General features: G+C 32.3%; 1 protein-coding gene across 1 annotated transcript; it reads left to right on the plus strand.

Annotated features, from left to right (window-relative positions):
- The first annotated feature begins 14,448 nt into the window (after positions 1-14,448).
- Positions 14,449-60,231, plus strand: LOC115967287 (cycloartenol synthase 2-like). Its single transcript, XM_031086365.1, has 19 exons — positions 14,449-14,646; positions 32,635-32,850; positions 34,223-34,408; positions 37,638-37,727; positions 38,992-39,186; positions 42,434-42,518; positions 43,222-43,388; positions 45,737-45,925; positions 51,703-51,816; positions 51,970-52,092; positions 52,178-52,300; positions 55,659-55,757; positions 56,812-56,868; positions 56,950-56,996; positions 57,292-57,435; positions 58,845-59,022; positions 59,290-59,364; positions 59,748-59,831; positions 60,098-60,231. Exons 1-19 carry the CDS (start codon positions 14,449-14,451, stop codon positions 60,218-60,220), a joined length of 2,493 nt encoding a protein of 830 aa, XP_030942225.1. The 3' UTR covers positions 60,221-60,231.
- Positions 60,232-72,089: the final 11,858 nt, after the last annotated feature.

The raw sequence follows: 72,089 nt of genomic DNA on the forward strand, positions 1-72,089 counted from the left end.
TTGTACTTGGGAAAAAAATAATGTGGAATTTGTGTTATTCGATACAGTTTGTGTTCAAGTGAAAATACAACAAAAAAATAGAATCTATATGTATACTAAAGTAAATAATGATTTACCTATGATACTAAATCTATGATTTTTTCCTCTGATCCTGATTTCTTTGCCTAAGAGTATCCATTTCTTATTCCTTAGTTTCTTTCACTGAAACAGAATTATGATTCTTAGCTTGATAATAATTTCTTAGTTTGAAGTTTGTCACTATGGATCAGTTTTTTCTCGTTCCCTATGTTACTATTGTGGTTTGAGTTGTGAAATGCACTGAAGATGTTTGAGAAAATATACCTACTGAAATCCAACTTATTTGGTCTTGGGTGTCTGTGTTTCCCTAGGTTATCAATTAAGTAGAGTAGTGTATGTGTTCGTTTTGACACTTTAATGATCTAAAATCTGGTTTATTTGATGGAAAACCAAATTGTGCAAGTATCTTTGTTAGTGGATTTGTAATGAAAGTGTTGTGCATCTGTCTCCTTAGGTTCTAATCAATTGGAGTAATAGGTGTGTTTTTGTCACATTTTTGAGCCTATAGAGTAAAAATATTTCATTTAAAGTCATAGTATCAAGAAATATGTTAATGTATGTAATTATTTGGCCTAATTAAACAGCCATGTGATGCATCAGTAAGTATTGGGCTATTGATTCACTTTTGGGCTATTGATGTGGTTTATATACTGTTCTTACAATTAACAGCTCAGATGCACTATTTATTTATTTATTTTTCAAAATTTTTTTATGCTGAAGTACTGATGAGTTTAGCTGCAGCAAGGCACTGCCTTGCTGGAGCTGACAGAAAAGATCTGATGGGGAAGTTGCCAAAATTTATATATGATGAGGAGAAAACTTTGGAGGTGAGAAGCTGTTCCTGCATTTGCAATCCTTTAAATTATTCATTATGTGTGTATGCATGTTAGTTAATGTGTTCAGCTTTGAAAGTAAAGTCTTTTTGGTTACAAATAAAGGCCTAGTTATGGTTGGTTGTCATAAGAAAAACAAGAAAAATATAATGGTTCGTATGTATAAGTAAGCTTTATGAATTGTGCTTCAATAAAAAGAAAAAAAGAAAAAGAAACACAGTACAAATTGTTTATGTTAACTTGTATTTTCATCCTTTTTTAACTATTATTGATATTGTTTTAGTTATCATTTTTTTAAAAATGTTTGCAATGCATTGATATTGCATTGGTGGTGTGATGACTACAGAGAACCTGCAAAATATTAACAGAGAAGATTGCTCAATTGAATTCAGCCATAGACGATGTTTCTGCTCAGCTACATGGAGATGATGCCCCTAATGGAGTTGCAGTGAATTCAGATGAAGTTGGAGCTTCAATGTAACAGTTGTTGTAATTGCCATATAAATCATCACTACTTACGTGTGATTAGTACTAGAAAAACAATGTTTTGAATCCTCTATCCCTTTTAATTTTCTATTTGGTTAATAAATTCAGGTTGATTGTACTTATATAAAAAATTTACTAGAAATGATAGCAAGGTATGATTTTTTTTCATAGTAATTTTCCCTAAGTAGTAATTATTTATATTTAGGTACTAATTGTTCTCTCACGTGGTATTCTCACATTCCTACAATAGAGTATTGTGGATTTTTTTTTTCCACACAAACAGTAGCAGATTTTCCACCTGAGATTGCACACCTGAGCTTATGAATAGTGCAATGGTTTTAACTCTCTCCCTTTCCTTTTTCTTGTTCTGTATTAAAATAAAATTTCAAAGAATCCTTAGCTGTTAGTGCTTAACTTTAAGATGCATTCTATTTGTTGTTGACGGATTTCTAATAATAATTTGATTTTTAACTTTTGGCTTTAGAAGCATCGGTCATACAGCAAAAATTGAAGCACGACCATTCTCAGTAGAGGAGCATTAACAACATCTACTGTAAATTTGTTGTGGCTGGCAGTATTCCACCTCATATTACTTATCTTAAAGAAGTAAAATTGCTGCACAAGTAATATATAACCGTGCTAGTTTCTCCAAGCTATGGCCTTTGATTTTGTTAGCAATAAATATGTTAGGATTGCTTTTAAGTATCTTATAAATCTTTAAGAAACTAATCCTTAATTGCTTTAGTGACTCCAAATCAGTCATCACAAAGTACTTATATAAAAGGCACAACCAGCGCAAATAAAAGCTAGTAATTTCTTCTCAAAGACAAGCTAATAATTATGATTCTCAAAGACAACAAAAATTCATTGAAATTTTTATCCACAACCAAATGAACAAAACCCAAAACAAAAAGGCTTCATAGCTTAGCTAAATTAGCTTTACAATATAAATATGTGATTTCAGTGTTTCAAGAAAGCCAAAATAGCTACATCTTGATTTTGATCCCAACTAAAATAGATACGAGTCATGTTCTTTATATCTAAAATTTCATGAACAATTTCTCCAAAAAAAAAAAAAGAAATCGTGAACAAAGCCAGCTTCATGGTCTTCACAAATCCCTCCAGCACTCGCCTTTTCTCGCTCTCAGTGATCAAAAGAAGAATAGCATTCCTATAATCATGCCATTCAACCTGACAAAAGAACAAAAGAGTGATTTCAATGATAAACATATATCAAAATTTCCAAAAAACTTGATCTAGCAGTAAAGAAACTTGATAAATGATAATAAGACCAAAAAAATTTCCTATCATGCATTACTTTAATGGTAATAATAACTGCTGATCACCACCATCACATCCATTTACAACTAATCCAATCACCTTGAAGGACTTGAAACTTTTATGGGAATAGCTAAAACATAAAAATTAGATCAAGCGGGGATTCGTTTGCTTCACAGTGAGTAGCTTGAAAGTCACAAGCTTGAGCTATTTGTATCAAGCCTCTTTGCTACACAGAACTCCAAGCCATAATTCAACTAAAACTACCTAAATACTCACAGGTTGATCATGATAATGGAATTGTACCCATATACTGCCCATGAATTTAGCTACAAGAAAGCATGTCTCTAGTAAACAAAGAACTTTATTTTTTCTGTGCAAGAAGTAGTGTTGCAAGTTTGCTTACACTTTGGAAACAAACAATAGAGTCCCAAAAATCAACCAATATCTAATAAGCTATGATAAATCCTAAAGCCCCCATATCTACTAACTGATAAGGAGTATAACCAAATCATAAGTAGAGCTAACCTTATAGCACTTTGACGCCTGTTCTCACCATTGTTTCAAATAAAGCTAATTTGTGATCAAATTCAACAAACTATTCTTCTCAATTATAGCCAATGGCCTTTTGGCCACTGTTTACAAATCAGATTTTTCATGAAAGACATAAAACAAGCACAAAATAAAAATTCAACCTTTAGCCAACTAAAAACACATTTTGAAGAAATAACACTTTGGAAACAAACAAGACAGTCCGAAAAAACAACCAATTATTAAACCAGTATGTACTAGAACAAGCTAAATCCTAAAGCCTCCGTATCAATCTAAGATATCAGCTAATTGCTAAGGAGTACAATCAGATCATAAGTATAGCTAACCCAATGGCACTTCACAGCTCCCTGTATGCGAGAGTTTGACCATCAGTTCTCACCAGTCTTTCAAATAGATCTATTTTGATCAAATTCAACAAAACTATTCGGCTCAATCATAGATTTAGTATCATAGGTCATCATTTACTTTAGTATACATATAGATTTTGTTTTTTTGTTGTATTTTCACTTGAACACAAACTGTACCGAATAACACATATTCCACATTATTTTTTTCCCAAGTACAATAGGGAATTCAGTTTCTTTATCAAAAGAAAACGAAATCCTAATACAATACAAAAAATTAAAAAATCTTCTTTTTTGTTGAGAAAATTAAAAGAAGGAAAAATCAAAGAAAGAGACAGGGGAACTTTACCAGAGCCACCGTCGGAATTGGTGGAGCAGAACACGGTGGCTGCTAGCTGTAACCGTGGAGATTGAGCATCAACTTCTCTCTTACCCGTTTCTATCCAAACCCTAACCCATCTGGGTCTGAAAAGCATCAAATTCTCACTTAAACACCCGATTCTCTCCAAACCCCAACCCTTACTCTCTCTCTGATCTGGGTCTAAACAGGGTGCGAGTGTGTGGGATTGAGCTCTCAGCTAGTGAGTTACAATATACTATTTTTTCTTTGTTTTTGCTTATGGGTTTGAGTTGGGAATGCGGGAAGCAACGAGGTTGAGGGAGAGGCAGAGAGCAAGCGTAGAGGTGGAGAGACAGGTGGAGGCACAGTCGGGGTTGAGAGAGTGGAGCGCTAGGGAGAGTGAGGGAGAAACTCGGCTGAGGTGAGAGAGAGGAGCCATGGAGTTTTGATGAGAGAGACAGAGAAAGTGAGAAGAGAAAAGAATGAGAGAGAGGCAGAGAAAGTGAGAGGCAGAGAGCAAGCGTGGAGGCGCAGAGAGCAAGCGTGGAGGTGGAGAGATCGGTGGAGGCGCAGTCGGGGTTGAGAGAGTGGAGCGCTAGGGAGAGTGAGGGAGAAACTCAGTTGAGGTGAGAGAGAGGAGCCATGGAGTTTTGATGAGAGAGACAGAGAAAGTGAGAAGAGACAGAAGAATGAGAGAGATAGAGAAAGTGAGAAGAAACGTTGAAAACTAACGTTAAGTAACTCATTGTTCTGTTAAGTGCATTTTAAATGGCGTGGCTGATTTTAGGCCATAGATTGATTTTAAATCAATCTCAGCCTTCAACTGGACACTCTCCATTTCATATTGGAATGGAGAGGATCTGGATCCGATTTTCTCGTGGGTGTGGGGCTTAATTACTAAAATAGCTCCACTTAAAATTTGACTGCCAATACTTTTTTTAATGGGTTTTACTAACGAATACTTTTAGAACATACATTAGTAAAATTATTTTTCAAAATTTTTATGGACAAATTTTTTTTGATAGTTTTTTCAATTTTTCATAAAAAGTTTTATAAAATTTGCTTAACATATATCCTAAGGGGGCATATATTAACCGGATCATTTTTTTACTATATATATTTGGGGTGTTATTTAAAGAGAGAAATAAAAAATGCAAAAAAATGCTTAAAATAACTGGAGTTTGGTCCACTAGATTTTACTACTAATGTTGGTAAAAACTAGGATGGAGGATATGCAGTTTCTTCAGCAGCAAGGATTAACTCTGTCTATTCTGTATGTAAGGCAGTCCTCCTTTTTTTTTTTTTTTTTTGGCTGGCGTTTTGGCTTTTATAAAGTTTATCCTTTCGTCAAAAAAAAAAAAAAAAAAAAACTCTTACCATCAAAACTATTCCTAAGTATATTTTGTTTAGAGAATATATTCGGGCAGGCTGTGGCGTAAAAAAAAAACTGGTTTTACGCCAACCAATAAAATCCTGCTACGTCATCCTTTTTAACTAATCACTTAAATCCCTCTCCAAACAAAAAGCGAATTACAAAATGTTCACTTAAATTCCCCACTTTCTTTCTTTTCTTTTCCCTCCCTTCCTCCCAATCCAAACAGAGCATTTCTCAAAAAAGAAGAAAAAAAAAAAAAAAAAACCATCACTGACCTCTGTGCTCTTCTCCTCAAGCATGAACTTAAGCTGAGAAATCTCCATCTCTTGCTCCTTATTCATAACCAGAAGTGTTCTCCTTCACCTCAGTCAAAGCCTTGATCACCTCCTTCTTTTCTTACAGTCAAACACTGTCGTTTCATTCCCAGTCCCAAACAGCTTCTTATACAAGCCTTTGAAGCTCGTTCCTTTCCTCGCCGTCTTCTTCAAGTCGTCTGCAATCACATCCAACGAAATCACCATCTTCACCGCCCTCGACGAAGAAGATGATGGCTTCTTCTCCATGAACGTCTTCACCATTGTGGCTAAGTTGGGATTTGAAGGCTTGGATTTGGTGTGGGAGGACAGATCGGACGGCTTGGAGGACAACGAGTGCTTTTGAAGAAGATGAAGATGAAGAGTTCAGCTTGAGTTGCTTGTTTAGTTGTTCAGTGGATGAAGATGGGGTCGGAAAGGTGATATAAGAAAAGAAAGAAAGGGAGGGAACATTTCTTAATCTGTTCTCTGTTTGGAGAGGGATTTAAGTTATAAGTTAAAAGAAGATAATGCGGCAGGATTCCATTGGTTGGCGTAAAACTAGTGTTTTACGCCACAGCCTGACCGAATGTATTCTCATTTGGTGTTTAATGTATTTGATGTGGCCAATGCTGCTTCTAAGCAGACTGATCACCACAGTTGGGTTACACCAGTAGTTTTGTAACCTTTCTAATCAGACTGTTCTAGGAATTTTTTTCAGTGGTTATTAAAAGACTTATGTGGGGCCCAATAATTTGTGGTCCTGGCCCACTTTACATTAAGGCCCAAAACCCGAGCCGAGGAGAGCATTGCTAAGAACATGAAAGTCCAAATTACCTTAGGACACAGCCGAGAAGAATTCCGTTCTCGGCATCCCGTAATACCCTAAAGGAAAGGACGAACTCAATACAGGAGCAGGGCAAGGGAAAAAGCTGCCAATACAGCAATAAAGAACTCTGCGTTTGACAGGTCCATACTTTTCACCATGCTATTCAGCTTTTACAACAACTCCCAACCACTCCAGGTATGGGCTGATAGGACAAGTCTTAACCCCAGAAAGTGAAACTTACACGTGGACACTAGAAGGGGGGCAAATGCTAGTATAAAAGGGAAGGAGAACAAATGGAGAAGGGGATCCGGGGCTAGGAATCCCTGGGAGAGGAGAATAATAACATTAAGCTCCTCGGACAAGGTCTAAAAACCTGAACCATTCATTGTCGCCACCAGAAGAAGTGACCCGGGCCTAACCTTTCAAGCCCACACTCTACAAATTATATTGTTCGGGCCCTTTATATACGAGCCCAATGTCATTCGTGGGTAGTTATTAATCGTGGCCCTACAAATTAAATTAAAAAAAATTTAATAAAAAGATAATTTAAATATAACAAGTTTTCAACAAAAAAGAAGAAGACAAATACATGATGTTCAACAATTTTTTTTACGAGTTTTTATATTTTGAAATTATTACAAATTAGTACATTATCAATTGTCATTATTTATTGTCAATGTGGGTAGATGTGACAATTTTATTTTGTTAAGTTTATATAATATTTTATTTTTATGCTTTTGTCATTATTTCCATAAAAAATATTTTAAACTTTTTTTAACAGAGAAATAAAAATATTTTAAACTAAATGACAAAACTCAACCTAAATTAAATTGGCCCACACAGTGACATTTATATCTACACTACGTGTCTACTTAACCAATAAAATGTTTTTTTTTTTGTTAACCAATAAAATGCTTAAACAATCACTAACTTTACTATTTTTTTCTTGAAACTTTATAACAAAAAGTGTTTTGGGGGGGGGGGGGTCACAATTTGACTCCCTACAACCACTTCAAAAACAGGCCCATGTAGTGTGATGTTGAATGTCATAAAAGATTTGAGTGTGTCTTTTTCATCACCAATTGGTTTTAAGGTGGAATGACACAACTCACGGTCCAACAAAAAGTTATTATAACATGATAACAATACACACATACATGTAATAAATTCTCTTTATTTTCTAATTATTAAATTATATAAAATTATATTATATTTATAATATACACACGCACATTTACATAAATAACATTATAAAAAAAAATAAAAAAATAACACACACACAATCAATATTAGACATACACTCACACATATAATAGAAATTTATAAAGAAAGATACTCATAACTCACAAACACTCACTTTTTACTATTATAGTTGGAGATGAAGAGATCGTCAGATAGAGAGAAGAGATGAGATGAGATTAATGAGGTAAAAGATCAGAGAGAGAGAGAGAGAGAGAGAGAGAGGTCTGTGATTTGTATTGTTGTTTGGTTAATTTTGGGATGAGCTAATTTGTTTTGTTATTTGGCTTCGCGTTGAGCTGACATATGGTTAGGGTGTGCAAGATTTAAGTCAAGGTGTGCAAAAATATTTTTAAGAGTAAATTAAACTAATAAAAAAAATTATATATATTTAAAAAAATTCAAGTCAAGGGGTTCAATTGAACCCCTAAACATAAGCTAGCACTGCCCTTGACTTTAACCCTAATTTATTAAAAAGAATTAAACACGAGATATAAGAACAATTTATTCATTATTGAAAATTCATTTTATACAAGATGCTAAACTTTTTAAATTATATCCATGTTTTACTCTTCCCTACGCATAACTTTACAAATGGGTAAAATTAAATTTTTTTTTTTTGGTATGTTACATAAAAATCAAGGCATAGAGAAAATTTAATTAAAATCCAAATTAAATTTGAATTGGGTTCTAATTTTGTATCATGTTAAATTTAATTTTTTAATTTTGATGCATGTATTTACCATATTGCAAAAATCGAGGAATCCATTTTTTATTAATGAATACAAAGTATTTTATTAACCAATAGGAATGGATAGGTACGCTTCTATCTCTACAAAGATAACATCAACAAACCCAAAGGGCCAATTATATTAAAATTACATTTGTAACCACTTCCAATCCATTTAAAACTAATTTAGATCTTCTTAAAAGAAAAAATATATGATTGGTGCAAACAAAAATTTCAGTGAAAAATTTGATCATGATCTCAAAATTTGGTTGTTCATATCTTATTTGAAAAATGTAAACATGAAATAAATTTATTGCATAACAATAACAAAAATTATGTTAAAAATCAACAAAATATTTATCTTTTGTTAAAAAAAAACCATATATAGGGAAAGAAAGAACTTTTCCTTTATCGGGTAGTTTTTTTTTTTTTTTGATGGAATCTTTATCGGGGTAGTTTGATCATAAAGCATCCAACAACAACATTTAAAAATTGGCAGAAATACTATTTTTGTCCCTACATTTTTACTATATTTCCACTTTGGTCCTTGCTTTTCATTTTTACCATTTTTAGTCTCTATTTTGAAAAACATGTTCCGTTTTGGTTCCTATTGTCATCTTTCTAACGAAAATATCCTACGTGGCTAACGCAGTGCATTGTTGACACTCAGAATGCTTACATGGCTATTAAAATAATAATAAGAAATTTTAATTTAGCATTTAAATAATACCACATCAGCATTTTAATATTTAAAAAAGCCATGTCATTCTTTTTCCTCTTCTTTAATTATTTTAAAATAAAATAAAATAAAATTTCAGTTATTATTTAATTATTTAAATAATAATTAAATAATTAAATTAGAATTTTCTTTTCTTTTCTTTTCATTATTTTTTTGGAAGATTACATCAGTTTATGTTCTTTGTGTTCTTATTGATCATGTTCTTCATGTTTTTAGTAAATTAATTCTTATTTTCTTTTCTTTTCTTTGCTTTTCCAGCACTTTCTTTATAACCAAACAAATCAAAATTCAAAACTTAGATCAAGCAATAATCAACATACACCCACCAAAATTCAAAACCCAAAAATGAACATACACCAACAATCAAACCCAGAAACAGATCTGCATATCCAGAAATTTGAACCCAACATAAACCCACTAAAATCAAAAGATCTGCATCTTCTTTGTTCACAAAATCAACACCAATCCCCAAGTTGGAAACCCACCAATCCATCGAAGCACAAAATCAAATCCAACTGGGAAACCCACCAATCTCCACCATCCTCCAAATCCCACCATTCTCTCGAACCCACCCTTTGGAATCACAACCCACAAACCCACAAATCTACCACAGATCGGTGCACCAATCCGCCACAAACCCAGATCAATAAAACTCACAACCCACAAACCCAAATCAACAAATTACAAACCCCAAAGATGATGACATCATCGATCAATTCAAGAGAGGAGTAGATCCGCATTTGCATGTGGCCGCACTCATAGCAGCAGTAACCTTCGCGGCTGGTTTCACCATGCCTAGTGGTTACATCAGTGAAAAGGGCCCAGCCCAAGGCCTAGCAATTCTTACAAACAATTCAGCTTTCAAAGCATTTCTCATAAACACTACAATAGCAGACACAAGACACAAGACAGTGATCAATTTGCTCTCTAGTTATTCTGTTCTTGCCCACCTTTTTGCATCGTTGTGCAGACACAAGATAGTGATCAATTTACTATTCTGGACTCAGTTTGGTTGCATCGGTCTTGCCATGTTGGCCATGGGGTTAGAAAGTGTTGTGAGAGTTTTGGAAGAGAGAGAGGAAGTTCGAGACTATTTTAGAAGGCAGGGGAACACAAAGAACATGATGATGTTCTTCCAAAAAAAATTAATGAAAGGAATATAAAAATTAATTTAATTATCTTATTTAAAAAAAATAGAAATTAAGAATTTTGTTATTAAATTTTTTCTGTTGTGTTTATTTATTTAAATGCTAACGTGGACTTCTTTAATGTTAACTAAAATTTTTTATTATTATTTTGATGGTCACGTAGGCATTTTGAGTGCCAACAGTGCACTCTGTTAGCCACTTAGGATATATTCGTTAGAGAGATGACGGTAGGGATCAAAATGGAACGCGCTTTTTAAAATAGAGACTAAGAGCGGTTAAAATAAAAAGTAGGGACCAAAGTGGTAATAGGGTGAAAGTATAGGGACGAAAATAGTATTTTCGCCTAAAAAATTCAAAGGGTGCAACATGCTTAAATTTAGCAAAGTTATGTTTTTCTCATAGTCAAATAATTAAAAAAAAGAAGTGTCTCATAAGGTCAATTGGAAGAGATTGGACATAAGTATCTACAATAAAATTCTATAAACATGATTATTTCTCAAAAAAAAAAAAAAAAAACTATAAACATGATCAATATATCAAAGTAAAGCTAATAAATGAAAATCATGTAGTCATAAGGCAGAGACTAGAGAGGAAAGTGAGCTAAAGAGGGGAAGGATGTAATTTTGGGTAGTACATGTCAACAACGGTTAAGTTGCTCTGTCCTTTCTTTTGTATTGTAGGAAGTGTATTCCGTTTCGTTGAATTTTGGTTGTTGTCCATTTGCCAAACGTGAAGTTCTGGTTTTGCTAGATGAATGAATAATGTTCACACAGTTTATTTTTTGAATGATTCTATTCCTTTATTCTCATTTTTGTAGCTAATTAATTATAGGCAAACCTTGAATGATTTCCTGAGATCTCCTCAATTGCCATGTCCAAGGAATGAGCCTTGTTTGTACTTTGTGAAAAAAACACTGATGTGCATGGGGATGGATCAAATTAATGATGCTTGAATTGGTTGTTTGCTCTTTCCTCTGTGACTATACCTGAAAGTTGAATTTACTTTATTCAAATTTTAAATGTGTAATGCCAGAAATATACTTCGATATTGAGGTTTATAGTTGTTTTCTAAACTGCCCTTTTGAGGAAGGTAATTCTTTTTGGTTGATAAGTGTATCTAACTTGCAACTTGTAATGCAAGGAGCGTAGCGAGAATCAAAGCTGATGGATTTTATGATGGCAGTGATTATGAAATTGTTGACTATTAACAAATGCTTAACAAAAATAATGTTTTGGTTTACTTTTTTAGAATGGCCAAGGATCACTTTGTAGAATCTAATACAACAAATGTGAGATTGAGTCACATTAGTGGTTGTACCTATCATTCATTACAAACAATGTAGTCAAGTTTAGTATACAAATATTAACATTTTTTTTTCGGCTGTAATTCAATTTTTTGGTAGGTAAGTACAAGTTACAAGCTAGTTTATTATTAAATTGAAATTATATTATTGAAATATTTCTTAGTTCACATATAATTTTTTATTATTCTGTGCATTGCATAGAAATACTACTATTAATTCTATTTTTTTTTATCCCATCTTTCCCAATGAGGGTAATGCTTCCCAATTAACATCATTGAAAGAAAAACGTACCCAAAAAAAAAAAAAAATCAATATTCGTGTTCAAAACTTAGTTTAGACTTTAGAGAGGTGATTCCGGAGCTATCTTGAAATTTATCTACATCAGTGATGTACATTATGCCAAGAATTATGTTCTAATATGACATGACAATTCGTAATTGACTTGAATATTTAGGGTTCATTTGGTTGGAGGACTGGAAAAGTGAGATGATAGAAAATGGTAGGAGGATGGAAAAGTGGGAGAATAGAAAAGATTTTAATTTCCCTTCTTTTTGTTTGATTAGGAGTGGAAAAGTGGAGGGATGAAAAAAATAAACTTGTATAAATTTACTCACATACTATTATTAAAAAAAGATGCACAATTAAAAGTGACAAAAAAGCCAAAAAAAAAAAAAAAATCAATCACCCAATTTATTAAAAAAAAAAAAATCATGTCAAGAAAAAAAAATCACATCTAGTTAAATAAAAAAAGAAAAAGAAAATCACTGTAACCCCCACAACCCAGGAAATCAGAAGAAATAAAAAAAGGATGAGGCAAAGTGTCGCAGGAAAAAGAGCCAACTTTTTTGCCCCAAAAAAAGGAAAAGAAAAAGTCAACGTTGCCCATGCCCCAGGAAATCAAAAGAAAAAAAATGGGAAGAGGCAAAGTGTCCAAAAAAGCCAAAGAAAAAAAAAAAAAAATGCCAACGTTGACCAAGTAAGCAACTGGGGGCATTTTGTCCATCTAACAAATTATACTATCTTCCTTAGTTTTCTCCCCATTTGGGAGAGAACACATTTTGGTGGTCATGGGAGAAAACGCTTAAGCCTTATCACATTTTTTTCCTCTCTTTCTCCTAACCAAACATCCTTCGAAAACTTTTTTCTTCTCATTTTCTTATTTTTTTTCCATCCTCCCTAAAATTCACTCTACCAAACACACCCTTAATCTGTTACTCATAAGGGATTTAATTAGAATGTACTAATAAAGTGGGATTCTTCATTTCTATTTAAGTAATGTTAGGGACACTAACTTTGGCACAACTTGTCACATGGCGAGTTGTGATTAGTAAAAGTGTGATCTCACATGGCTCATTGACACGCTCTTATCAATTACAACTTGTTATGTGGTGAATTGTGGCACAAAATTATGCCAAAATTGATGTCCTAGCATTACTCTACCTACTTTTTTATTTATTTATTAAGAGTTAAGACTTGTGCTCTTCTTTCCGCATCATCAAGAAATTTAAGTGCAATTATAAGTAACGCGTTTCATCCATTCTATATGAGAGAGAGAGAGAGAGAGAGAGAGAGCAGCTTCATTATCACTTTTTTGAGCAACACGCTATGGCCGCCTTTGAAATAGTACTTGCCACTTGCAAAAAATTAAAAAAAAAAAAAAAATAGTACTTGCTTTACATTTCAGCCCGTGCTGGCTTTTTATGTTTTTTTCATCATCTTTACCTATTTGACTTCAATAAACACTCGGCCAGATTGGGTACCAAACTACTGGCTAATTAAGGATGTAATTTCAATATACTAATCAGGAACACAAAATAACACTGTATACATTTTCTTTTTGAACCCTAAATACTATTATATTCCAATTATAATTGAATAGAGATTCTCTTGAAAAACATCCTTACATAAGAGGTTACACTGTATACATTTTCTTTTTGATGAGTGATTACATTATACATACACATACATAGCTTTCTCATGCATATTAATAACAATTGTTGTATGTTTGAATTTTGATTATAAGTCAGCTTATTGTTTTTTTCCCTCCTACTAGGTCCCACGTAAGTCCTCTACTTATTTCGTTTACCTTTTATTTACAGTATTTTCAATAAAAAATTTTCAATAAAAAGTTATATAAATTGTTCTCAAATGAACACTTCATTTGAACCATATTTTAATAATAATTAGGACAAACCTTATGTTATAACCATGATATTTTACTATTAATCTAAACTCGAATTCCATTTGGAAAGGACATTCTGGTAATTCTGTCACACAAGGATGTCTATATAAGGACCCCAATGTGCAATTGATAATATCACTAGATTAATCAGAAAGTTTGCCAAATAGCTTCCTAGTGTAGTATAGGAAGGAAAATCCTCCTTTCTTCACAGCCTTTTAGTTGAGGAAGGTAAAATGCTTTGCAATCCTTTTCATTTGCATATATAGAGCCTAACTAGCTGTTCCACTACTGAATTTTCAGTTGCTTGATGCATGAACGTGGGTGACAAATTATTATAGAATGGTCATTAGTCTCTTTAATCATTTAACTACTTTAATGAAAAAAAAAAAAAATCAATTTATTTCTTTTTCATTGTAAAGACCCTAGCTTATTAGTCTCTAACATTGAAAGACTATTAATAACTGGGGGATAAATATCCTAACCTATTCATGATCTATAAATAGACACAGACACATACCTAAGTTCCACACACTTTCACACACTTTGCACCAAACCAAGCCCTATAATCATAGTTCATTAATTAGCATAGATATATCTTTGTATCAGAGCATGATAACATATGTTGTGGTTGAAGATAATATGGACTAGTTTTGATCATTTTATCATGAATTTTCTTTTCAGTTTTCGGAGCCTGAAACAATGTGGAAGCTGAAGCTTAGTGAGGGCAATGATGTGAGGCTTGAAAGCGCAAATAATCATATTGGAAGGCAATATTGGGAGTTTGACCCGAATCTCGGAACACCCCAAGAGCAAGCTCAAGTGGAGAAAGCCCGTGATGAGTTTAAGAAGAATCGGTTTCATGATAAACAAAGTTCTGATCTCCTAATGAGACTTCAGGTGAAACTAAGCTCTCCTTTAATCCATTGAGATTTTTTTTTTTCTTTTCTGAGAAGAAAGTAGTTTAGCTTTAAAAGTCCTTTCTTAATTTCTTTGACTAATTATTCACCGTTTTTATACAATATTGTACAGTTTTTCCTTCCTGTAATTTTAACAAAATACAACTAAATTAATTTTCCAGTTATCAGCAGATTAATGCGGTTTAAACTTAAATTGCTCTTTATTTTGATTTTGATTTTGATTTTTCTTCTTCTTTTTAAATATTTTCTTGGTGGTAAGTGAAAGCTCGAAAATGTGTTAAAACACAAGAGCTGTTTAGACTCCCAAATTAAAAATGACGGCTCGATAGATTTTACTCTAACTTATACTAAGTGTGGAATAGAGTAAATGCGAGCGGATAAACAAATAAACTACTTTAAGCCATATTCAATATAACACAGTAGTAATATGAAAGCTAAAAGAGTAAGGAAGAAAAATGCAAACACAAGATAATACGCTGATGTGTTATCGAAGAGGAAACCGAAGTACTCGGCGTAAAACCTCTCCGCCGCTATCCAAGCGGTAATCAATCCATTAGACAATCAGTTGGGATACATGAGTTAGCAAGAGAGCCTCTAAGCTTAATCTACCTAAGCCCTCCAAGCTCCTATTCCAACAAGGCTTCTCGGAACCATGTTTTGTCTAACTCTTCGGATCCCACAATACGCCCGATTGCATCCGCCAAAGCCTGACTTCTTCCAATGTTTCCTAACAGTACCAAAACCTCACTTGACACTCTGAAAGGGTGTGGTAAGTGTTTGGGCTATCAATCTCTCAATGGTATGGAAATGGAGAGGTAGGAGTTGAGGAAAATCCACAAGCAATTATGTAGAGAATTGTGGATATAACAATCTCTAACTCTCAAGGTTTGTGGCTAGGGTTTTCTCTCAGAAGCACTCCTCAACGTCTGTGGGTAATGTGGATATAATAGTGTCGGTACAGAAAGTGTGTATCAGAAATGATAGTCTGGCAAAACATAATGTTTCGCGGGTATCTCGTGGGAAGGCATTACTTGCAAGACACTTGTGAAACACAGCTGTCTTCATCCTGTCCTAACTCTTTACATTCCAGTCATGTGCAGGGCACATGCATCACTTCGCGAGATGCTTACTCGCGAGCTACTCGTGAAAACACTTCAATCTTCAATTTGTCTTGAGTCTTCACACTCTCTCTCTTTCACACACAACCCTTATAAATAAATCCCACATGAAATACATGGTACAAAAGATTGAACAGAATTAGAATCAAATTTGGCAGGGATTTAAAGCCAACAAAACACATAGTTGTAAATTACAACTTTATAGTAAGTATCCTTGTAGTATTTCAATTTTTTCTTCTGATTCATATGAATGTTAGAAAACATCAACTTTTACATTTCTTTTGGTAATTATATAAGTTTGTGTGTACATGTGTGTGTGTATATATATATTTTTGGAGAAGAACATGTGTGTATATTTGTTTATAAAGAAAAAGGAATGTAGTGGTTAATTTTAAATAGTTTAAATCATTGAAGATGAAAATTTTTCTTTCTTTTTTTCTTTATGTTTCCCTTGATATAGATAGAAAAGGGAATGTAAAATTGGATGAAACTATATATAGAAATTAGGCAAGGTCATCTTTTGATGTTAGGTCAAGACACCATTTATATATTTCACTAATATGGAATTATTTTTTCCCAGTCAGAAGTCAGAACCAACATGATATGAAGTATTCAGAAATTGCAAGCTATATATTTGAATTCCCAAATGTCAAATTTATGCTTTAGCCAAAAAAAAAAAAAAAAAAAAGTTAAATTTATGCAAAAGCTTTATAGTCATTGTTAGGTTCTAAAACTTTAGGATCTAAATATATTAGAAGTTAATGTGTAATGTTGGCAAACCATGATCAAAACATTTAGTCTAGATTTAGGCTGCTCAAAGTGTGGTTATGTATAAAGTTGGAATCGAGTAATTGTATGAAATTACTATTCAATTTTTGTAAGGCTCGATTGATCGAAAATTAGACTTGATTGATCTAAGCTCGTGCAGATTGTTTTTTCTTCACAATTTCCAACTCAGCCCAAACCCATATGACGTGTAGGGTTTTAGAGGTTGTTGATATGTTGTCTGTGTGAATCTTTTGTGAGATCTAGAGGTGTTTACCTTCATACACACTTAGAGTTATCAAGATCAAGATTAATGTCAAGAGTTTGGTGATTCCTTCAGTTGCTGTTTCAAGAGCTTAAAGAAAACACAAGTGGGAGTAGTTGTGGTTGCTGTGGATCAAGGAAAGAAGTAGTCTGTGGACTCGGAGCTGTTACGTGGTCGTGGTAGTAAGTTTTTTACTTGAGGTAGCAATAGGATGTTAGCGGTCTAAGTGTTATTGTAAAACTTCAATTATTTTATAGTGGATCTGTTTTACTATAAAGATAACTAGGTTAAATCCTTCCTATATTTTTTACTGGTTTGGTTTTCCTAGGTTATCATATTGTTGTGTTCTTTATATTTCCGCATTATTTACATGATATGATTTATTTGTGTTAACCTAAATTTGAATAATTTATCTAAGTAATCACTTGGTTAAATGACTAGGTTAAACATCTTGTATTTTAAGGGTCCTAAAATCGTAGTCATATTATATATTTCACTAATATAGGATTATTTTTTCCCAGTCAGAAGTCAGAACCAACATGGTATGAATAATCAAGTACTCAGAAAGTTGATTTCCCAATTATCAAATTTATGCTTCGGCAATAAAAAAAGGGTCAAATTTATGCAAAAGCTCTTCGGGTTGGAGTACTCTAGAGTCTAGACTATGAGGGAGTTATTTAATAATTAATAATTAGACCGACAGTACTGGTGAGTGCTGGTGAGTGCTACTGCTACACATAAGCATCAGATTTGAGAAGTTTGTGAGGATATATGTATCCATTTAAAAAGAAAATGAATCTTGAATTTGATATAGAATATTATGCGCACGTGTAAGTGTTCTATACAACCTGCCTTTTATTCTATATAAATTTGAAGTGAATGCTCAAAACTCAAAAGCATTGATTTGATGAAGAGAGAGACTTTTTACAAAACATGTCTTACATGAACATATGTTTTCATTTACACTTACTATATTCGGAAATGTAGCTAGGAGTTTAGCTTAGGGGAACTAAAGTATAATTGATTTTTTAAAATTAGTATTAATAAAATATCGACAAGAAAAATGATAAAACTGCTACTAATTATACTAAAAGCTTACAAATTGATGTGATAGTTATACTCACATCAATATCATAATAAATAAATAAATAAATAAATAAGTAGATAAATAAAATTACAAAACTATTATTAATTTTACTACATAATATTTTTAAATTGATATGACAATGAATGTGTCCCATCCCTGATTATATTTTTCAATATTAATTATAGTTTGCAAGGGAGAATCCATGTGAAATGGAGCTACCTCAAGTGAAAGTGAAAACTGAGAAAGAAATAACTGAGGAGGCAGTGGCAACCACATTGAGAAGGGCCTTGAGGTTCTACTCAACTCTGCAGACTGAAGATGGGTTCTGGCCAGGTGACTATGGTGGCCCCTTATTTCTCTTACCTGGCTTGGCAAGCTCCTATTTTGCTTGCCCTCTTTCCTTAAAGTAAAACTAAGATCAGCTACCACTGAGGGGTGTGGTCTAGTGGTGTTGGATGGGGCATAAGATGCGCCAAGGGTGAGGTCCTATGTTCGAGTCCAAATATGGACTTGCGTGGGGTTTCCCCTCTTGGTAGCCAGGATCACTAGTGTCCCTTATGGGGTTGGGAAGCTATGGCTCACCGCGTCCTCCTGCACCCCAGTAGGACCCGGACTTAGTGGGTAGGGTGTTATTATTGTCACGCCTAGATAGGATTGTCACGTTGGTTGCCCCCCCTACCCATTTTTGATTATCAAAAAAAAAAAAAACTAAGATCAGCTATCATGTAATGTATGCCTTTCACATTAGTCTAATACTCAGCAAAACACATATTGGTGAACTTCAGAAACTTGCAGAATATGCTTCAAAATAGGTTTTCGTTTTTATTCCCTTTATTATTTTTATTTTATGAACCAGTAATGGCAATCTACAGTTTAGTAGACTTCTCCCTTAAATCCTTATTTTTCCATACATATTGAAGTCAAAGCCCTTCCCTTTTTAAAAGGAAAGAGGTGTCTTTTTAACCTAAAAAAAAAAAAAATGGTTAGTTTTAAAGTAGTCGATTAACTTTTTATTGAGATTTTATTTTTTTTGGAGAGGGTCAATTTTACAGTTATTTTTTTTTATTTGATGGTTTATAGAGTGTCATGTCACTTAAAAATTTTAAATGATGTGACATTATTGGATATATTTGTATTTGTAGTATTTGATTTGAACTATAGATTGAATTTCAAATATATATAGAGAATCCTATTCCACGATGTTAACTTCATAGATATTTTTTTTCCTAATTTTTAGATCACTAATTAAATTTTATTGTAAAGTAAAAAAATCTCAAATTATTATTAATTTTTTTGAGAATCAAAATTGTAAATTATTAGTGAAACTAGGCTTTTTATTTTTATTGTTTTATGGAAAGACTAGAGTTTTTATTAAATCAGATTCATATCTTCTATAAATAACAACAACAACAACAATATTATTATTAGAAGAAAGCTAGGATACTTTTTTACCCAAATATGGGAATTACACCTCTCTTTTGTCAAAACATTAGCAATTAACATGACTAGATAAAGAACTAACATAATTAAACTAGATATCTTTTAGTGAAACAAGACTTGCTCAGTTCCAAAATGTACATATGCTGGAAAAATTTAATAGATAATGAACTATTAGTTATAAGCCATCCTTGGCAACATATATTCTTCAGAAGGGTTAATTTCAAATTCTCTAGGATTGTGTTCGGAAACTTGAATTTGGACTTGGATTTTAAATCAATAGGTTTGAATTGCTTTGATTCCTCATTGTAATAACCCGGTGTGTGTGGGATAGAGGGAATGTACATGCATAAGGGAATAGTTAGATACTCGAAAAGTTACAAATACCCTTGTTTGCTAAAAGAAAAAAAAAATCCATTAATTTTAGATATTATTTCAAATTCAAGGTTTAAAATATTTAGTGGATTTTGTCAAATCCAAATCCTTGATCCTTTAAACCTATTTAAACAAGATATTTGGATTTTAATCACTCAAGTTCAAATCTTGCTACTCAAAACGCACTATATAGAGGAAGATTATGTAATATCAACTTTTTTTTGAAAACGGGACTTAGAATTGTTTTTGCTCAACAGAAAATAAGGGGTGTGGTGGTAATCCTTTTCAATTTATAATTGTATATGTAATAACCTCCTAAACCACATTGAAAGGAAGAAACAGACTATAAGGCGATTAGATGGTTACTTTGCCTACATTCTAATCTATCATATCAGATAAATGTGAACTATGGACTACATAAAAATGACATGGTCGGTATTTTCCTTTGAAGGGTACGACCAAAAAGAATTTTACATACTGCAAATGCCGAATGAATAATGATGCAATATTCATATCAATTCACCGTAACAGAACTACAGAAGTACTAATTTCAATTATCTAAAGAAAATTTTCATTGAATTAGCATTCTATTGCCAAAGCAACTAATTGGCTCTCTTATAGTCGTTTATGCATAGAGGGGGAAAAAAAATAAAAAATAAATCAAAGACAGGCCAAGAAGACGTTTGAACTAACTCTTTATGCTTTGTTTTATTTTACGGATATAGCTAAATACATTTTAATTTTATAAATTGACCCCACACTTCAATATCTCATACTATAATTGCATAACAGCTTACATTTCATGACATCTCACAGCTTTTTCTTCTAGTTAACACTAACCCTCATCTCACATGAATGATAAATCGAATTATAAATCTAATTAGTAATTCACTATTATATAAGATAAGATGTTATTCTCAGAATACTAATTAATTATTTTTCCTTCTCTTAACTTTGAGGGGGCAACATAGAAAAAAAACATAAAACTGTTGAACACTTACTATAAATGCTATCTATTATTTCCCCCAAATTTCAGATGAGGCAATTGTGTCCCACTCAACTATACGTAAGATTTCACTTACCTGAAGCATCTTGAAAGATTAAGAGAACATAAAACATCATATATGCATAAATAAAACTTGTAAACAAGTCATTGCTTCCCAGCTCATCTTAAAAAAAAAAAGTAAAAATTACTTACGTTTATTAAATGTTCTTCTCTTGTACGGGAAAGAGAGAGACATATATCTTTTAAATATTTTATAAAAATATATTGATGGAGATGATGCTTTGACAAAGATTGAACGTAGAGATTATAAGCTTAATTTTTAATTTTAATTTTTTTTTTTCATTTGATTGTAAACATTTCATTACATGTATGCATTGATGTTTTTCTCTATTGGTCCCAACTCCCTAGCCCATCTAAAAAAAGGGTATAAATCACTCACGTTACGTGTATGCATTGATGTTCTTCTCTCTTGTACGGAAAGGAGAAAAATATTTCGTTTTATTTTTTTTATTATAAAGAAAAATATTTTGATGGATATATGCTCTGATAAAGATTGATTGTCGAGAGCAAATATTTTTCATTATATATGTTAAAGATATATTAGTCCATTAGCATAGGCCCAAGCTTAATTCTACTTTGTGTGCAAGCCAAGTTTCCTACTTGTACTAGAAGTCTATTAGTCTAGGGTTTATTCTGCTATATATACACATGTTATGATTCATTGTAATACAGGATTTGTATTACACTATAATATATTATTGATGTAGCCCTTTAGGGTTTCCTCCGTGGATGTAGGCCGTTAGGCTGAACCACGTAATCCTCATGTGTTATTGTATTTTATACTTTATGCTTTCGTTTCTGCATCCATACTAGCATATTCAACATGGTGTATCAATGCTAATATTTAACATGATATCAGAGCCACCTTCTTGTGGCCATGGTTTTCTGTCCTTGCGGTATTTTTAAAAGCAATCTTTGTCTTCCTCGGTATTTTTTTTCGCTGCGTTCATTTTCTTTGGCTTCCTACTACTATCGTCAAAACTCTTCGGTATAGTTAAGCCACCATTAGAAGTCGCATCAACACTGCAAGATCATTGCCTTCCTCAAATTACCGTCACAGAGTCAAACTTCATTCAAGAGATCTTCTCAACCTTATCAAATCTCAAGATTTCATCAAGTTTTCATCTTGAGTTTGAGAGGGGGTGTTAAAGATATATTAGTCCATTAGTATAGGCCCAAGCCTAATTCTACTTTGTGTGCAAGCCAAATCTCCTACTTGTACTAGAAGTCTATTAGTTTAGGGTTTATTCTGCTATATATACACATGTTATGATTCATTGTAATACAGGATTTGTATTACACTATAATATATTATTGATGTAGCCCTTTAGGGTTTCCTCCGTGGATGTAGGCCGTTAAGCTGAACCACGTAATACTCATGTGTTATTATATTTTATACTTTATGCTTTCGTTTCTGCATCCATACTAGCATATTCAACATGGTGTATCAATGCTAATATTTAACATGGTATCAGAGCCATTGCTCTAACCTTCTTGTGTCTTACAGTCCTGTCTTTGTTGGTGTTTTCCGCTGCCTCGACTTCTTCGGTTAGTAAACCTTTTTTTTTTTTTTTTTTGTGCCCTCAGAGGTGCCAAGGTTGAATCTTCACCGTCAGAAGCTCGATCACCGCCACCAAGATCACTGCCTCCGTCAGGTCTTCCACATCAGACCTCCGATTAAGACATAAGAAATATCAACGTGTAGATTTTCAACCGATCTACACATAGCCGCCGGAATCATCATCATCTGACCTCTCACGCGCCGCCACGCGCCGGTCAAAGATTCAGCCACTTTTCCACGTGCCATCTGTGTTGCTTCAATCATCTCACCGCCGCAGTCATCGGATTCGTCTTGCTCCGATCTACGTCATCGGCGAAGAATCAACATCATCAGGCGTGCCACGCGCCCTTACGCGCCGACAGAAGTTTTGGCGAAGATTGGACCACGCGTTCACGCGCCTCACGCGCCGCTGGGTCATCTGCTGACGTCATCGATGACGTCATCTCTGCCACGTCATCATCTACGTCAGCCCTAGCTGACGTCATCCGATAACGTCATCTTGCTGACGTCATCACTGGAGTTGACCATTGACCGTTGGCTTTGACCGTTGACTTTTTTACAGAGTTGACTTTTTGCAGTCCAGGTGCTCCTTACCCAGTTTTTTGTGTAGATTTCGTTTTTGCAGTCTATTTTTGCATATTTTGCTTCAAAATGAAGAGTAAGGACAAGTCTTCTTCCTTTTGCAACAATCGTCGCCGACAATCCAACAAACGTTTTTGCAATTTTTGCAAACGTTTTGGCCATAATATTGAGACTTGCTATCAACGCAACAAATCAGTTGTTTCCATTGCTGCTGCTACTGTTGCTAATACTGAGAGTGTCCAACCTATGGCTCCCGTCTCTGCAAAGTCTCAGTCTTCTGGATCCACTTTCACCATTTCCAGAGATGACCTTATAAATATCATCGCCAATGTCATTCGTATGGTTGATAATGCATCTTATTCCTCTTCTCTCTCAGCTTTATCTGGTATGTCTCCTACCTCTTGGCTTATGGATTCTGCTTGTTGCAATCACATGACACCTCACTCGTCCTTATTTTTTGACCTTAAACCTGCACCACACCCTCTTAATATTCGCACAGCAAATGGTTCCACAATGTCTGGTCATAATATAGGTTTCGTTGCGACCTCCAATCTCTCGGTTCCTAGAGTCTTTAATGTTCCTGACCTTTCTTATAATTTGTTTTCTGTTGGACAATTAGCTGAGTTGGGTTATCGCATTATCTTTGATTATTCTGGGTGTATTGTGCAGGATCTGAGGACGGGACGGGAGCTTGGGACTGGTCCCAGAGTTGGGCGTATGTTTCCCGTGGACAACCTTCGTCTTCCACTTGTTGCTCCTGTTTCTGTTGCTGCAGCTGCTACAGTTTCTTCAATTCCTTCCCTTGCACTTTGGCATGCTCGACTTGGTCATGCATCTTCCTCTCGGGTACAACAATTAGCTTCTAGAGGTTTGTTAGGTTCAGTGTCTACAAAAAATTTTGATTGTGTTTCATGCCAATTAGGAAAACAACCAGTTTTGCCTTTCAATACTAGTGAATCAATATCCACTGATATCTTTGACCTTATTCATTCTGATGTTTGGGGCCCTTCCTCTGTCTCTAGTATTGGTGGGTCTCGATATTTTGTTGTCTTTGTTGATGATTACTTATAGCTGGATTTTTAATATGAAACATTGTTCTGAATTATTGCAAGTATATTCTAATTTTGCAAAAATGGTTCAAACTCAGTTTTCCAAACGCATCAAAATTTTTCGATTTGATAATACTCTTGAATATACTCAATATGCTTTCCAAGCTGTTTTGCATTCCTATGGCACTGTTCATCAACTAACTTGTCCAGGTACCTCTCAGCAAAATGGTAGAGCCGAACGGAAACTTCGTCATATTCTTGACACTGTTCGTGCTCTCCTTCTCTCTGCCAAAGTTCCTGCTCCTTTTTGGGGCGAAGCTGCTCTTCATGCTGTTCATGCTATTAATCGCATTCCGAGTCCGGTTATCCAAAATCAAACTCCATATGAGCGCCTTTTTGGGTCATCTCCAGACTATCACCACCTTCGCTCCTTTGGTTCTGCTTGTTTCGTTCTTCTTCAGCCACATGAGCATAACAAACTTGAGCCTCGGTCAAGGCTTTGTTGTTTTCTTGACTATGGCGAAACTCAAAAGGGGTATCGGTGTTATGACCCTGTCTCTCATCGTCTTCGTGTTTCCCGCAATGTTGTCTTTTGGGAACATCGCCTCTTTGTCGAGATCTCTCACTTTCGTGTCTCCTTATCTTCCTCCTCCGTTTTAGATCTTTTTCCAGATGAGACACATATTCCTTCTGTAGCTGCTCCTGATCCTCCTGTAGTTGCTCTTAATTCTCTTGTAGACTTCTCTGTCCAACCACTAGATATCACTGATCCCTTTCCTAGTTCATCCTTTAATGAACAGGTGGAAGATGAACAGGTTGAAGACGAGCTACCCAACCCCAACCCTGAGCTTGGGTCCCCTGCTCCTGCTCCGCCTGAAGATCTTGCACAAGACATTCCACCTCGTCACTCAACTCGAGTAAGATCTATTTCTGCACATTTACTTGACTATCATTGTTACACTGCTCTTGCTACACTACATGAGCCTCACACCTATCGTGAGGCTTCCACTGACCCTTTATGGCAGATTGCAATGAAAGAGGAACTTGATGCATTATCTAAAAATCATACTTGGGATTTGGTGACACTCCCTCCCGGGAAATCTGTGGTTGGTTGTAAGTGGATCTACAAGATTAAGACTCACTCTGATGGGTCCATTGAGCGCTACAAAGCTCGTCTTGTTGCAAAAGGTTTTACACAGGAGTATGGGATTGATTATGAAGAGACCTTTGCTCCGGTTGCTCGTATCTCATCTGTCCGTGCTCTCTTAGCTGTTGCTGCTGCCCGTAAATGGGATCTTTTTCAGATAGATGTCAAAAATGCATTCCTTAATGGGGATTTAAATGAAGAAGTTTATATGCAACCTCCTCCTGGTCTCTCTGTTGACTCAAACAAGATTTGTTACCTTTGACGTGCACTTTATGGCCTTAAACAAGCTCCACGAGCTTGGTTTGCCAAATTCAGCTCTACCATCTCTTATTTGGGTTACATGGCCAGTCATTATGATTCTGCCTTATTTCTTCGTCGCACTGACAAAGACACTATTTTACTTCTCCTGTATGTGGATGATATGATCATAACTGGTGATGACCTCAGTGGCATTCAAGAACTCAAGGGTTTTCTCAGTCAGCAATTTGAGATGAAAGATCTTTGACATCTCAGCTACTTCTTGGGTCTTGAAATCACTCATTCTACAGATAGACTTTATCTTACTCAAGCTAAGTATGCTTCTGAACTCTTGTCTCGAGCTGGACTCACTGATAGCAAGACTGTTGACACTCCAGTTGAGTTTAATGCGCATCTGACTCCCTCGGGGGGGAAACCATTGTCTAATCCCTCTCTTTACAGACGATTGGTTGGCAGCCTAGTTTATCTCACAGTTACTCGTCCAGACATCTCCTATGCTGTTCATCAGGTGAGCCAGTATCTGTTTGCTCCACGATCAACTCACTATGCTGCTGTTCTGCGCATTCTTCGATACCTGAAGGGCACCCTCTTCCATGGCCTTTTCTACTCAGCTCAGTCTCCTCTTGTACTCTGTGCATTCTCTGATGCTGATTGGGCAGGAGATCCCACTGATCGCAGGTCCACTACAGGTTATTGCTTTCTCCTTGGTTCTTCTTTGATTTCTTGGCGAAGTAAGAAACAAATCTTTGTGGCCCGCTCTAGTACTGAAGCAGAATATCGTGCCCTTGCTGATACCACATCTGAGCTCCTTTGACTACGATGGCTTCTTAAGGATTTAGGTGTGTCCACATCCTCTGCTACTCCCCTTTATTGTGACAACCAGAGTGCCATTCATATTGCTCACAATAATGTCTTCCATGAACGGACTAAACACATCGAGATTGATTGTCATTTTATCCGTTATCATCTTGTCCATGGTGCTCTCAAGCTTTTCTCCGTCTCCTCCAAAGATCAACTTGCAGATATCTTCACCAAGTCACTTCCTAAGGGACGCACTCGTGATTTGGTTGACAACCTCAAGCTGGTTTCACATCCACCTTGAGTTTGAGGGGGGCTGTTAACGTATATTATGTTATGGGTTTTAGGCCCAACTAGGTTACTTGTATAGCACACTTGTACTTGTACTTGTACTTGTACTACACTTTACTTGTATCGCACACATAGGTCTCCTATATTAAGGCACTGATGTATATTCTTTGATTTATGAAATACAATACATTCATTCAGTATTTCTAACAATATATAAATGTCAACCTCTCATTTCAAAGGAATTCATGCAAAATTTTACGGAATCTTGATCTAACACATAATGCATATAGTCATATCATATTTGCAATCATTTTATTAGATCAATAACATCTGCTACATGCATGAATTTCCTCCCAAAAAGAAAAAAATGTGTTACCTGCAATAATACACTTATCAAATAAATTAAGAATACGATATTTTTAGCTCATTTTATGAAAAGTGTTGGGACATATGTGATTTAATGTTAGGAACATATGTCAAATTAGAATTGGCTAATCATGTCAAAACCCACTTTACTTGTAATTGGGTAAATCTAGGATGTACTTAATGCTTTAAGAAACAAGGTTTCAAGATTAAGTGTTAAAACCATACAAGTCTATTCAAGAAACAAGTAAAGAAGTGCTGGATTTTAAAACTCGATATCTATTATTTATCGAGGTTTAAAAAATTGCTGAAGCACGATGCTTGACAACTAGCTCGATAGATAAGCTATCTATCGAGGTTTATGAAATTCAGTTTTTCAAGAGCTGATTTCAATCCAATTTGTGAATACATGGTTAGGCTTTCTTTTCTCACAACCCTAAACATATATAAGGATTGTTTTAAGGGCCGTCAAAGGTTGCACAAGTGTGAAGCAAAGTTGTGTTCATGTAAATTGTGACCGGAGACAGAATTTGCCTTAGTTCATATTTCTCTTGAAGAAGTTGCTGTGTTTGTACACTGTTGGGTTTTGTAACCAAGAAATTTCGTGATCTTCATCGTGTTGATGAACTAAAGAACTTTGCAGTCAACATCTTTCTTAAGTTGGTGAGTAAGCCGCTTACTGGGATTTGCGCATTGAATTGGTTAGTCACATACTAGGAGCCGTGCAATAAAAGGAGATATTGTCACTACAGAACAAGTCCAATTGGGTATTGGGGTAAGGATTTAACTGTAGGTTGGTATATGGTACTGAGATTCCTTTACTTGTAACCGATTGTTGTGATAATAGTGAATTCTCCGGAGTGATGACCTTAAAATCATCTGGTGAGATTTTTGCTTCGTAATTTTCCCTATTCGTAAACAATCACCGTTTCAATTTAAATTCCGCTGTATTTAGTTATTTGATGATTCGTTTGTGCTATTACGCTATTGCATGCTAATTGAATTAATTAATTAACTTGGCTAATTAATTTGTTAATTTATCACAAGGGTCAATACATTTTTGGCCTATCAAAAAGAATTATTGTACAAACTCTAAATTGTCACTATAAATTAAGATGCAAACCAAGCATTCAATTTTTTTTTTTTTTTTTTGGGGTTGAGAAACAAGCTTTCATTTTAGAGGAACATCACGTGTACCTTTTTATTATGGTCCCCTCACTACTAGTCGGCCTCCCCCTCCAACTTACAGTTGTGTTTTTCAAATAAATAATCCTCAAATATGGATCAATTTAATGTCATACTCATATTTAGTCATTTTAAACAACAATTATTTGTACTATAATATAAATTATTATCATAAAAAGAATTAAATATGTACAATAATATATTTCTGAAGAAAGCAACTTCTATGAGAGTTGCCTAAACATTATCAATCCATGTTGATCAATCTTGCCTCAAAATTAAATATATATGTATTATTGTTATATATATGTATAAATCTGATCGAAACCAAAAAAAAAAAAAAAAAAAAGAAAGAGAAAGAAGAAAATGGTACCTATATTATTATTATTATTATTATTATTATTATTTGAATGGTACCTATATTATTATAACTTATTAGTATTTTCTATTTCATAAAGCTTAAGATTTGGATTCAACCCACCCTAGGTGGGGAGTTTGTAGTATTAACTATTAAAGGTTCTTCTATCATTTGTAAAATAAAAAATAAAAAATAAAAAGGCAATTTAGTAATTTTTTAAAATTATTTTTTTGCTTAAGCATAAACATATTAAAAAGGTTGACTGTTTTTAATGACAATATTTTCAAACATTCTTAACAATTTGCCATAATTAATAATTTGATTAAGTGATTAGTTATAAGTAGTGGACAATCACTTTTATATATACCTACCATTCTTTTTTCATTAATCATATATAGTTGATTATATTAAAATTACAACAAAAATTGTGACATAAAAATATGTACATAAACTTTCTCTATTTTCAACACAAATGAAAGTCAAACTTTGGTGGGTAAATCCCAACATGCACCATATATGAATCTTGGAATCCAATGCTTACTGACAGAGATTTCAAATCTATGTTATTTGTAAGAGGCTGGCTGTGGCTATATCAATTAGATTATTAAAAAGTTGGTGTCTTACACACAATAATAAACACAATCATTTGTCATAGGTAATTGGCTTATCTATAACGGGGGCCGTTAATGCAATCTTGACTCTTGAGCATCGACATGATATACTCTGCTCTCTCTACAACCATCAGGTATACCGTATATCGTCTCTTTTCAAATATGGTCTTTATTTTGGTTGATTTTGATTTTGATTTTTTTGATTTTTTTAAATTTTATTGACCAATGGAATACTGAATAGGCACAATAAGCACAAAAATAAGGAAGAGAAGAGAAAAAAGAAAAAAAGAGAAAGAGCAGTCACTTTAGTTATATATAGGACAAGAAATAGTTCAGAACAAAAAATGATCAAATAAAAATATTAATTAATTTGTTCTTTTATTGGGCAATAGACATTTGACAATGACATACAGCCTATAAAAACTAACAACCCCCCTTCTTTTGGGGTATGGAAAGAAAATTCCAAAGGCACCTGATCATAGTGAATATACTCGATCTTTCCCTGGCCAATTAGTTTATATAGATTTATAAGCAAGATTTGAATAGATTGGTTAATTTTATACTAGTTTTATAAACAAGATTTCCATATCGGGGAAAGAAGAAAAACATAATTATTGGAATAAAACAATAAGTGGCTGACATAATAGCCCAATTTAAAGATAGCCATTTTTTTTAAATTTTTTTGAGAAGAAGGCTGTAAATTTTATTAAGTAATTCAGCTATATCTACTAAGATTACAGCATTGAGATTGAGATCTAAAGATAAAAATTATTTTGCTAAATTATCTAGTCACTTTGACCCTAACTTCCTAAACCTAGGTTTAAACTTATTTATATAATCTGGTCAGGTTTATTGTCTCGTTCATTGGGCTGATGGCTTATAGGTTAGAGTGTAATTACTTCAAATTAGGTTACATTAATCTTAGTAAGTACATAGTCAATGAACTCTAAAATCTAAATCAAATGGTATATCATACCTTCATAAATATATGGTGACCATGTGATTATGCTTTTAAAAAGAAATGTACAAGCTCAAAAAAATTAGTACAACAACAAAAATTAACCAATAGTAAAACTAAAAAAAAAAAAAAAAAAAAAATTTAAGTCCGGTCAACTAATTTTACCTAAAACAAATAATTTGACCATTTATAAAATTTTAAACAACTAGCAAACTTAGCGACTAAGTAGCAACAAAGTTTGAGGCCAAAGTCATTGCACAGAACCAATAGTAAAGTTGCCCTCTCTAACTCTAAGTTCTGGTTTCATCTTTATTTGAAAACCACCAAAAATAAAACCTTGAAAGCATGTGGGCTTTGTCACAGCTTGAGATTTGTTTATGGAGAGAGAGAGAGAGAGAGAGAGAGAGAGAGAGAGAGAGAGAGAGAGAGAGAGAGAGAGAGAGAGAGAGAGAGAGAGAGAGAGAGAGAGAGAGAGAGAGAGAGAGAGAGAGAGAGAGAGAGAGATTTATTTATTTATTTTAAAGTTACTTTAATTAGATTAAAAAATTATAATAATTAAATTAAAAAATAGAATTTTAGAATTTTGTTTTTAATTTTTTGTAATTTTTTTATTTATTTAAATGCTGGTGTGGAATTTTTTAAAATCAAATAAAATTTATTATTATTATTTTATTAATCATGTCAGCATCTAATATGCCACTTATGCATTCCGTTTGCCATGAATGAATTTTCTGCTATTGAGATGATGACAGAGATTAAAATGGATATGATTTTTCATTTTCAAGAACTGAAGTAGGTGTGAAATCAAATTAAAGACCAAAATGAGAATATGCCCAAAATATAGAGACCAAAAGTACATTTTTGCCTAAATCTAACAATCTCCTCTTTTAGAAATCCATGAAAAAACCAAAATTGATACACAAAGCCCAATTAAATAATATTCCCAACCTCAAACATCTAACCTTGAGGTTGAAAGAAGAAGTTGAGTGTCTTGATTGGAATATACTTGTCTTTCTTAAAACACTCAAAAGAAACCATCAAAGCCATGTGTGGAATAAAGGCCGGTGAAGAATATATCACAATGTTATACTAAGATAAGCAACAAATATAGAACACGTGAAGCATAGTAATAGTTTGATACCCAAAGTACATACAACTACCGAACAAAAAAAAGTCTCTCTCCAAAAAGAATAACACTGCAGTAATGTCAAAGCAAACTCAATCAGAGGGTCCAGGAGGTGGAGCAAAATACAAGGAACTTCTCAACTGATGTAGTTGAATAATACGCAAGTCAGCCATGTCACCCATCAAGGTATCCAAAAGCCGGTCATGTGTAGCTTGAGTAGCTATGAGGGACTGCAACATGTCTCGTTGAGTTGCTTGAATATATATAAGTGAAGTGCCAACGGGTACAACGCTACTTGCCATGTCAACTCGCTCTGTTCATTGCTGGTTTTATGGCCTACGCAAATAGGTGAAGCTGTAAGAGATACGTTCAGAGAGGAAAAGAGTAGAATATTAATTGTGGAGGCAGTCACGTAATTAAATTTTAAAACATTAATGAGATGGCAAGTAGTGTCTTTCTCACCTTAACATCTTATAAACATCAAACCCAAAAAAATAAGTGTAACTTTCTTACGAAGTTTAAGAATTAGTATAACTTGAATCCATTTATATTAAATGGATTCAAAAAAATTAAGTGATTTTGTCCTAATACCAAATTATTATGCACAAGTTAACCACTAATTTCACTTAAAAATAAATTAAGAGATAAATTGTCTTTTGTCCTAATATGTTTCTTTTCACGCACTCAACAACGTCAACAACGTAAGAAATATGGATAGATAACATTGACTTGATAGAAAATATTTGGATTGTCCTAATATGTTTCCTTTACTTATTTTATTTAGCGATTACCTTTTATTTACAGCATTTTTAACAAAAAGTTTTCAGCAAAAAACTATAAATTAAGAACTGTTCTCAAATGGACACTTCATATGAATCATATTTTAATAATTATTAGGATAAACCATGTGTCCTAACCATGATATTTTGCTATTAATCTAAACTCAAATTCCATTTGGAAAGGACATTCTGGTAATTCTGTCTCACAAGGACGTCTATATAAGGACCCCAATGTGCAATTGATAATATCACTAGATTAAACCTGGAGTTTGCCAAATAGCTTCCTAGTGTAGTATAGGAAGGAAAATCCTCCTTTCTTCACAGCCTTTTAGTTGAGGAAGGTAAAATGCTTTGCAATCCTTTTCATTTGCATATATAGAGCCTAACTAGCTATTCCACTACTGAATTTTAGTTGCTCGATGCATGAACGTGGGTGAGAAATTATTATAGAACGGTCATTAGTCTCTTTAATCATTTTACTACTTTCAATGAAAAAAAAAATCATTTTACTTCTTTTTCATTGTAAAGACCCCTGCTCATTAGTCTCTAACATTGAAAGACTATTTATAACTTCCTTTTTCCTTGGGGATAAATATTCATGATCTATAAATAGACACAGACACATGCGTAAGTTCCACACACTTTTACACACTTTGCACCAAACCAAGCCCTATAATCATAGTTCATTAATTAGCATAGATATATTCTTTGTATCAGAGCATAATAACATATGTTGTGGTTGAAGATAATATGGACTAGTTTTGATCGTTTTATCATGAATTTTCTTTACAGTTTTCGGAGTCTGAAACAATGTGGAAGCTGAAGCTTAGTGAGGGCAATGATGTGAGGCTTGAAAGCGCAAATAATCATATTGGAAGGCAATATTGGGAGTTTGACCCGAATCTCGGAACACCCCAAGAGCAAGCTCAAGTGGAGAAAGCCCGTGATGAATTTAAGAAGAATCGGTTTCATGATAAACAAAGTTCTGATCTCCTAATGAGAATTCAGGTGAAACTAAGCTCTCCTTTAATCCATTGAGATTTTTTTTTTCTTTTCTGAGAAGAAAGTAGTTTAGTTTTAAAAAGTCCTTTCTTTATTTCTTTGACTAATTATTCATCGTTTTTATACAATATTGTACAGCTTTTTCTTCCTGTAATTTTAACAAAATACAACTAATTAAGTTAATTTTCCTGTTATCAGATTAATGCGGTTTAAACTTAAATTGCTCTTTATTTTGATTTTGATTTTTCTTCTTCTTTTTAAATATTTTCTTGGTGGTAAGTAACCTTGTAGTATTTCAATTTTTTCTTCTGATTCATATGAATGCTAGAAAACATCAACTTTTACATTTCTTTTGGTAATTATATAAGTCTCTGTGTACGTATATATATATATATATATTTATTTTTATTTTTGGAGAAGAACATGTGTGTATATTTGTTTATAAAGAAAAAGGAATGCAGTGGTTAATATTAAATAGTTTAAATCATTGAAGATGAATTTTTTTTTTCCTTGATATAGTAGAAAAGGGAATGTAAAACTGGATGAAAATATATATAGAAATTAGGCATGGTCATCTTTTGATGTTAGGTCAAGACATGCACCATTTATATATTTCACTAATATGGGATTATTTTTTCCCAGTCAGAAGTCAGAACCAACAAGGTATGAATAATAAAGTACTGAGAAAGTTGATTTCCCAATTATCAAATTTATGCTTCGGCAATAAAAAAGGGTCAAATTTATGCAAAAGCTCTTCGGGTTGGAGGAGTATTCTAGAGTCTAGACTATGAGGGAGTTATTTAATAATTAATAATTAGACCGACAGTACTGGTGAATGCTACTGCTACACATAAGCATCAGATTTGAGAAGTTTGTGAGGATATATGTATCCATTTAAAAAGAAAATGAATCTTGAATTTGATATAGAATATTATGCGCATGTGTAAGTGTTCTATTCAACCTGCCTTTTATTCTATATAAATTTGAAGTGAATGCTCAAAACTCAAAAGCATTGATTTGATGAAGAGAGAGACTTTTTACAAAACATGTCTTTCATGAACATATGTTTTCATTTACACTTATTAGATTCAGGGATCTAGCTAGGAGTTTAGCTTAGGGGAACTAAAGTATAATTGATTTTTTAAAATTAGTATTAATAAAATTTCGACAAGAAAATTAATAAAGCTGCTACTAATTATACTAAAAGCTTACAAACTGATGTGATAATTATATTCACATCAATATCTTAATAAATAAATAAATAAATAGATAAATAAAATTACAAAATTACTATCAATTTTACAACATAATATTTTCAAATTGATATGACAACGAATGTGTTCCATCCCTAATTATATTTCTTAATATTAATTTATAGTTTGCAAAGGAGAATCCATGTGAAATGGAGATACCTCAGGTGAAAGTGAAAACTGAGAAAGAAATAACTGACGAGGCAGTGGCAACCACATTGAGAAGGGCGTTGAGGTTCTACTCAACTCTGCAGACTGAAGATGGGTTCTGGTCAGGTGACTATGGTGGCCCCTTATTTCTCTTACCTGGCTTGGTAAGCTCCTATTTTGCTTGCCCTCTTTCTTTAAAGTAAAACTAAGATCAGCTATCATGTAGTGTATGCCTTTCAGATTAGTCTAATACTCAGCAAAACACATATTGGTGAACTTAAGAAACTTGCAGGATATACTTCAAAATAGGTTTTCGTTATTGTTCTCTTTATTATTTTTATTTTATGAACTAGTAATGGTAATCTACAGTTATAGTGGACTTCTCCCTTAAATCCTTATTTTTCCATACATATTGAAGTCAAAGCCCTTCCCTTTTTAAAAGGAAAGAGGTGTCTTTTTAACCAAAAAAAAAAAAAGGGTCAGTTTTAAAGTAGTCGATTAACTTTTTATTGAGATTTTAATTTTTTGGAGAGGGTCAATTTTACAGTTATTTTTTTTATCTAATGGTTTATAGAGTGTTATGTTATTTAAAAATTTTAAAATCTTTGGTAGATTTTGTCAAATCCAAATCCTTAATCTTTTAAATCTATTTAAACAAGATATTTGGGTTTTAATCACTCAAGTCGAAATCTTGCTACTCAAACGCACTATATAGAGGAAGATTAGGTAACATAATTTTTTTTGGAAAGGGGACTTAGAATTGTTTTTGCTCAACAGAAAATAAGGGGTGTGGTGGCAAAACTTTTCAATTTATAATTGAATATGTAATAACCCCCTAAACCACACATCCTAAACCACATTGAAAGGAAGAAACAGACTATAAGGCGATTAGATGGTTACTTTGCCTACATTCTAATCTACCATATCAGATAAATGTGAACTATGCACTACATAAAAATGACATGGTCAGTATTTTCCTTTGAAGGGTACGACCAAAAAGAATTTTACATACTACAAATGCCGAATGAATAATGATGCAATATTCATATCAATTCACCGTAACAAAAGTACTAATTTCAATTATCTAAAGAAAATTTTCATTGAATTAGCATTCTATTGCCAAAGCAACTAATTGGCTATCTTATAGTCGTTTATGCATAGAGGGGTAAAAAAAAAAAAAAAAAAAAAATCAAAGACAGGCCAAGAAGACGTTTGAACTAACTCTTTATGCTTTGTTTTATTTTATGGATATAGCTAAATACATTTTAATTTTACAAATTGACCCCACTTCAATATCTCATACTATAATTGCATGACAGCTTACATTTCATGACTTCTCACAACTTTTTCTTCTATTTCACACTAACCCTCATCTCACATGAATGATAAATTGCATTATAAATCTAATTAGTAATTCACTATTATATAAGATAAGATGTTATTCTCAGAATACTAATTAATTATTTTTCTTTCTCTTAACTTTGAGGGGGAAACATAGAAAAAAAACATAAAACTGTTGAACACTTACTATACGTAAGATTTCACTTACCTGATGCATCTTGAAAGATTAAGAGAACATAAAACATCATATATGCATAAATAAAACTTGTAAACAAGTCATTGCTTCCCAGCTCATCTTAAAAAAAGAAGAAGTAAAAATTACTTATGTTTATTAAATGTTCTTCTCTTGTACGGGAAAGAGAGAGACATATATCTTTTAAATCTTTTATAAAAATATATTGATGGAGATGATGCTTTGACAAAGATTGAACGTAGAGCTTATAAACTTAATTTAATTTTTTTTTTCTCATTTGATTGTAAACTTTTCATTACATGTATGTATTGATGTTCTTCTCTCTTGGTCCCAACTCCCAAGCCCATCTAAAAAAAGGGTATAAATCACTAACGTTACGTGTATGCATTGATGTTCTTCTCTCTTGTACGGAAAGGAGAAAAATATTTCGTTTTATTTTTATTATTATAAAGAAAAATATTTTGATGGATATATGCTCTGATAAAGATTGATTGTCGAGAGCAAATATTCTTCACTATATATAAATGTCAACCTCTCATTTCAAAGGAAATCATGCAAAATTTTACGGGATGTTGATCAAACACATAATGCATATAGTTATATCATATTTGCAATCATTTTATTACATGCATACATTTCCTCTCAAAAGAAGAAGAAGTGTTTTTGCAATAATACACTAATCAAATAAATTAAGAATACGATATTTTTAGCTCCTTTTATGAAAAGAATTATTGTACAAACTCTAAATTGTCATTATAAATTAAGAACCAGACCAGGCTTTCATTTTTATTTTTTATTTTTGTTGAGAAACAAGCTTTCATTTTAGTGGAACATCACGTGTACCTTTTCATTATGGTCCCCTCACTACTAGTCGGCCTCCCCCTCCAACTTACAGTTATTTTTTTTCAAATAAATAATCATCAAATATGGATTAATTTAATTTCATAATCATATTTAGTCATTTTAAATAACAATTATTTGTACTATAATATAAATTATTACCATAAAAAGAATTAAATATGTACAATAATATATTTCTGAAGAAAGCAACTTCTGTGAGGGTTGCCTGAACATTATCAATCCATGTTGATCAATCTTGCCTCAAAATTATAATTATATATATATATATGATATGTACGTATGTATATATATATATATATATGTATGTATAAATCTTATCGAAACAAAAAAGAAAAAAAAAAAGAAAAAGAAAGAGAAAGAAGAAAATGGTACCTATATTATTATTATTATTATGTGAATGGTACCTATATTATTATAACTTATTAGTATTTTCTATTTCATAAAGCTTAAGATTTGGATTCAACCCACCCTAGGTGGGGAGTTTGTAGTACTAACTATTAAAGGTTTTTCTATCATTTGTAAATTAAAAAAAAAAAAAAAAAGGCAACTTAGTAATTAAATTTTTTTTTTTTTTGCTCGAGCATAAACATATTAAAAAGGTTGACTGTTTTTAATGACAATATTTTCAAACATTCTTAACAATTTGCCATAATTAATAATTTGATGAAGTGGTTAGTTGTAAATAGTGGACAATCACTTTTATATATATCTACTATTTTTTTTCATTAATCAGATATAGTTGATTATATTAAAATTACGACAAAAATTGTGACATAAAAATGTACATAAACTTTCTCTATTTTCAACACAAATGAAAGTCAAACTTTGGTGGGTAAATCCCTACATGCACCATATATGAATCTTGGAATCCAATGCTTATTGACAAAAATTTCAAATCTATGTTATTTGTAAGAGGTTGGCTGTGGATATATCAATTAGATTATTAAAAAGTTGGTGTCTTACACACAATAATAAACACAATCATTTGTCATATATAGGTAATTGGCTTATCTATAACGGGGGCCCTTAATGCAATCTTGCCTCTTGAGCATCGACATGAGATACTCCGCTATCTCTACAACCATCAGGTATATTGTCTCTTTTCAAATATGGTCTTTATTTTGGTTGATTTTGATTTTGATTTTTTTTATTTTTTTTTAAATTTTATTGACCAATGAATATTGAATAGGCACAATAAGCACAAAAATAAGGAAGAGAAAAGAAAAAAGAAAAAAGAGAAAGAGCAGTCACTTTAGTTATATATAGGACAAGAAATAGTTCAGAACAAAAAATGATCAAATAAAAATATTAATTAATTTGTTCTTTTATTGGGCAATAGACATTTGACAATGACATACAGCCTATAAAAACTAATAACCCCCCTTCTTTTGGGGTATGGAAAGAAAATTCCAAAGGCACCTGATCATAGTGAATATACTCGATCTTTCCCTGGCCAGTTAGTTTATATTGATTTATAAGCAAGATTTGAATAGAATGGTTAATTTTATACTAGTTTTATAAACAAGATTTCCATATCGGGGAAAGAAGAAAAACATAATTATTAGAATAAAACAATAAGTGGCTGACATAATAGCCCAATTTAAAGATAGCCATTTTTTTAAAATTTTTTTGAGAAGAAGGCTGTAAATTTTATTAAGTAATTCAGCTATATCTACTAAGATTACAGCATTGAGATTGAGATCTAAAGATAAAAATTATTTAGCTAAATTATCTAGTCACTTTGACCCTAACTTCCTAAACCTAGGTTTAAACTTATTTATATAATCTGGTCGGTTTTATTGTCTCGTTCATTGGGCTGATGGCTTATAGGTTAGAGAGTAATTACTTCAAATTAGGTTACATTAATCTTAGTAAGTACATAGTCAATGAACTCTAAAATCTAAATCAAATGGTATCTCATACCTTCATAAATATATGGTGAACATGTGATTATGCGTTTAAGACGCTCATCACCCTGTACATGTGTTATCCATTAAAAAATGAATAAAGAAAAAAAAAAAAAAAAAGAGGTAGTAAATTCAAATGTGATAATTTTGAGCTCAAATTAAGGTGCTGATTTATTTGTCTTCTATAAGAAGTTAGAAATTGAATCTTTCCTTTACAAAAGCTAGTGTTCATCGTGCAAACTATAAGTTTAATGGGTTTCAATTTATGTTTTTTCCTTATGAAAAACAAGCATGAGATGGTAGGAACGTTCTCTCACTCGGTTAGTTACGTACACAAGTAAACCTTGCATGACCTTTAGCTAAGCTCAACCTTAATCTTCTCTTTTTTAATGTGATTTTTTTGGGGGGAAGATTGAGAATAACTTTATAGCTAAATGGGTTGCAGAACATTGATGGAGGTTGGGGATTACATATAGAAGGAACTAGCACAATGTTCTGTACAGCTCTCTGCTATGTCACCCTAAGATTGCTAGGTGAAGCAATGGATGGTGGGGATGGTTCCATGGAGAAAGCAAGAAAATGGATTCTTGATCATGGTGGCGTCACCTACATTCCATCATGGGGCAAGATGTGGCTTTCAGTTAAGTATATACTTCTTTATCATGTCCAAAAATCAAATATAAAGAATAAATAAAAGACTGTACATTTTTCTGTTTAATTATATTAGATTAGCAAGTGGTCCTAGGTTTAGACGAATACTTAAAACCTTATAATCATTGCAGTTATCGAGTACATGAAATATATATAGATAAAACTTAAATTATTATTATTGTTGATGTCATCTTGACTATAATTATCTTTCCTGTTTATTTTAAATATTAGATTGTTTTTTATTCCAAAATTTAGTGTGGGTTAAAAAGTGGTTCTTTGTTTCCAAAAAAAAAAAAAAGATTATTTTTTATTCCAACATTTAGTATTAGACTAAAAAGTGGTCCTTTCTTTGAAAAAAGGAAAAGAAGAAGGAGGTGGACCTCAATGTATGTAGGTTTATTTATTTATATTATTAAGAAACATTGTATGTAGGTCTTGCTAGATAAAATTTGATAATTTCCATCACAATTATGATTACACAAGTGATGACGTCACTTAACTTATCCTCTTTATGGCTGGAATTATATTATAGAAAAATAATATCAATTATATAATTATAGTCACAAATCTAAGTCAAAACCTGAATTCTGAAAGTTCAATAAGTGTATAAAACACTATGAACATTTAGACCCCCAATTTATAAATAACCAATTCATGCTTAATGTCAAACAATTAATGTGCGGAATATGAACATAAGCTTAAAACAGAATTGATAAACAATCTAAACCAAATAAAATCACATCCACAGTAGAAATTAAATGGAAAAGATTAAGGGAAGAGAGATGCAAACACAAGGACAACGCACGATGTGTTATCGAAGAGGAAACTGAAGCCTTCGGCGTAAAACCTCTCCATCGCCCTCCAAGCGGTAAACAATCCACTAAAGAGTGTAGTTGGGATACATGAATAGCAGAAGACCCTCCAACCCTAATCTACCCAATGTACCTAAACCCTACAAGCTCCTACTCCAACGAAGTTGCGCCGAACCTATTTCTTCTTTAGTTTGCCGGATTCCGCTACTTGACCATAGTATCTACCAATATGAAATTGGTCCATTTTTAACTGCTTCCCAAACACCAAATGGCCTTCCCACAGATATGAGTATGGTGAGAAAAGATTTTGGTAATGTACCTCTTAAGGATTTGACAATGGAGAGGAAGAGAGTAGAGAAATTTGAAGAGTCTCTATGTGAAGATTGTGGATGAATCAATCTTGTTTTTCTCTCAAAATTCTCTCTGGAAGCTCTCTGAATATCGTGGGTATAAGGGTATATATATAGTAGGATGAGAAGGAATGTAAAAAGTCAGTTTTTTCCAAACATGGTGTTGTGGATACTTGACCTCACGACTGGGTTGAGTCGCAACTTCAAGTCATGACCTAACGGTTTGGCTAGCTTGGGACTTTTGCCTTGTAGTATAATAGCTGGTGTGACTCTTCAGCTTCTGGCATGCTTGGCACGTGTGCAAATTTTGGCGGCTTGCAAGCCGCGAGCCACCCGCGAGATCTAGTCGCTAGTCTGTGCTTCTTTGCACAATCTTGAGCATTTCTTCACACTCTTTCACACACTATCCTTACATGATTCCCACCTAAATATAGGGTTACTAATTGCTAACACACAAGCAAATTTAGCACGGAATAAAGCCAACAAGATGGTTGATAAAATTCAACTTTACAATCTCTCCCTTTGGCTATTCCATGACAAAACTCTAAAATAAACTCTAGACTTAACATGTGTGTTGGGAACAGTTGAACAAAACTCACTCACACCTAACTCTAGAATCTGATAAGCTCTTGAATCATATGAACAAAAATCTCCTAAAGCATAACAACACGATATCATCATTGTATGCAGAAAAACTTGTAATAGCATATGAGACAAGCACAATGCGATCAAGCAAAATGGAATGAGAAATAAATCATGACTTGACCAAACAGGTAATCACTATAAAATAGTGACTACAATGCTCATTCACACTTGGAATGAACATCCGGACATACAAGTTAATAAGCTCAATGCAAATCACTTGCATGTCCAACATTCAACCAATGCACAATACATAAATTATATGCATTTAGGAACAAAATCCTACTAGGGCACAAGAGTGAGAATACTTAAAGAAAATGCAAAATATTTAGCTAGAAGTATTAGGCAACAGAACATAAGGGCTGTATAGCAAGGCACAAACCATAAAAGCCTACAAACACATGGAAACAAATCCTAAAAGCTTACAAAAGCAACATGGGCACAAACTACCATAAACATAGTTCCATAAATTACTGAAATAGCATAAGCTAATAAGAAGCAAAATGATAAACAGAAATATTGAACGTAGGCCTGCTTCAATGCCATAGAAATACATTATAATTTATCTAATAACCCTTCTTCTTCTCTAATGACCCAGATAGCAAGTCAAAAAAAAAAAAAAAAAAAAAAAAAAATAAAACAAAACAAAATATGAAACTGAAATTCATGAAAGCAAAGGAACAAAACCTAGAAACTGAAAATTCCTAATAACAATTTAGTTAAAATTTGATACAAAACCCAGAAATATAAAATTCCTAATAACAATTCAATTAGAATTTGATCTTCTAGGTTGTTTCCCTGATTTCAATGAAAATCCCTAGATTGACAGCAAACATAATTGAAGACAATAGGGTAAGAGATTAGTTGAAAATTACCGAGAAAGAACGGCCTGATATCAAGAGTTCCTAGAATAGGCTTTTTTCGTGCTTATGCTGAAGGCCTCTTCATCTTCCTTCCTCCTTATTTTGAAAAAAAGTAGAATGAAAAATGTCTCTGAATTCTGATATTAGATTTAGCGGAAACCAAGAGAAAGGAATTTGGGAGACGTCATCTGCAAAATCGTGTTTTGAGATTTTTATTTTTATTTTTTATGCCCAATCAATATAGTCTTTACCATTTTGCCTCTTTCTCTGTTTCTTTCTTCGGGTCCCAACCTCTTTCTCTATTTCTTTCTTTGCGTCCCAGGCCTCTCGCCTCTCTCTATTTCCATTTATGTGTACTCTTTAATTTTAACAGGTTATTTTTTATTATTATTTATAATGAGAGGCTTTAAACGGTGTGTAGCATTGCCAAACAACATAATTTATCACTTTTTAACTTGTACGTGGCTGAATTTTAGATGGACATTTTTCCTACATTGCAGCACCTCCTTAATTGCAAGAAAAGGCTTCTACTATTATATATAGTATATAATTATTGAAAAAATTTGTAGGTACTTGGGGTATACGAGTGGAGTGGCAACAATCCATTACCCCCAGAAATATGGCTTCTTCCTTACTTTCTTCCTATACATCCAGGTTCTTCATTTTTGTCTTTTTTTTCCTTTCATTTTTTAAATGGGGTTTCTTTATTGTTTGTATTTATTTATTTTTGGATAATGTTTAGCTACAAAATTAGTTGTAACCTTAAATTACAAACCTTACTCAATATTTTTTTATTGGAAGTGAAGTTTGACAAATCCACTATTAGATTACATTTATTTCTTATATCTTACATACTTACAAAATTTCTAGTAAATTAAAAATCAATAACTATGTTATCAATAAATTGTTTCAATTGTAAGTTTTTGTAATTTAAAATTTGCATAAAATAGAAGTTTATAGATTATGTAGTAAATAATATTCAATTCACACAAAATTAGACATGTGTTTAAGAGCATAAAAAACATGTAATTTAACAGTTAAATTTTCAAAATATATATTAATATATATTTTATTTAGTAAGATTGTAGTCTTAGGCTACAATCAATTTTGTAGCCAATCTTTGTCTTTTTTTATTTTTATTTTTTATGGGCCTCCTACTTTCTTTCTAAATTATTATTATTTTTTATGGGTCTTTGACTCTTTGTAAATTATATAATTGCACATGCCATGAAGTGTGCACCCTTAGAAATATTTAAAAAATAGGGACAACAAATTTCTTGCATCATCCAAAAGAAAGAAAAAAGGAAAAAAAAGAAAGAAAAGAAAAAAAAGATAACATGGAGTACAATGCATGCAGGACGAATGTGGTGTCATTGTCGGATGGTGTATCTGCCAATGTCGTATTTGTATGGGAGGAGATACGTGGGTCCCATCAACAGTATTATTCTCTTGCTCAGAAGAGAGCTCTATACTCAACCATACCATCAAATCAACTGGGATCAAGCTAGAAATTTGTGTGCTAGGGTATGATTTTTTTTTTTTTTTTTTTGAAGAAAGAAAATACATGAAGAATATGCAAATTATTCCACAATTTTTTTGCTACAATTCTAATGTAATGGATTGTGAATGGTTGTTTATCACTTATACATGAATTTATCCTTTTTTCGCACTACTCACACTTTATCACATTACAGTTGTGGCAAAAAAATTGTGTAATAATTTGTGGTTTTTTGAAATCTGAATTGCGTGCCTTCGGTTGATAGAAATTTGATTATTGATGATGCCATTTTTTGTTCTTTTGGGTGGTGGGGCGACTCTAACCAAAATGCAAGACCCATCTAGTAGTGTGCGTTCAATTGTTTGATTGATATCAGCCTGAATATTGATGATAGCAAGTTGATTATTGATGATGCAATTTTTTGTTCTTTTGGAGGGTGGCGGGGGATTCTAACCAAAATACAAGACGCAACTAGCGTGCATTCGATTATTTGATTGATAGTAGTTTGACCATTGACGATGCTTGTTTTTTTTTGAGGGGCCGGGGTATGAGAGATTATAATTAAAATGCTTCACTTCATTAGGAAATGAAGCCAGTGATGAATTTAATCATTTAATTTTAAACTCCCTCCTTCAAATGTGGGTATCCTTATTAAGTGGGTCTAGTGCATGACTTTTTATTATTATTTATATTTTAAATGGAAGATAAGGTGGAGACACAAGATTGAAGGTAAGACCTCTTACTTTGAATCACTGATACCATGATAAATTATCGATTGATACTAAAGTTTAAGTTGTTAGAAGTTAAATGGTAAATTTAATTATTTAATCTAACATAACTTTTTAATATTTTTGAATTAAATTCATACAAAATAATGAAATATGAGAATAAAAGAAAATTTTTACTTGGATTTTATTCCAAAAAACAATTTTTTAAAAAGTACCAACTGAAATATTTATTTGACATAAAAAATTAGATGAAGTGTTGTTGTTGTTGTTGTTGTTGTTATTTTTATTTTATTTTATAAATTTTTATTTTTTATAATTTGATATTTGAAGGAGGAGAAATTTGAATCTTGAATGTCTCACATAAAAATACCATAAGATGCTAGTTGAGATACAAAATTCTTATTTAGATGAAAATAATATGATAGATTGCCACCTAACCTTTGTCCATATAGAAAGGCCAAAGAGGAAAAAAAGAAGAATGTGAGGACCGCAGGATATTCGTATTCCATCCTAAGTCAAAAAGGTCAAATAATTGAAATTAAAGTAAAAGACGTCCTTATAACCAATATATATTTGAAGTTTAATCAGATGCACACTTGAGGGAGTCAAAATGCTCATAGATGCAACCAAGAAATGAATGAGACTTTGCTAAAAAAAGAAGGAAAAAAGCAAAAGAAAAGGAATGAATGAGACAAGCTCAAATCCCACGGTTACAGCAAGATATTTTTTATATTCTTAAAATTTTAAACTGAGGTCAAAAGACAAACACAAAGTTGAATGCCATTCCCCAGAAGAGGAACAAGTAGAACCTTGGTGATCAGATGATTATTGTTTAAATGAACATGACGACTTGGCACAATAATAATGTATATAAAAATTAATAAAATATATGTATAAAATATACTAACTATTTTCCAAATTTTAAAATCATTAACATATAAAAGATGAGGTGTGGTTAGGGTAGGCCTGAGACTCAAATATTCTTATTTATTTATTCATATTTATGAAAGAGACTAAAATATTCTTGATATATTATAAATACCAAAAAGAATTATTGTTACCTACCTAGGGAGAAAAAGAGAGAGGAATTGCTAAGATCTATATCTTTATAATTTAGTAGTTTGTAACAGAATTACCCTCCAAAGAAAGAAAAAAAGACGGAAAATGAAAAAGTGTTTTTATATATCTAATATCTCTCCTCCTTAAAAAAGATAAAAAGATATAAAAAAAAATGTAATTACATTTGTTAAATTTGCCCAAAAATAATTTTTCTTTTTTAAGTTTAAAATTGGTCATTTTTGTCCAATAACTTTGCCTAGAAATCATTTTAATTTTTTAACTTCAAACTTAAAAGGCTAAAATGAATTTTAGGTAAAACTAGTGGACTAAAATGACCAATTTTAAACGTAAAGAACTAAATAATTTTTGGATAATATTAACCGTTGTAAATTACTTTTTTGTAAAGGAAGAAGTGTCCAAATAGTTCTGGACTATGGGTTTAGGGGTTATAACCATCATAAAAGTCCATTTTACAATGATATGAACTCCTAGTCCCTCTGGTATGGGCCTTGTCCTCAACCTCAAATGCAACTTGTTAAAAGAAATATAAGGAAAAACCTTGTTTGAACAAGATGATACTTTTACAGGAGGACCTGTATTGCCCACATTCGAAGGTACAAGACATGTTGTGGGGTTGTCTTGACAAGGTTGCGGAACCTCTTCTAATGCAATGGCCTTTCTCAAAGCTACGACAGAAGGCTCTTGACACTGTGATGCACCACATCCACTATGAAGATGAAAACACTCGGTATATCTGCATTGGTCCTGTTAATAAGGTATATACTTTTTTCCTTGTTTATGAAGAAATGAAAAGCTAAATATTGGGGAAACATTGGTTTTGGACTGAGCCTAGGGTTGTGGTCCTGTGGATATTTAACCCTCCATATGGCTATGCATGCTTATGCACAAAAGTTAGAACCGCTAATTTCTAGGTGAGTAAATGAGCCGAGTTGAAACAAGTATTAAAAGTTCATGGTTTATTTATTTAGTTTTATTTCGAAAATGAAACAAGCTCAATCTCATTACTAAGTTAGATTACATATTTAAGTTTGATTCATTTTCTCGTCGAACAAACTTGAGCTTGGTTTAGTTTAAATTAATTAGAGAAGTTTAGTCTAAGTTAATTAATTCTCTAAATCTTATTTTGAGAAAGGAGGGAAAGGGGGGGGGGGGGGGGAGCACTACAAATGCAATTTAAAAATAAAATCGAAGTAACTAAATAATGCTGGGCCTCTTAAGCAGGCTAATAAGCTTAGATGAGTATTAAAAGTTCACGATTTGTTATTTTACTTTATTTCAAACATGAGTTGAGCTTGAACTTGAGTTGATCACTAAGTTTGCTTATACATTCAAGTTTAGTTCATTTTCTTTGAAACAAGTTTAAGTTTCTTTACAAGCTACTTCATTGACTTATTCTTTCTCCATATATAGTAAAAATCACGATAAGTTTTTTTGTATAATGTTTTTAGGCGAAATTACATAATTAGTCCCTGAAGTTTATTCTATGTGCGCAATTGATTTCTTAAGTTTCAAGTGAGCATAATTGGTCCCTTAAGTTTTCAAAATGAGCAATATAAGTCATTCGGTTAACTTCCGTTAGTAGTGTTACTTATGTGGCTAACGGAATAATAACCTAATATTTTTTAAATGATGTGGCATTCCTTTTTATTAAAAGATTACAAAATTAAATTTACACATAAGCAAGAAATTAGACCATTCTAATTCAAATCTTTATCCTAGCCCAGTACAAAATGATCGACGGTGCCATGGCAATGTCAACGTAATGGAAAGAAAAACTTTATTGTTTGACGGTGGAATTGTTTTAGTAAGACTTTATCCAGCACCATCGATTATGTGCCTTGGCTTTAATCGGATTAAGACAATTGCAATTGTCTTAAAGAAAAACATTATTGTTCGATAGTGGAACCTTTATGCAATTGTTTTAGAATGATTGACGTTGCCACGTCAGACGAAGGCAAGGTGAGTTTGGTGTACAAGCTCGAAGAGATCTACGAGCTTTGCAGAAATACCAAAGAAAGCCAGAGAGTAGTTAGACTAAAGTTCCCCCAAAGAGTAGTTAGACTAAATTTCCACCAATGTAGTTGCGGACCCAAGTTTGGATGAAGTGGGGTAGTGGGTCCCACAGTTTCATTGACAAGAGACTCCCAGGAACAATGCGGTTGTAAAAGGTGGCCCCATCCATGTTTGGTGGAGGATGGTCCAATGATTACTCAGGTCGGGTTCCGGTGATGGGCCGACAGAAATGTGGCCAGCAATTTGGAACTCAGAGAGAGTGAGAGAGTAAAGTGGGGAGGTTCGAGTTGGAATAGAGTATTTGAGTTGAAGATTCCGAATATAACTGGTGTGTGTAAATAATATGTGGAGTGTGATAACAAATGAAGAGTGTGGTGGACAATTGTATTTGGGATGATCTAAATCTAATTCAATAGCCATTGATGGTATTTAATAAAAATAAATGTCACGTCATTTAAAAAATGCTAGGTTATTATTTTATTAGTCATGTAAGTAACACCGTCAATAGAAGTTAATCAAAGGATTTATATATTACTCATTTTAAAAACTTGAGAGACTGATTGTACTCACTTAAAACTTGAGGGATTAATTATGCATACAGGGTAAATTTCAGGGACTAATAGTGTAGTTTCACCATGTTTTTACAAATCCATGCTAATAATTATTAGCAAAATTATAATTATAATTATATTAATGGAATTAATTAGATAGAATGATTTTCATTTATGAACTTATAAAAGTTGGATTCATTAACTTTTATTATTTAAAAAATATATAATTCCTACTATGGAATTGAGTATCTTACACAATCTAGTCTCAAGTTTATATATGTATATATTTATAAACATATATAAATATAAACACATTATACTATGTATAGTATATACTCAAATCAAGTATCATAGTTATGTTTGAATTTGGGTTATTTATTTCCGAGTTAAACTAGTGTTCTTCATCATAGTTTGATTTATCTAGAGTTTGTTTGGATACCGCTTATTGTTGAAAATTGAAAACTGAAAATACTGTAACGAAATAATTTTTAAATGTGTGAATAGTGCTATAAAACCCAATTTTAAAGGTTTTTTTGGCTGAATTTTGTACTCGTGGGTCTCGTGAATAGTGTACGGAACCCACCATTTTTTAGCAAAACACAGAAACGCACATTCAACATGCGTTCCAAACACACACTTATAGTCTATTGAGTTGTATCAAAAGCGGAGAGGGAAGATTTTATTTTATTTTATTTATTTTTATTTTTTTTATCACGGGAAAGTTTTTCCAACCCACATGGCTTACTTAAAAGTCATATGACTTCTTTAAATAATTTAATAAATAATGTGATTTCATACACATAGATTGTCTATGAATACCATGTAATCATCTCTTCCAGCTTAGTTTGGTGGAAAACTACATGTTTCCAAGAATATAACCTAATTTCAGCATTATTATTTTGTTTATCAGCTGTGTTTTCTCTTTCTTTTTTCTTTTTTTTTTTATTTTTTTATTTTTTTATTTTTTATAAATAAAATTGTCTTTGTGTTAGTTTTAATATTTCATGTAACTACCTCTTAACAAAGAATACTTTTGGACTCTCTTTGGATCACAGCTCACAGGCTTCCTCGTCCCCATGATTTTAATTAACTATTTTCTTTTAATAAATGACTTGGTTTGTCTTCTAGCTAGACAAAGTTTTTTTTGTTAATTGTTCCTCTTAAAAAAAAAAAGTATTTTGTTAATATTATTCTAGTTAGCGTGGAAGTTCACATTTATGACCCTTCGTTTTGATTTGAGCCCTCTCTTTCTTTATTCAATTTGGTCATTCCAAACTCGAAAGCCAACAACTGCTACAATCTAGAATCCAGCATTGTTCACACAAAACCACATATATAATTATATGTCATAGTATATATATGGTGAACATTATATGAATATATATATATATATATATATATATATATATTTATACACATCAACATTTTCAAGACATCCACATGAGCAGTATATATATCGAGATTGGAAGCTATGCTATACGGTTATACCCACAGGATATATTATATATTACAGATTTGTTAAAAAAATTGATGTGACAGTGTGTTCCGTACATTTAATTCATAAAAAATGGCACTACATTAGTGCCTTCTATAATTTCTATTGGATATTTTTCGCTACTTTATTAGTTTATGTAATACTTATAAAATTCATTTAAAAAAAATACAATTGTACCTTAATAAACAAATATTTTGTGAAGGTTATATAAAAGATAATCTTTCTGTTATGAGTATATAAAATATAACATTTATAAAAAAATAAACAAATTTATTTTTTTGGGACAAAAACCTAATCCTAACGCATACTATGTGTTACATGTATTTTGCAAAAAAGAGTTTCCATACCATTTTTAAAAAAAAATGGGAAATGTGTCGGATTCTTTTATGGTGCACTCATCATGGTAGGCTTGAGATAGAAATGGTGTAATTTTTGAAAATTAATAAAAATTTTGTTGTTTGTTTAACAAAATTACTATTTCCATGAACATCTCAATTTTTATGAATGGCGAGAATTCTAACTCTCACATTTTAGATAAGAACAATTCTCGTATATCTTGTACACAATTACTAATGTAGTACTTAAATCAAATTATTTTTCTTGTTCTTTCTTAAAACTAACTACATTAGAATTGAATTTAGAAGGAAAAAAAAAATCTATTTTTCATCAAATAGTATGTTTATCAATGTTCAATGGTATTTTTTATATTAAAAAAATGTCCATAAGGATCAATATGAATTATGTAATTATTAAAATAAAATGTTATATGTATACACTGATTTTATACAACGGAAATTTTTATATTTTAATATACTATGTTTCTATAATATGATATAGACTTGAATTCTAAGGATAATTTTATTCTTACAATTAGTGGGGGCATTGGAACCCAGTTTCTTCATTAGGAGACGCGCAACACCATTGAACAATAAGTTCCTTGCTCAAAAGTGTATCCAAACAACATACATATCAATTCTCAGAAATTGTAATTTTGTGAGTTTAAACTCTCAATGATTTATAGCTTTCTTTAATTGAAATTCTCAACAACGAAAAAGCTCCATTAAAACATTCATTTCCATAACCGTTATAAGTTTTTTTTTTTATTTTTATTTTTTTATTTTTTTGGAACGAAAACGAAAGATAACCGCTATAGGTTTTATTTTTATTTTTTATTATATACAAGATAGAATTCTACTCTAGCCTAATCTAAATGTATATGTGTGTGAAACTCTCTCCTGGAGACTTGAACCCCGACCCTTGCCCTTCACACCCCACAAGCATTTATACTTGTGGAGTGACCATCGCACCAAGGGTGTCCGGTGGTGATAACCGTTATAGGTTTTGATATCCTTAATTTTTGGTAATTTACATGTAAGGTTTTGACTTTTTTTTTTCTTTTTTTGAGAAGAAGGTTTTGACTTTAGAGAGAGAGAGAGAGATATAGAGAGAGAGTAAATATATGACATTCTAAGTTTAATGTTTTAATTATAATAAGACCATAAAAACACTTGATGTATGAAGAATATGCGATTATTTTGAAAGAATTAAAGAATACCCAAGAATGATTCGTGTGTCTCTCTATATATATATATATGTGTGTGCGTGTGTGTATGTATGTATGAGCAAAACTTAAGTATAGTACTTAAGTGCTGTTCCTTAGATTCCCTTCATAAGATTTTATCATGTAGATTTTTTCTCATGGGTTGAAAGTATATTTTTTAGTTAAATAATCACATAACAGAATTTGAAGAAAGGAACCCAAGAAACAGTACCTAAGTTTTGTCATATATATATATATATATTTGTAAGGAGAATGGTTCATGACTTGTTGCAATCGACTTTAGACTTCCTACATTAAAGTATTTGTATTATTCTTTGTTTCTCCCCCCCACCCCCAAAAAAAATTTGAAAGCAGAAAAGTTTTCATAAATTTAATTACCTCTACAACCAATGAGCTCCACTTATTTGTTGTTCTTTTCTTTTGGTTTTCTTTTTGATATTTTTAAATACACTAATGTAAGGGCTACTAAGGCCGAAATTTTTTTTTTCAATCAGGCAATTCTCTATAACTAAAATCATATGTTCAACCAGCCAATTTCACGTAAAGAAATTTGGAGATATTGGAATGTCTAGATACAAGTTAAATTTCAGCTTAGTTTTTGTTACATTTTTATGAAAAATATAGAGAAAAGAGAGCATTGAGAAAAGAAAAAGGACGTTAGGATTACGAGGTTCAGCTTAACCGCTTATGTCTATAGAGGAAGCTTATGTCAACTATATCTTTACTATAATTTCAATTTTTGTTACAATGAGCAAAATATGGGGTATTTATAGGAGACTAAATATTAAACTAACCATACAATAAACCATTATTAATTGACTTACAAGTAAAATACTTGATATCTCTAACATTAGCTATTGGACTTGATATCTCTACAGTTTTGACGCAAAACATATTCCATTATAAATACAGGTACTAAACATGGTCTGTCGTTGGGTGGAAGATCCAAATTCAGAGGCGTATCAGTGTCACCTTGAACGAATCAAAGATTATTTATGGGTAGCTGAAGATGGAATGAAAATGCAGGTTCTAATTCAAAAGCTTGTTCCCATGTGAACTTAGCTTTTCTATATTTCTTTATCTTGGCACCAAAATGTTCAACTAAGTTGAGGAATGAGAAAATATTTTTTATGAGGTGTGAGATATGACATTGATGTAAATTAAATGTTTCAATGATAGGGATATAATGGTTCTCAACTATGGGATGTGGCACTTGCGGCTCAAGCAATCCTGGCTACCGACCTTGTAGAAGAATATGGTTCAATGCTTAAAAAGGCGCACAATTTTATAAAAAATACACAAGTAATGCTACATTAAAGTTTAAACATAAATAAGATTAATCACCAAAAAACTATATTCATTTTGTAATTTTTGTTCGGATATGAAGGTTAGAACAAACAGCTCAGGTGATCTTCATTACTGGTATCGCCATATTTCAAAGGGTGGATGGCCCTTCTCAACTCCAGACAACGGTTGGATTGTGTCAGATTGTACAGCTGAAGGTTTGAAGGTAACCTTTTGTCTTACATAATCTTAGATTTTACTGAGTTGTTCTGTCAGCTGAACATAATGCGTGATTTGCGTTGTAATGATGCATGATTTAAGCTCTAGTCCAGTGCATTAAACCCATTGCGATGCAGACATGTAGTTGGCTTAATATATTGGGTCCAGTCTGTGATACATTGTTTATATGGGGAAACATAGGTACAGTTTCATATGTACTATACTTTAAGTTACATAATTTAATACCAACACATCTAAAATATCTAAAAGATGAAATGTAAAATTTATTATTACTATGTCCTGTTGAGCTGCATAGAATTTCAGTTCATTTTTGTTCACTTCGGTCTATTTTGGTCCAATTCGATTCACTTTGATCCATTTAAGTCCATTTAGGTCTAATTTAGTTTGTTCAGTCTACTTTGGTCCATTCAGTCCATTTTAGATTAATTGACCCTGAATAAAACTCTTTAGTTTTGGGCTAAAAAGTATAAATAAAATAAGCATTATAAATTAAAGATATAAGAGATCAACGGATAAATTTTTTTGCGATTGAATAAGAGATTTGAGATTTAATCCCCGCTTATATCAAAAACTAATTAGTGTCTTGATTTGATGATAAAAGAGCAATCATCACGAGCGAATGTCCTAAATTGAAACTACATCTAAAAATAATTAGAGATATATATAGACCCTAAAAATGCAATAAAAATGATAAATATCCAAAATATCACATTAAAATTCACGTTTCAACAATATAGGCATTATATTTGGAAAGAAAAAGAGCTACAATTCTAAACTTATATAATTATTTAAATTTAATGTAACACGTTACACATGTTATAAATATATAAATATTATAATTATGCAATTTAAATCTTTTTATTAAATAAAATTTTTCATATGTGTATATATATATATATATATCACTATGTATTATTTTTTATTGCAAAGTACATTATATGTTTTATTACATAAAACATATAAAAATAGGAAATGCTTTTAAATAACACATACACTATTTAACTTACAAATTTTACATTGTATTCTTATAAAATAATTATATCATATTTTATCATGCATCACGTGGGTTTGCGACTAGTGGTTCTAATTATATTGACCAATGTTGTCAGCTACTTAATTAAATTCAAATACATATTTGTAGTGATCTATGCAACATATACATTATTATATTTCTTAAAAACAATTAAATTCAATATAGTAATGTGTTTGAATTTAATTGAATAATATAAGGTAGGGGCATAATCGGTTTGGTTCTGTTGGTTTTCTTAGTGTTTGGCCAACCGAACCAAAATTTTCGGTTTGTAAATTTCTCCACTGAAACCGACCAAAATAATTTGAAATCAATCAGTTTCAGTTTATTTCAGTTTTGGTCAATTTTCGGTTTATTAGCTTTAATCTCATAAACAATAGCATTGATTCAGTATTAAACAAAACCCAAAATACAAATAAAGAGAGGGTTATCAAGATTTTCAAAACCCTAACTTTAATCACATATAAAAAACAAAACAATAGAGAGTCATAGAGAGAGATAGAGCTGTTGAACGAAGCAAGTCAAGAAAGAAAAGGGAAGAAAGAGAGAAGAATCATACCAATGATCAAAAAAAGCCTCAAGCCATTGATCAAAAGAGAGTGAGAGTGAAAGAAAGGGGAAATCGACATGTGGAGGTTAGCGGCAGAGGCAGAATCAAACTGTAGAGTGGAGTGTGGAGGCGGAGGTCGTTTGAGAATGAGTGAAAATTGAAAAGTGTGAGGTTGTGAGCCATGGGGTATGTAGGGTAGGGTTTCTAAAATTTTTCTTTTGTTTTTACTTAATCTACTGTGTTAATGGGGTTTAAATAGCAAGAGGCTCAAACGTGTGGGTTTTAAAAAAACAAAAAATGCCAGACTGATAGGCTAAAAATGTATTGGCCTCTTTGGTAAATTAATCAATTAATTAGATAAGTTAATTAATTAGATTCAATTACATGCAATAAGCGTGATAACACAAAAAAATCACCAACTAAGTTAAATGCAATGGATAATAAATTTGACACAGCTGATTTGTTTACGAATGAGGAAAATTATTGAGGCAAAACTCCACTGAGTGAATTTAAGGTCACCACTCCCGATAATTCACTATTATCAAAACAAGCGGTTACAAGTAAAAGGAATCTCAGTATCTAATACCAACTTACAGTTGAACCCTTACCCTAATATACAATTAGACTTGTAATGTAGTGACAATCTCTCATTTCAATGCACGGCTCATAGTACATGACTAACCAATTGATGCATGGATTCAAGTATGTGACTAATACACTAACTTGAGAAAGATATTGGTTGTAAAGTTCTTCTGTTCATCTAGACAATGAAGATCGAGAAGCTCATTGGTTATAAATCCTTTGGTACAAAAACGTAACAGCTTCTACAAAAGAAAGATGAACTAGGGCAAATTTGTCTCCAGCCACAATTTGAGTGAATAATCACTTTGCATTAAGTTGCATCACCTTTGACGCCCGTTAAAATAATCCTTATATATGCCTACGGTTGTGAGAAAAGAAATCCTACACAAATAACTTGGATATGCATGAAAAATAGATCTGGAAATCTGAATTTCGTAATTCTCGATAAATATAGCTTTTGTTGAGAGCTGTCAAGAATTATACATTAAATCTTGATAGATATATCTGTTGAGCTATCTATCGAGTTTTAATAAATAGCATTTCTTCACCTGTTTCTTAGATAGACTTGCATGACTTCAATACTAGATTTGAACTCTTATTCCTTAAAGTATTAAACACATCCTAGATCTACCAAATTACAAGTAAAGTGCGTTTTGTCAAAAGATTAGCCAATTCTACATGACATATGTTCTAGCAAGTTCCACATATGTCCTAACACAGATGTTTGCAAGCTGGAGGCCCAATGTTTGCAAGCCCAAACGTGTTTTATATTATATATGTAATACAAAATATATTATTAGATAATTCAGTTCGGTTTCGGCCGATTTGGTGCATGCAAACCTACTACTGAAACCTAAACTGAAATTTTCAGTTTCTATGAAATGGTAACTAAAACCGAACTGCATCGAAACCGAACCGAAATTTTGGCAATGGTTTGGCCAGTTTCGGCCCTTTTTTTGGTTTCTCGGTTTTCTACACACCCTTAGTTTAAGGTATAACACCTAAAGTATAATTTTTACCCTTGTTTATAAAATAACATTAACATTATCATTAAACATAATCAAACTTATAAACGTACATATATGCAAAGCTAACCCTTTGTTAACTCATTATAATCTAATATGTAAATGATATGATTCATTATGTAATTTAACAGTTTTGACATATTGAAATCATTTGCAGTCAGCACTTTTGTTATCACAAATGCCGTCTGACATTGTGGGAGAGGCAATAGCAGCAGATAAACTATATGACGCTGTTAATGTGATTTTATCACTACAGGTATAATTTAAATCATAGTCTCTTGAAATTGGTCTTAAATTATAGTCTTTTGTATATTAATTATTGTGCAAAATAAAATCAAGTCAAAATACAATTTCAATTCCTGCATTAGGAGTTAGATTTCAATTTTATCTATATGTTATTGATTGTTACAATTTTTTATTTTAAAACTATACCTTACTGTCATTATGTGAACGACAATTCTTAATGTGCAGTCGTTTCTTATGTATGTTCTTATAATGCTGAGACCAACAGGTGGCTTAATGTGTCACGTCAATATTATAATAGCATGCTAAAAAACATATTCTTGAAACAATAACAATATATATACATACATACATATATATATATATATATATATATATATGTCAACACGCATGCTATTGATACCTAGAATTATAATTCATGAATCAAAATCATAAAACTATTTTGATTAATGAGTTTAATTTGACCAAGAAAAGGGAAAAAGGGAGATTCAAACTAAAGATCTTTGCTTCAAGAAACATGGTTTTCAGCCTATTGTATTATCCATGTGATTTTGTCGGAATAAATTGGTCTTCGAATTGTTCATTTGAAAAAATTGAGGCCATTCTTTTGGATGATTATGATACTTCTCACAACTCTTGATTAACGAGGAATAATATCACAATTTTTATTCAATAGGATACCAAAAAATTATGGATGGTGGATTTATTCCATATTAAAAACAATAGTATGAAATCTTTTGATAACATGGATTTGTGTTCAAGACAATTGGCCAAATCCCATGAAATCATTTCTTAGATGTTTATTGATATCTTCTTTAGACAAAGTAAATCGATTAAAATTCCTGAATAATTCATATCACATATGTTTCGATTATAATAAAAGATTTCATTTTAGTGTGAAAATGGATATGCTAATAATTATAATTTTATATTGAAGAATTCATCAATATAATTTTCATTTGTAACAAAATATTTTCTGTGTTTTATATAAAAAACTGTTTTCTTTTAGGAGAGAGTCTATTTTACACGAATTGAATATGAATATTTGTTTCTTCTCGGCAATATAGAACAACAATGGTGGGTTTGCTTCATACGAGCTCACAAGATCTTATGCGTGGTTAGAGGTAAGACATTCTTTTCTTTCCAATTTGGTTTGTAATATTGAATCTTGCCCATGGTTTTAACACATCATGTTTCTTTCATAGATGATCAACCCATCGGAAACGTTTGGAGATATTATCATTGATTATCAGTAAGATCGACCATGCCTACAATTTTACTCAGGAACTATCATGACTTTCATAATTATTATGATTTATTATACTAGTTACTAACAAGGCGGTTTTTCTTTTAGCTCCAATTTTAATCTTTAAATAAACACGTATTATTTTTTCTTATGTATAAACTTAGTAGTCTTTAAATATCAATGTAGACATTATATATGTACACAGCACACAACTCTAGTTTTTGTATAACATAACTAAAGGTTTTGGAATTATCTTATATTTCAAAATTTTGATTTATAATTTTCTTGGGTCATTATGTAGGTATGTGGAATGCACTTCAGCAGCTATACAGGGTCTGAAATCATTCGTGAAACTGCACCCTGGACATCGGAGGACAGAAATAGAAGCATGTATAGCAAAGGCAGCTAATTTCATTGAGAGCATACAACTACCTGATGGCTCTTGGTTTGTTTTCTCCTTTGAGATCATACCACTCACATTATTATACATTAGTTCAGATTTTGTCTAGATGAGCAGAGGGGGAGCAAATAATGGGATTCCAAAAATATTCTTTTGGAATTATATTTTTAAAGTCCAAAAATACAGAAAAGAATTATAGTAAATTGCAATGACTCACAATCTCGAAATACTAAAACAAACATGTTCTATAATATTATGGTGAACTATCACTTATCCTAAAAGCTTAAATTATTAATAAATGATAATTTAACCATTTAATCATTATTTTAATTAACACTTTCCTATGTGCGGATCACGTTTCTTTCCTTAATAAGTGGAGTCCAACATGTAAGATTTTTAACATGTATATATAAAATATTTTAATAATTACAACTGGAGAAAGAGAAATTTATAAACGTTAATTTTCCTAATAAAGGAGAGCAAAATTCTGTCATTAAGTTACAAAACTTTTTCTGGATTTCTAATAATTTGAAATGAGAGATAAATGGGAACATGATTCAAACTCAAGATACTTACTATGATAGACCAATATACATTGATAAACTACCATTTATTCCACAATCTTAAATGTGTAGGAAGTTGTTAATTTTTTATGATTTAATAATTTTTTCTTAATAACCCACGCTTTAAAATACTGCAAAGAATAAAATTAATACACATCAGTGGAGCTAAAATTTTTAGCATTTAACACTTCAAAAAACTATTTTATCTATTTTAACACACAATTTCACAACACACCCTACATCAATGGTCTTATTTTTACCATCAGCCAAATACTATTTATTTAAAAAAAAAAAAAAATTTCTTTCTCACTTTTTCTCTCTTCCTCTCTACCTCCAAACCCAACTTAGTGATAAAGTAATAATTTTATTTATACCTTCTTGTTACAGTGAACTGCTAGTCTTGACTGCTCACTGTAGTAAGAAAGCAAAAAAATTTGCCTTTGGCTCCACCAATGTTAGGCACTTACTTGGAGTTTAAGGTGGAAAAATAGCTAAAAAGCTATTTTACCACCCCCAATAGTGATGCTCTTGTATATAATGTAAACATGCATAACTTGAATAACCTTTCCAAACGAAAAGCCAAATCCACTACACAGGTGGCCTAGTTAGTTCATAATATATAGCCATTAAGTTGGGCATTCACGACCATAATTTGTTAGCCAAAACCTGGTAAGAATCAAAGCTAATTACTAATAATTGGTTACTCATTGGGTAAACATAAGGATTTAGCTAATTAGGCTCTTTGCAACCTTCCTATCCTTCTTGACCTCTTCTTGGACATGAACTAGCTTGGTTACTCTTCAAGCTAGGTTTTGTATTGCTGCTGTAGTTAACAAATGTTTAAGGTGATTTCTTACCATTGAGCATGACAATATATAGTTTCTAAAATAGGATTGGATCTTGGGGAGTTTGCTTCACCTATGCAACATGTTTTGGGATAAAGGGTCTGGTGGCTAGTGGTAAGACCTACCATAACAGCTACAGCATTAGAAGAGCATGTGATTTCTTACTTTCCAAACAGCTTGATTCAGACGGTTGGGGAGAAAGCTACCTGTCATGCCAAGATAAGGTAAAAACCATTTCAAGCATTGTATTTTAAGAATTCTTTTAAAACACATTATTTATCTTGAATTTTTGGAAAAAGATTAAGCTAATTAATGACTTTAGGTGAAAAGTAAGAACGTTAAAGAAAAGAGTCACAATGAGGTCCCGTATGATCCAATTTCACAACATAATTTAGATCATTGTAAAGCTGAATATTCAGTTCTGGGTACAAAAACTAACCTACGGCTCATAGTTTTTCTACGTATTTTAATATCTTATTACGTGTGAACAGGTATACAGCAGTCTGGACAGAGCACATATAGTAAATACTGGATGGGCTATGTTAGCTCTTATTGAAGCTGGCCAGGTACGATACAATGTTTTATCTTTTTTCCATTCACAACGAAAATTCATCTGTCAACATGCCTAGAATTTTTAAGGTTCAAAAGACTTTTACATTAGTTCTATCGAGGAAAACGAATAATATAATATAATAATAAAGAGTACATAAAATGTACTTGGGAAGGCAAGGAAGATCAAGAATGTGGGTGATTAAATCTGGGAAGAGATGAATGAGAAAGCACCCGCGCAATTCGTCTCAACCTGGGTAACTAGGTCATGCACAATGTGGTATCATAGTTTCTACTATTGCACAAATTAATGTTGCATATAGGATCTAACTCTCCAATTAGTAAGTAAGATAACACTAATTTGATATGTTGGTCTTTTTGTTACCAATTTGATGGTTAGGCCCAGCGAGATGCGACTCCCTTACATCGTGCAGCCAAGGTTTTGATTAATGCACAAATGGAGAATGGAGACTTCCCTCAACAGGTAAATTTATACAAAACAAAAAGAAAAGGAATGTGTGACTATTTAAAAAATGGTCTTTTAGTTAGGAAGTTTAGTTATCGAAGGAATAAAAATCTTCTGTCTAACTTTTTATATTCCATTTTTTGCATTCGAAAAACATTGCCCTTATTAATTACATACATATGCTATTAAATACTCAGTGAGGAAAAAATTGTTTCTTAACCTTCAATAAGTGATACAAATTCTACTTCTTGTACATTATTAGCTTTGTTTTCTCCAATCTATAGGAAATCATGGGAGTTTTCAACAAGAACTGTATGATCAGTTATTCAGCGTACAGAAATATCTTTCCTATATGGGCCCTTGGAGAGTACCGCAATAATGTGCTTCTGATTTCTAAAAAGTGGTAAAAGTATTAATCAAGGCGGAGAAGTGCTTGTGTGTATGTGTGAATAATTATGTAAAAATGGATGATGAATTTCACTCTGTGGTTTTTATGTTGGTTTTTCTTTTTTCGACCTTTTTTGGTAGGATGTGTTAATTCTTCCTGTGTACACTTAAACTTACAATTAAAGTTTATAAGTTCATTCGTGATAATTTTTTCTTTATCTTTTTTCAAAATATGTAAAAATTCCTAATCCCATAATTAAATCACATATTTACAATTAGTTGAAATCAAAACATTCTCCTTAGAAACCAGGGGAAATATTAATAGTTTACAAAAATGTTGTTTCGGCAATGATAGTGAACTGTCTGTTATATATTACTAGTTTCGTAATAAAAATGGAACTCTTAAATATATTGCACAAAATGAGAAGGTGAGGGCAAGGTTATTTACAATTAATTTTCGATGCACTTGTAACTAAGAGAGTTAATTTCGTATCGTAGTAGCTGATATTTGCTATATTAGTACCTAAGCCAGTGCAGAAATGCAACTATTTCATGTTGCTCCAAATACCGGGGCATATCAGGATGTATCAGCTATACCGAATTAAAAAAAAAAAAGCTGGATTTCAGCTTGGAAAAAATACGAGAGAAAAAAAGAAGTAACCAGTAAAAAGAAATAATAGGTAGCCCACATTTATGCCATTGCTGCACTGTTCTGGAGTGAAAGTCGTGGAATTCTTAATTCTTGCAGTGAGTTTTAGCACTTGGGCAACAATCTTGACAACACGTAGAGACTTTAAATTTACAAGACATTTTTGCTCACAAGTTGCCAACCTAAGGGTTTGTTTGGTTGAGAGGATGAAAAAGTGAAATGATAGTGTTTGTTTTTAAACCCCTGTAAAACTAGATTGTTTAACCTAATTAATTAACGAAGTGAATATTTAGGTTTTTTATTCAGATTTAGGTTAAAATAATAACAATCATATCATGTAAAACAGCGGAAAATAAAGAACACAACGATATGATAATCCAGGAAAACCAAACCGGTAAAAAACCTGGGGAGGATTTAATCTAGCTATCCTCAAGGTAAAACAGCAAAACCACTATGAAAGAATTGAAGTTTGTACAATAGCGACTTAGACCATTAACATCTTATTGCTACATCGAGTAGAAAACTTACTACCATGACCCCATGATAGTTCCGAGTCCACGGACTACTTCTTTCTTTGGCCTTTGCAAAATACAAAAACCCACGTTTGTGACTTTAAGATCCCACTCAAAGGTTTAGCAACACAAACTCTCCTATTTGTGACTCCAAGACCACCCTTGAAAGTTTAGATCATCAGCACCTTTGATGACTAGAGAAGGCAGCAACTTCTACAACATTGGATCTTGAGATTCTTCAAGTAATAACACTGGTAGAAAATATGAGAGAGCCTTTTAGGTATAAAACCCTAAATACAAAAGAGGCACACTCTTCTCTCTCTAAAAAGCCTTATAAAAATGTGCTTAGGGTTTCCTTTATATACCATGGGAAGTAGATCTGAAACCCTAATCCTTAATGGGTTTGAACTGCTGTTTGGGCTTAATTAAAATTCTGCAGATACGACTTTCGATCAGTCGAGTCTTTCTTTCGATCGATCAAACCAGACAGATTATGAAATCTTCTTCCTGCAGCTTGTATGTTCTTGAATCTTGACTTGAATCACCTTGAGCATTGTCTAATAATACCTATAGACTCTAAGACCTATATCTAGAGAAGTTTGTATTCATAATTTGCCAATTTTTCTAAACATTTATGTTAGGTTCTAAGAAATTAGGAACTAATGTATTAGAACTTTAATTTGTATTATGTTGGCAAACCATGATCAAAACATAGAGTCTAGGTTTAGGCTTGCTCAAAGTATGTTTATTTGTAAAATTGGAATCGAGTGATTGCAGAATTTATTGGACTAAATCTGCAAGGCTCGATCGATCGAAAATTAGACTCGATCGATCGAACCACGTGCAGATTTATTTTTCTGCAGAGTTCCAGTTCAGCCCAAACTCTACTTAAATGTATTAGGGTTCAAGTAAAACTCTCCTATATATAAGGGAAACCCTAGAACGTTTTTTGAAGTTGTTTTTAGAGAGATTAGAGTGCCTCTTGTGTCTCTTTTTATTTTTAGGGTTTTGTACCCAAAGGCTCTCTAAAGGTGGCTCATATTTGCAGTTTGTGTAAATCTCTTGTGAGATCTAGAGGAACTTTCCTTTATACAAACTTAGGGTTTTCAATAAGGAGATATTTTCTATACCTTGATGATCAATTCAGTTGCTGCCATTAAAGTTTAAAGAATACACAAGCGGGTGTACTTGTAGCTGGTGGGAATCCAAAGAAAGAAGGAGTCTGTGGATTCGGAGCTTGCACGTGGTCGTGTCAGTAAGTTCTACTGGTTGGTAGCATTAGGAAGTCAAGCGGGGGTGCTTGTAAGTCCTTTTGTATGAACTTCGATTTTTTCAAGATAGTGGATTCAGGTTTACTTTGAGGATAGCTAGGTCAAATCCTCCCCAGGTTTTTATCGGTTTGGTTTCCTGGGTGATCATATCATGTGTTATTTATTTTCCGCTGCTTTGCATGATTTGATCTTTTATATTGTGATAACCTAGACTTGTTTAATTGGACTAAGTAACAACTTGACTAATTACCTAGGTTTAATCAATTGTTTAAGGGGTCTAAAAACTAACAAGTGGTATCAGAACGGGTTGCTCTTTTGTTTTAGATCTTTTGATCTAAGAGCTGATCCTTGACCCCTGTTGTCATGGATAATTTGAAGTGTCTTTCTGATCATGTTTCTGCTCATGCTTCTGTTGATTTTATTGATGCCTGTGAAACTCTTCGTAAGGAATTATTGAAATCTATGAAAATTGCTAAGAAATTCAAGGAAGAGTTAAAATTGGCTAATCTTGAAAAATGGGAATTGATTGTTAGATTAGATGAATCTAATAAAAAGAATGAATTTTTGAGAAATCAAATTTCCTCTCAAGATGAGAAGATGAAAAGCTTGGAACAAGAGTTAGTTGAATCTAAAGCTAAAATTCAAAATTAGACTTGTACCAAGTCTGCTGTTGATAACATAAGTGTTTCTGTTTCTCTTAAGCCTAAAACTGAAAAAGTTTATATCCCTCCTTTCAAGAGGAATAATAAAGAAAAAGCTTATTTTGCTAGGTTAGACAAAGGTAAAAGTTTTGATGTTGACGCTGATGTTTCTAAACCTATGTCTAAACCTACTGTTAGAGAGCATAATAAATCTGTTTTTGTGCCTACTTGTCACCTTTGTGGTGTTGTTGGTCATATTAGACCAAATTGTTCTTTGTTAAGGCAAGAACCAAAGCCTGTGACCGGAAACCCCACTAGGAATACTGATGTTCCTAAATTTGTTCCTGTTTGTCACTTTTGTGGTGTCCATGGTCACATTCGCTCTAATTGTCATAAATTGAAATTTAAGCATTCTGTATGTTAATCTAGGATATATGATGATATTTCTCCTGCCATAAGTCCATATAAATTGTTTCATATTCTTTTGAAAAATTTGAGCTTGTTGGCTTGTGAAAGGAATTTGCAGGATTTCAGTCTTTCTCAGAAGATTGGTGTAATTCCTCAAATACACTCTGCTTCTCATGAATTTTTACCTACAAAGCCGAAGACTCGTGCTATATGGATGAGAAAAGATTCTCCAAGGTGAGTGTTGCTGACTTATCCCTAATTTAATTCTTTCAATTGTTTGTGGACATGTCTTGTTTCTGTTTTTGGTTGTTTTGTTTTTTAGGTTGTTTTTTTTATTTAAAAAAAAAATCCAAAAACATTGAAAATTTTCAAAAAGACAAAAATATTTTATTTTGAGTCTTGTTTTATTTTTTCTTGAGGATTACATGAATTATGATATCTCTTTTGATTTAGAACATGCTTGACATTGTGGAGAAACTTGAATAGTATGTGTTATATAAGTGCTAAGCTATTTTTGATTTTATGTGAGTATGTACTAGTTTGTCATGTACTCAAGGGTTAATTAAGAAATTGATATTTCTTGTTTGTGTACCCTCTATAGCTTAGTTAAGCACTGTCATGCATTGCATTTGCATTGTTCATTTAGCATAATATGTGTTTTTTTGTTTTTGGTCATATAGTTTTAAAACCAAAAAGATTTTTGTGTTTTGTATTTCACATCTTGGATTTATAATCAAGAATTGGCCATATTATCTTTACATAACAAGTTTATGTATCTTGTTTAGCTTTGATGAGCTTATTTATTGCACTTGACTAGTTGAAACTTTGTAGTGCATGTTGTGTGGGAAAGATGTTTATGGTGTTTATCACTTTGTCTTAATCTTGAAGTCACATGTTATTTGACTGTCGGACTTGATCCTTTTGAGAAAGGCATAAATAACCATCTCACCACTGTTCACTAGCCAATCATGAACACCTTAGTGCATATCGTAAGATTTCGTGCTCGAAAAAGTGTAGCATATGCACAAAAAGAACATAAGGTGAAGCCTCAGTTTAAAATTGCTTAATACTTAAAATTGGTGTGTACTAATAGGCTTGATGCCAAATCACATAATTAAAATTGGTGTGTATATTATGAGGCATAAAATAAAGAAATTTACATGATTGCAAGCTTGTTTTCTAGGAGATGTGGGAGTTATATGATGTAACTCTTTTGGTGATAGTCTCTTTCAAATTCTACGTGATGAATTTTGTAGAAATTGTGATTGATTTCTATTCACCTATCACCTCACATGTTTTTCAAGTTTTTGCTAGTTGCACACACTACACAAGTTACTCTTTGCTAAACTTGGTACATTATATTATGTGTGATCTTGTTGTGGCCATCCAAGATTAAAAGTTCATTGATTTTAATGCAAAATGTGTTTAAAGTTTGAGATTTGAGGACAAATTGATTGAAAATCTTAATTTTGGAAGACTGGGTTGAATTCAAGTGTTTTTGAAAAACTTTTAATCTCATACTCATGCATTTCATTCAAGAAATATTGTGCTTTGAGGAGTTTCTGCATTAAATTGCTCTGTTTTTTCAAAAATTTGATTTTTCCATACATCATTTATGTTTAGGATTCACATGCATTGCATTGTTTTTGTATCCATCTTGCAGTTTTGCAGTCATATCTCTCATTGTTTTCACACATAACATGCATACACTTTGCTACATTGGGTACTCAACTTGATCAAAAAATTGATTGATTAATTTTTGAGCTATGTACTTTTTAGTATATGCTATTTTTATGTGTGAACTGTATAAAATATTTTTCTTAAGAGATATGATGGATAATTAATGTGCAAATATTTTCTCTACTCATGCAACTGTTTATGGGTCACATAGTGCCATGTTTGCATTTTATTGAAAGAGAGAATGTTTTTTTTTTTTTTTTTTTTTTTTTTTTTTTTTTTTTTTTTTCATGTGTATCCTCAACTTAGTTTTTTTTTAAAAAACTTGGTTTGTGTCTTTTTATTTATCCCCACCCCCTTTATTTTTCCCCAAAACTTGTTTTATTTTTCCTATTTTTATAGGGGGAGAAACTTATTTTTAACCTTTGTTGTTCATAGGAGGAGTTGTCTCTATTTCCTATAGAGTTGAATTGTTTTGTGTTCCCTTCTTTCTCTATTTTCTCTTAATCTGTTGCGTATGTTTTCTGTCAACTCTTTGTTTGAGTTGTCTTTGTCAATGTGTGACAAAAAGGGGGAGAGATTTAGATGAAATGTGTGGAAAATACAAGAATGTTCTGTGTAGGTGGAGTTAACATTAAGTTAACATTGTTTTTGATGTATCTAATTTAGGGGGAGAGTTAGATTGCATATTTGTTGATTTACTGTTTTTGTTTTTCTGTCACACATGCGTTTATGCATTTGTTGAGTGTTTCAGGAAATATACAGGTTGATTCAGTCATGCTGCTGTCTACACTTGCAACTGATAGATAGTAGTTAGGTTGAATTATTTTTGGGCTATATGTAACTTTGAGCACTTCATGTTTGTGATGTGTTTTGTCACGGATTGCCAAAGGGGGAGATTTGTTAGGTTCTAAGAAAGTAGGAACTAATGTATTAGAACTTCAATTTGTATTATGTTGGCAAACCATGATCAAAACATAGAGTCTAGGTTTAGGCTTGCTCAAAGTATGTTTATTTGTGAAATTGGAATCGAGTGATTGCAGAATTTATTGGACTAAATCTGCAAGGCTCGATTGATCGAAAATTAGACTCGATCGATCGAACCACGTGCAGATTTATTTTTCTGCAGAGTTCCAGTTCAGTCCAAACTCTACTTAAATGTATTAGGGTTCAAGTAAAACTCTCCTATATATAAGGGAAACCCTAGAACGTTTTTTGAAGTTGTTTTTAGAGAGATTAGAGTGCCTCTTTTTATTTTTAGGGTTTTGTACCCAAAGGCTCTCTAAAGGTGGCTCATACTTGCGGTTTGTGTAAATCTCTTGTGAAATGTAGAGGAGCTTTCCTTTACACAAACTTAGAGTTTTCAAGGAGGAGATATTTTCTACACCTTGATGATCAATTCAGTTGCTGCCATTAAAGCTTAAAGAATACACAAGTGGGTGTGCTTGTAGCTGGTGGGAATCCAAAGAAAGAAGGAGTCCGTGGATTCGGAGCTTGCATGTGGTCGTGTTAGTAAGTTCTACTGGTTGGTAGCATTAGGAAGTCAAGCGGGGGTGCTTGTAAGTCCTTTTGTATGAACTTCGATTCTTTCAAGATAGTGGATTCAGGTTTACCTTGAGGATAGTTAGGTCAAATCCTCCCCAGGTTTTTACCAGTTTGGTTTCCTGGGTGATCATAACGTGTGTTATTTATTTTCCGCTGCTTTGCATAATTTGATCTTTTATATTGTGATAACCTAGACTTGTTTAATTGAACTAAGTAACAACTTAGCTAATTACCTAGGTTTAATCAATTGTTTAAGGGGTCTAAAAATTAACAATTTAGAACCTAACAGATGGAAAATTAGAAGGGGATGAAAAAGTGGAAGGATAGAGGAGATTTTAGGGTATGTTTTTTTTTTTTTTTTTTTTTTTTTTTTTTTTTTTTTTTTTTTTTTCGGTTTTCTATTTTCTAACCCAAAAATCTTTTTTGGTAACCAAAAACAAGCTAAAAACAAAAATAGTTCTCAATTCTCAAAATACCAAGGAAATAGAAAACATGCATTTACCTGTTTTCAATTTCAAGTTCTTTGAAAACATGGAGAAAACAACTTGAAACCCACAATTAATGAATTAGCGCCTCAGTTCAAATCCCACTGGAAGCAAAACAAGGGATTTCAGCATTTGTTTTCTCTCTCTAATCATAGGGACTGTTTATTTTCACGCCACTCTGTGTAACTAGGCAATCTTAAAGAAGAGGACCACCTTTGCTCATTGGTGGCTTCAGCAAATTAGCCAAGGTGAGGTGCAATTTGTTTGCTTTTTGGTAGCAAGAATTTGATATTGATATATGTTTGCCTTGCTAGAAGATCATGTTTTATCTAATGTGGCGCAGTAGCTTTTGGAAGTGGCGGCCTTGAGGTTTAATGCGTGGGTTTGCCAATGCTACGTGCTAATGGGAGAACCATTTTTTTTTTTTTTTTTGACATTTGCAAATAGATATTTTATTTAGACAAGAAATTAACATATAATTTAAAAAAAAAAAGTAATCCAGTTGTTCAAATATTGGTTTGATCTGATGTATGTTTGAACTTATATGAACCCATACATTAATCTCTTTGGAAGGGACTTAAAACCCATCAATACTAAAACTTTGGATTTTCCCTCATCCTCCATTTATTTATTTGTTTCTTCTGTGATTATGTTATTAATGATGCTAAAAATACTGAAATTAATGATAACTTCTTTTGTGCGGTGTTTTTCCTTTACAACTAACCAAGCGGGTTTTTAACTTTGAAAATGTAACAAATTTATTTTTTGATTTTATTCTTAAAAACAAGTCAACAAAAAACAAAAATGATAACCAAATATAACTTTAGTTTCCTTAATTTGTATTTGGTTGGGGGTGGAAAAGTTGAGGAATAGAAAAAAAAAGAGTTTGTATAAGTTTACTCATATGCCTTTATTAAAAAAATGGTGCCCAAATTATTTATTTATTTTTTTAAAAAGTGGCCAACAACCAACTGAAAAAAAAAAAAAAAGAAATCACCCAAATATATTTAAAAAAAAAATCATTCCCAAAAAACAAAGTAAAAAAAAAATTTCACGTCTAGTTAAAAAAAAAAGAAGAAGAAAAGGAGAAGAGCAAAACAAAAGAAATGACCCACAAAAATGAAAGAACAGGTACCAAGCCCAGATAAATATCACGCCTAGTTTAAAAAAAAAAAAAAAAAAAACCAAAAAAGAAGAAGAAGAGCAAAACAAAATAAAGCAGTCAAAGCACCCCAAAATATGATGGAATAGTGGCGCTTGTTGTATCACACCCAGGAAGGGGAAAAAATGGAGAAGCAATTAACCAAGAAACGTAAGAGGAGGGGGTAGTTTAGTTATTGATTGCAACTATTCCTCTCCCCTCTATTTTCTCTCCAAATAGGAGAGAAAAAATTTTGGTGGGTCAGGAGAGAAAATACTTGGGCTCTATCAATTTCATCCTCCCCTTCTCTCTGACCAAACACCCATAAAATCAGTTTTCTTTCAACTTTTCTCTCATCTATTTTATATCCTCCTTGTTTCACCCCAACCGAACAGACCTTAAAACTTAAATCTAATGTGAAAATGCATTTTTGGTCCCCTATATTTTGGGTCTATTATCATTTTGGCCCCTAATTTAATTTTGTGTCTATTACAGTCCCTGAAATTGAAAAATCATGTCCATTTTGGTTCTTGTCGTCATCTCAGTAACAGAAAATTCATATGTGGCAAACGGAGTGCATAGATGACATATTAGATGTTGACATGGCTAATAAAATAATAATAAAAAATTTTATTTGATTTTTTAAAAATGCCACATTAGGTTTTTTTTTTTTTTTTTAATATATTTTTATATATATTTTTTATAATAAAAAAAACCATGTTAGTAAAGAAACAAACAGAAAAACATTCTAATTAAAAATGGTAATTAATTTTTTTTCTTTTCATTATTTTTTCAGAAGAACAAGAGTTTTCTTTATGTTCTTTGTGGAAGAACATTGTTGCCCAAAAAATTACAACAATCACAAAAGATTTTTTTTTTTTTTTTTTTTTTTTGCATTTTCTTAGCAACCAAACATGCAAAAATACATACAAAATCTTTATTCTCTACCAAAACCTCCAGCAAATCAAATCCATAAACCCAGAAAATCATTAAATCCACCAGAAAAAAAAAACAAACCCAAAGCAAACACAGCAGCAAGTAACCTAACACCAAAATCCTTTTCCCTACTCTCTCAGCAACCAAACACAGGAAAAAAAAAAAAAAAACTCTCATCTCCTTCAATTTTGTTTTTGGGTTTGGAGCAGATCTGGGTTTTTCTTTTATTTTTATGTTCTTCATGTATCTAAAGCAGATCTAAGTTTTTGGGTTTGGAGCAGGTCCTTGTCATTGTCGTCAATCTAGTCATCGTCTTCATCACTTGATGCCTGTAAGTACTTCAATGAATCAAGTAACATAGAGGCCGAGAAAGTAAGCTACAATGGTAGAATTTCCCTAGGGAACATTGGCTTGATTTGAAATAAAACTGATCTTTTAGCAGAGTTTCCCCAACAGATACTTTTCGACTTCATCCTCTATGGATGGCTATATTAATGCTAGAAACTACATGGTGGATCCTTGAAAACATGGATAGAGCCATGGTTGGACCCCAAATTAAAAAAAAAAAATTATTAGATATATGAGTACTAATTTTAGCAATTTCATTTTAGAAAATTACACTTTTGCCCCTTTCTTTTAAGAGTATTGTTATAGTCACAAATTTTTCTATAACATTTTTACAAATTGTTAAGGTAACAAATTCTTATTAGTTCGCATTTGAGCCCACCACTTACATTATCAACAATTTGTAAAAAATTTTGTAGTTCAAACATTTTCCCCATTTTAAAGACCCCTAAAAAATATTTATAAGTCTAAAATCTAAAAAAGAAATATACAAGCCCAAAAATATTAGTACAACAACAAAAATTACCAATAGTAAAAAAAAAAAAAAAAAAAAAAAAGTCTAGTCAACCAATTTTACCTAAAACAAACTGTAACGACGCAAGGAAAAATGCTAATCATATTTGCGCTATACCTCAAAAAGACTGGTCACAATTGAGGTTCCTTATAGTTGTTAATAAAACCCAGATTTACCCAGTAAATACCTGATGTGGGACTCATTAGACACCCACACACATCACACAATTAATCAAACTGGGGTATCACAATCTCCCCCACTTTAAATCCCTAACGTCCTCATTACGGCCCACTTTGTAGAGTAGTGTCTTCGAGCCCACACAGGGTTACCAGGTCGGCTTTGATACCATCTGTAATGACCTCACCCCGCCTGTGTAGATATTGTCCGCTAAGAGGCCTTTTCTCCCACTATTGTGTGCTTTCGGGGAGAACAAAACCATGAGGGGTATGAGGCCCCAAAGCGGACAATATCTACATAGGTGGGGTGGGGTCGTTACACGAACAATCTGACCCTTTAAATTTTTTTAAATAACTAGCAACTAAGCGACTAAGTAGCAACAAAGTTGTAAGCCGAAGTCACTGCACACAACTAACAACAAAGCCGCCTCCCTAACTCTAAGTTCTGGCTCTGTCCCTACTTGAAAACCACCAAAAATCAAACCTTGAAAGCGTGTGGTTTTTGTGGTGGTTTTACATATAGCTTGAAGAGTTGTTTATGGAGAGAGAGAGAGAGAGAGAGAGAGAGAGCTTGTGGGAGAATGAAACCAAAAGAAAAAGAAATCCCGGGGGCAGATCAGATGAAAAGAATAAGAAAAGTTCTTTTATTTTTAATTATTTTTAATTTTTTTAAAGTTACTTTAATTAGATTAAAAAAATTATAATAATTAAATTAAAAAAATTAGAAATTCAGAATTTTGTTTTTAATTTTTTTTTTGTAATTTTTTGTTTATTTAAATATTGACGTGGAATTTTTTAAAATCAAATAAAATTTATTATTATTATTTTATTAATCACGTTAGCATCTAATATGCCACATATACACTCTGTTTGCCATGTATGAATTTTCTGTTATTGAGATGATGGTAGAGACCAAAATGGATATAATTTTTCATTTTCAAGGATTGAAGTAGGCACGAAATCAAATTAGGAACCAAAATGAGAATAGACCTAAAATGTAGGAACCAAAAGTACATTTTCACCTAAATCTAACAATCTTTGCTTTAGAAATCCATGACAAAACCAAAATTGATACATAAAGCCCAATTAAATAATATTCCCAACCTCAAACATCTAATCTTTAGGTTGAAAGAAAAGACGAGTATCTTGATTAGAATGTACTTGTCTTTCTTAAAACACTCAATAGAAACCATCCAAGCCATGTGTTGTGTGGAATAAAGGCCGATGAAGAATATATCACAATGTTATACTAAAGATAAGCAAAAAATATAGAGCACGTGAAGCATATTAAACAGTTTTTTTGTTTTTTTGATTTGCATATTAAATAGTTTAATACCCAAAGTACATACAACTACCGAACAAAAAAAAAGTCTCTCTCCAAAGAGAGTAACACTGCAGTATTGTCAAAGCAAACTCAATCAGAGGGTCCAGGAGGTGGAGCAAAATACAAGGAACTTCTCAACTGATGTAGTTGAATATATAATACGCAAGTCAGATATGTCACCCATCGAGGTATCCAAAAGCCGACCATGTGCAGCTTGAGTAGTTATGAGGGACTGCAACATGTCTCGCTGAGTTGCTTGAATATA

The sequence above is a fragment of the Quercus lobata genome, chromosome 11, assembly GCF_001633185.2.
Source record: "Quercus lobata isolate SW786 chromosome 11, ValleyOak3.0 Primary Assembly, whole genome shotgun sequence".
NCBI classification, from domain to species: domain Eukaryota; kingdom Viridiplantae; phylum Streptophyta; class Magnoliopsida; order Fagales; family Fagaceae; genus Quercus; species Quercus lobata.

Coding starts and splice junctions, on each gene's coding strand:
- LOC115967287 (XM_031086365.1), top strand. CDS start 14,449: ATGTGGAAGCTGAAGCTTAGTGAGGGCAATGATGTGAGGCTTGAAAGC. Junction 37,728..38,991: donor GCTATCTCTACAACCATCAG/GTATATTGTCTC, acceptor AATGGGTTGCAG/AACATTGATGGAGGTTGGGG. Junction 55,758..56,811: donor ATGTGATTTTATCACTACAG/GTATAATTTAAA, acceptor TCGGCAATATAG/AACAACAATGGTGGGTTTGC.